Source organism: Phaseolus vulgaris, chromosome 3 (genome assembly GCF_051622355.1).
Source record: "Phaseolus vulgaris cultivar YP4 chromosome 3, ASM5162235v1, whole genome shotgun sequence".
Lineage (NCBI taxonomy): Eukaryota > Viridiplantae > Streptophyta > Magnoliopsida > Fabales > Fabaceae > Phaseolus > Phaseolus vulgaris.
The window spans coordinates 39,348,354-39,420,442 of record NC_143500.1 but is presented as its reverse complement, the minus strand read 5'-3'; the positions used below and the strand labels follow the sequence as shown (position 1 = coordinate 39,420,442).

At 30.2% G+C, this 72,089-nt stretch overlaps 3 protein-coding genes across 3 annotated transcripts; 1 reads left to right on the top strand and 2 right to left on the bottom strand.

The window, feature by feature from the left end:
• The first annotated feature begins 38,570 nt into the window (after nt 1-38,570).
• LOC137807490 (potassium channel AKT1) lies at nt 38,571-45,370 on the top strand. Its single transcript, XM_068608155.1, has 11 exons — nt 38,571-38,940; nt 39,967-40,332; nt 40,439-40,496; nt 40,595-40,912; nt 40,994-41,239; nt 41,517-41,615; nt 41,751-41,783; nt 41,870-42,055; nt 42,281-42,475; nt 42,572-42,647; nt 44,281-45,370. The coding sequence occupies exons 1-11, from the start codon at nt 38,789-38,791 to the stop codon at nt 45,177-45,179; spliced, it is 2,628 nt and encodes an 875-aa protein (XP_068464256.1). The 5' UTR covers nt 38,571-38,788; the 3' UTR covers nt 45,180-45,370.
• Nucleotides 45,371-45,887: 517 nt separating this feature from the next.
• On the bottom strand, nt 45,888-54,866 carry LOC137807491 (RING/FYVE/PHD zinc finger superfamily protein). The gene is made up of 7 exons (XM_068608156.2): nt 54,618-54,866; nt 54,271-54,525; nt 53,193-53,278; nt 52,942-53,088; nt 47,216-47,339; nt 46,305-46,591; nt 45,888-46,181 (listed from the first exon to the last, which is right to left on the bottom strand). Exons 2-7 carry the CDS (start codon nt 54,461-54,463, stop codon nt 46,089-46,091), a joined length of 930 nt encoding a protein of 309 aa, XP_068464257.1. The 5' UTR covers nt 54,464-54,525; nt 54,618-54,866; the 3' UTR covers nt 45,888-46,088.
• An 8,088-nt stretch (nt 54,867-62,954) lies between these two features.
• LOC137807489 (EG45-like domain containing protein) lies at nt 62,955-64,023 on the bottom strand. Its single transcript, XM_068608154.2, has 3 exons — nt 63,832-64,023; nt 63,410-63,710; nt 62,955-63,308 (listed from the first exon to the last, which is right to left on the bottom strand). Exons 1-3 carry the CDS (start codon nt 63,944-63,946, stop codon nt 63,302-63,304), a joined length of 423 nt encoding a protein of 140 aa, XP_068464255.1. The 5' UTR covers nt 63,947-64,023; the 3' UTR covers nt 62,955-63,301.
• Nucleotides 64,024-72,089: the final 8,066 nt, after the last annotated feature.

Sequence of the window (72,089 nt, the reverse complement as noted above, 5' to 3'; positions counted from 1 at the left end):
TCGCTAGCTTGAGCTAAAATCCTCTAGAGAGCACCCATAATTTTTTTTAGCTTGAGCTAGAACTTGCTAGCTTGGGCGAAATATGCAGAAAAATTCTGCATAACTTAATATACCTATCAGATTATAAATCAACATCTCATTCGATTCATAAATTATAAATCTACACATTACATTGGTAGTTCATGTTCAACATGATACAATCACTCTCATTGAATCATTGAGCTATTATGTCCATCTATACATATATATGATTTCTAATTCTAAAACCATTTAAATCAAACAACCAATTATCAATCACAACACTTTCAATTTCAATCAAACTACAATCTACTCAAAACAATAAATCTTGCAACAAAATTTTGAATTGGTGACCACGTCACACTCACATTCAAATCTTCTAACCTAGGGTTCTATTGAAGATTTTAAACTAGTTTCCCTTACCTGGACTTTAGCAGATGTTCACTAAGAGCTCCAAACCCACCAAAAGCTTAAGAATACCCTAACCTGCACCACAGAGTCCTGATCACAAATCTAACTACATCACTAGGACCCTGAGCTAACAGAGACTAATTCTGAAGATAAAAACCTCACATGCAAACTTAAATTAAAAGGCAACCCAACCAGATCAAAACTAACTCAAAGGAAAAAGAGCCAAGAATGAACTTACTCTATCTAAGATTTTGATCGGTCAAACTTGTAGAGTTTACTGCCAGGAGTCCAATGGCAGACTCTTATCATCAAATTGATGAAAGAGGAGGCCAGAATCTAAGAGAGAAGAGAGAGGAAAGGAAAAAGGGAACAAAAATGAACATACTCTATGAAAGATTCTGATCGGTCAATCTTGTAGATCTCGCTGCCAGGAGTCCAATGGTGGACTCCGATCGTCAAACAGATGAGCGAGGAGGTCGGGATTTTAGAGAGAAGGCAGAGGAAAGGAAAAATAAGTTTTTAGAGAGATGATGGTTCTTTTTAAAATGAAACCTGAATAACTAAATTTCTATTTATATAGCCTTTTCACTTTAATAATAAAATATTCAGGTGCCATTTTAATTGTACCATTTCTACTTTAAGACTATTTTTCTCGGTCCTTACATAATGTATATATTTAACATTTATTATTTATTATGCACACACTTTATCGAAGAATCTCATTTCAATATAAAAAAAAAATTATCTGCATTACCAATTTTTTACAATATTTTTACCTTTAGACAATTAAAAATTTATTTAATTTAATCAAATAATTTTTCTTAAATAAATTTTATGAAAATCATATGTTCTAAAAAAGTCACATAATTCATATATATTTTTCAAAGTTTTCAAAAAGTTAGTTCTTACAAAGTATCAAGTAATATTTTAACTAAAAATAATTATATTCCACAAATAAATCAACCAAATTAAATTTTCAACAATTTTTAAATTCAATGACAAATTTGTAAACTTACATTTTTATTCATTAAAACAAAATACAATTTCAACCACACTCATCACATCACTCATAAACTTTTTTCTTACATTTTTCAATGTATTTATTTTAATCCAAACAACATTTCTTTCTTCATATTTTTTTTTTCAAATCATATCAAATTCACTTTTTAATCTAAACAAAACATTAATATCTCTTTTCTCCCTTATGATATAAAGAAAATTAAAATAATGTCTCATGCATCATTTTAACTATTTTTTTAGTTTTTATACTTACTACAAAGTTTATTTAACTTTATCGAAAATATTAAAAAAAAATATGTTTTTAACTTATAGTTTTGCTTAATATGCTATTTGAAGTACTAACTCTTCTTATAAGGTTTATTTTGATATAATATCAATCAATAATCATTTCAACCTTTTGTAATTATCTTTAGAATCTTCTCGTTTATTTAGGCTTTTAGTATACAAATTTACATACTCACACCAATGGGATGAGGGGTTACAAAGCTGATGATTAAGTTAGTTTAAATATTTAATTTGACATAAATGCCTCAACCTATTTGTCTAATAATATTATTATTTATATTAATAAATAATGGGTCTATTGCACCTGCTGTTTCAATCTGTTTTTCAGTATAATACTCACTTGTTAATATTAATTGGTTAATTAATATTCATCATCAAGATTTGACATTTGACTTTCACTTTATTTTGTTGTCGGTTTTAACCATCAATATTTTATTGTTATTACGCGTCAATTTAACATGTCGAGACTTCAAGAAGTTGAGTCTTACTAGATGTGTTGACCGAAAGATTTCAAGAAGTTGAGTCTTAATAGATGTATTGATCGAAAGATCGATAGGTCAAGAGGTCAAATCACAATAAGTGTATTGACCGAAAGATCAATAGGCTGACGAAAGATGGACATGTTCATTAACTTATAACATTTTATTATTATTTATCATCAAAATATATATTCAACTTATTTTATTATTTTTTATATTACATAAATATTTTATTTTATTTATTTATTTATTTATTTTCTTTTATAAAATTGAATTAGATTTAAAATTATTTGTTAATATATTATTAAAGTTTTTTATTGAAATTTCTCGATTTATTGTATCATCAATCACTGTTAAGTCTTTGTTTAATTATTCACAAATATCCAATTTTATGTTCCAAACGTTACCTCGTTAATGTGATGTTTTGGAATTGTGATCTCTAAGATAAAGAGGTTAAAATTTGTTTGAGAAATACTGATTTTCTCGTTGTCTTGAAGACAACCAATAGAATTTTGTTTTCCTTCCCTTGAGAAGTGCACCGTTGATCAGTCAGTGACAAACTTTGGAATGAGAAATATTGAGATTGAGAGAAGTTACTATGCGGACACATGGTCGTGGAAAAACTTTTCCAGGCACTACGCAGTGGATGCATGCTAAGTTAGAAAGAGAAGAAGGATTGACTTGGAGGTTTTAATTTGACCTTTTAAACATCATGGACCACTCTCATTTCCTCAAACTAAGGACCAATTATGATGTTGCACTCCACCTCACTCATAACCAATGCATTTACTTTTAGATATTCTTTCCTTCTCCTCCACTTCACAAATATCATTGCCAAAATATCTCACCCATTTCCCCATATATATTTTTCAGTTTTACAATAATATGCCAAAAATGTATTTCGTTCAAATAAGTTCATTCAATATTCACTTATGCATTCGAGATTTTTACAGCTAACAATATAAAATCATACTATTCAATTAACATTTTTTTTAATCATTCAAATCTAACAAAATAATATATTTTTGTTTTAATTTAACCACATTTCTTGATCACAAATTAGTCAAATTAAAGAAAATGACACTCTACTATAAATACTAAATCCTAAAATTTAACAAACTTTCTATCTTAATTTTGGGATGATAATAATTTTCTACCCTAAAATTGAGTAACTATCAAATATGTCATTGCTTACATCTTAAAAAATGACAATTTCCACTGTATAAATTACTTTTATGAACAAGTAGATTGATTTGAGTTTCTCAGTCTTATTTATTGGAGAGTACGTGAGAATATAAAGTTTTATATTGAATAAAAAATTATAAGTTGAGGATTAGAAATTTTTTATTACTATTTATCTATAATTTATTTAGTGGAAATTTTTTAGTATTTTTCCTCTTTTAGTAATAAAACAAGTTGACAATGAATAAGCTTTAGAGATTTTTTTAGTGGACATAGGGTGAGTATACACAGTACACATATTTATAATATATTATCATCAGCTAGTGTCACATTTTCAGATGATACGTTTACTTCACAATTAAAAATATTATTACTTTATTTTAAAATTTTATTTATATTAATTTTTATTAAAAAAATATAATATTTTGTTATTAAAAAAATTGTAAAATGAAAGTGAGAGAAAAACTAGAGTTAATCAAACTTTTTAATATTATCACTTATGGTTAAACTCTAAATACTACAAATGAATAGTTGTGGATAGTGATTATTTGGATCCTAAACTTTTTTTTATTTGCGTCCTGGTGGAGATCAAGTGCTGAAAAACATTTAAATATGTAAAACAACAAAGAGAGAGAAAAAAAAAGAGAAAGCAGAATGTCACAAACAGCAACATAGAAGAATAAAACAAACAACCATAAAAAAGAACTAAAAAAAAAACAAGAGTCAGAAGAGTTGTTGCTTTCATTGGATTGAACTTTGTTGGGTTTCAGAGATAATAAAGTTTAATCATATATATTTTTTATCGCATGTAAAAGTAGTAATTATTATTATTTTGGGGACGCATGAAAGAATGACATGTATACAAGACATATGAATTGTTCAAGATATTGATCATGCTAAAGTTGATATATTGTTGTGGTAACAAAAGTGGAAACTGATTCTGCGGAGATTTTTCAAAATTCCAGTGGTTTTTTTCTTCTTCTTCTTCTCAAATACATTTGCTCTTAATTATATTTTCTGTGTTTCATTTTCTCTAAATTTTAATGATTTATACGCTTTATTTAAATTCTCAACTAACAAGTTGTTTGGGTTGAATGAAGGGTGGTGAAGTTTTGTTTTTGAGCTCAAATTTTATTACCAGAACAAATATGAAATATTAATAATAATTAATAATGTTAATAATAATAATAATAATAATTAATATTGTTAATAATAATAATATAAATATTAATAATAAAAATATTATTATTATATATTAATATCAATAATAATAATATTAATGTTATTATTATTAATGACACTATTAATAACATTATTATTAATACAAATAATAATATTAATGTTATGTAATAATAATAATATATATTATTATTTTTAACATTATTAATAAATTTAACAATCAACTACTTCTTCGTTAAACTTCAAACCATTTTTTATCAATCAACGTCTATTTCACTAAATTAATAAATCTTGTAACAGAAATTTAGAATATGTTATCACGTCTTCATATTTGAATACTCTAATTTAAAGTTTTATTAAAAGATAAAATTAGTTTCTTTCACTTTATTACAAGTATGAGTACTTATAAATAACTCAACTCCTACAAAAACCAAACTAACCTAGCATGCATCATAAAATCTTGATCAATGATCTGAACATAATTAGTACTTAGACTATTTTCGAAGTCACCAATATCACATGCAAAAACATGTTTACCTAAGTAAACATAAAAACTCAAAACTAATTCAAAGAAAAAAAAAAGGAACAAAAAGAAACTTGAACTTACTCTAAACAAAAATTCTGATCAGGCAACTTTACTCTACTCACTTTTAAAAGTCTAAAATTGACATTTGATCATCAATGTAATGAAGAATGAAGTCAATTTTTTATAAAGAAGTCAGAGAAAAAAAAACTTTCTAAATATATGATGATTATTTTAAAATGAAACCTAGATAACTGAAATCTCTATTTATATAATTTTTTTTAATAAAAATATTAATGTGTTATTTATTTATATCACTTTTCTTCTAAAATTATTTTATGAATTCTTAATTAATAATTAAAAGTTTAGAACTGTACACGCAAAGGTACTTTTAAGGAGTTAATGACGGTGAACTTTATAGTTTAAAAACTTTGAAATTTCTGAATCAATACAAGTCATCACTAATACGATGTTTAATGTAATTATCATAGAACATTAACAAAATTAAAAGGACGTGTTATGAAATAACAAAACAAAATTGTTTTACATTTTATTTATTATTAATATAAGAAAATCATGTAATAGAAATTAATTTAAAAACAAAAAATAATTAGTTACTATAGTAATTAATTTAAATATTATTTTACAAACTAAAAATATTGGGATATCTAAATTAGTTTCTATTATTAATAAAAATCTGTGAAATAATTTTTAAATTGATATCAAATGTAACACTCCAAAAATAATGTCTAACTATTATGATACATGTTCTACATATTTCTATACAATCATGTACTATTTATACCCTTTCTTATATAGGTACATAAGAATTTTGAAGAGATAATAGTTCAAAGGTTATGATACATTAGAAAGGCGAGACCCAACTCCAAAATGATTCAATTTTGTACTGGTTTTTTCGATAGTCCTACACTATGTTCACTTATCCGAACCTAAGTTGGTGGAAATTGGTAGGACCTATAACTAAGTTTTCTACACCTACTTTTATTCTCCTTTGTTTTCTTTTCTTCATCAGTACTTGTGACTCGACATACAATTGTTAACGTGTGTTATCGGTGTCAACAAATGTACGTCCAGTCACAAGTACTATATAGGCCCCATACATAAGCGGTTTGATACTATATATAATAATTTCATATACTTTTAAAAATGTCTTCTATATGATTTAAAAGTTATATTTAAGATAATAAATAAAAAAAACTTACATTAAAACTTTTCAACAAAATACCATTCAGAGTTACATTAGGAGCATAAATAAGATATAAAAATCACTTATCACAAATAATTTTAAATTAATTAAAAAATAAAAACATTTTTTAATAAATATAAAAATTATTTTATAAACTAATTTTTGTAATATTAAATTATGTTGCTGCAGGTGACGATTTTCTTTTTCATATAAAAACGTAACAACACTATCCTGCTATTCCATTTCAGAGGTTGCAGCTTTTATAGGTGTGTCTGCAATGCGAGAAAAATACCTTTTCTACGTGTTACTTGTTCCTTTCAACTGTATACATATATTCAAGTTTCAAAAATCCTAGTCTTCGAAAACCTAAGTGAAGTAGAAATCACATTTCAACTCTTCTCGAAACCTCTTTTCTCTTTTGGAAAAATTATTGTGGTTTGGCAAAGCTGGGTCTCCCTCGTAGAGAACGCGGAAAGTCCAAATGGAGAAGGTGATGACAAAACTGAGAAATCATAATGCAACTTCAGTTTCCTACTCTTATTTCTTGCGCAACTGCATTGATATGTGTAAGAATCCGAGAAGCTAACTTAGAAAATCTGTTGGAAGACTTCGAAAAGGTAATGCTTTTCTAAAATAGAGTTTTGCTCTATCCGGAAGAGGTTAATGTAAATGGAACTTAGTTAGCGTAGATTAAGAAAATGGTTAACTATTTATTTTTTGGTCAATTAGTGTATAATGTTGTCATTTTGATTTTGATTTATAGTTGAAAAGAACATTTTAAATAATATTAGAGAGTATATTCTATCATGGACCATTGAAGGAAGGAGGAGTTTGAAGAGATGATAGATCAAATTGTTATGATATATGAGAAAGGCGAGACTCAACTCCAAAATGAGTTCAATTTTGTACTGGTTCTTTTGATAGTCCAACGTATGGGTATATGGGGTTCACTTATCCAAACCTAAGTAGGTGAAAATTGGTAGGACATATAACCAAGTTTTTTACAACTTCTTTGATTCTCCTTTGTTTTGTTTTATTCATCAGTACTTGTTATGTTGTATGCCCAGTCACATAAGCGATTTGGTACTATATACAATAATTTCATTTTCATGTATTTTTAGAAATGTCTTCTATATGATTTAAAAGTTATATTTAAGATAGTAGATAAAAAAAACATACATTAAAACTTTTCAACAAAATACCATCCATTACACTACGAGCATAAATAAGATATAAAAATCACTTATCACAAATAATTTTAAATTAATTAAAAAATAAAAATCATTTTTAATATATAATTAAATATAAAAATTATTTTATAAACTAATTTTTGTAATATTAAATTATGCTGCTGCAGGTGGAGATTTTCTTTTTCCGTAAAAGGTAACAACGTTGTCCTCCTATTCCTTTTCGGAGGTTAGTTTTTTTAAGTATGTCTGCAACGGGGTGCGAGAAAAATGCATTTTGTACGTGTTGTTTGTTCCTTCTAATTCTATACATATATCCAAGTTTAAAAAATCCCTAGTCTTCAAAAACCTAAGTGAAGTAGAAATCACTTTTAAAAGAAAGATGCATTTTCCCATCACTTCTAAAGTTGTAACTATGCCGCATTCCAACCTTTCTCAAAAGTTCTGTTTTCTTTTGAAAAAAATATTTTGGTCCGGGCAAAGCTACCTCTTGTCGGAGAGTACGATGAAAGTCCAAATGGAGAGTGATAGCAAAACTGAGAAATTATAACGCAACTTCAGTTTCCTACTCTTATTTTTTTGCGTAAGTGCATTGAGATGTGTAAGCATTCCGATGAAGGAGCAAAGTTAGAAAATTTGTTGAAAGACTCCGAAAAGGTAATGCTTTTTTAAAATAGAGTTTTACTCTATCCAGAAGAGGTTAATGTAAATGAAACTTAATAGTTAGCATAGATTAAGAAAATGGTTAACTATTTATTTTCTGGTCATATAATGTTATCATTTTTATTTATAGTTGAAAAGAAAATTGCAAAGAATATTAAAGTGTATATTCTATCTCCTACAATGGATCCTAAAAGGAAGGAGGAGCTTGAAGAGATGATAGATCAACGAGTTATGATGTATGAGAAAGTTGACATCCAACTCCGAATTGAGTTGAATTTTGTACGAGTTTTTTCTCGATAGTCCTACACTTTGTGTTGGGTATAAGAGGTTCACTTATTCGAATCTAAGTTGGTGGAAATTGATAGGACCTATAACCTATTTTGTTATAACGTCTGTGATTTTTCTATGTTTTCTTTTCTTCAACATTACTTGTGACTCGACGTACAATTGTTAAGGTGTTAGGTCATCAACAATTGTACGACTAATCACATTTGCCTATGCAGGTACATAAGCGGGTTTGGTACACAGTTTCAGTATCAGATTATAGTAGAGAAATCAAGGGGTTCAATGGTTTTATTGAAAGTACAGAATTGTTGGATATCCCGATGGTTGGAAGAAAGTTTACTTGGTACAAGCCGAATGGTACGATTAAGAGCAAAATTGACAGGATTCTTGTTTCAACGGAATGGTTGGAAGTATGGCCGAACAGTAAACATTTAGTCCTTAGTAGATCAGTTTCTGATCATTGTACCATAGTGCTCCAAACAACATCGGTAGATTGGGGGCCGAAACCTTTCAGAAGTCTAGATGTGTGGCAAAGAGATGGAAGATTTTTAGATTTTGTTCGGAGCAAATGGCAGAGTTATGAAGTGTTGGGAGGAGGGATGTTTGTACTAAAGGAGAAATTGAAGAAGTTAAAGCTTGATTTGAAGAAGTGGAATAGAGAGGTTTTTGGGAATGTCAATCAAGAAGGTATCTTACTACAAAAGAAAATTCAAGAGTTGGACTCAAGAGATGACGAAGGTTTTTTAGATGAGTTTGGGCGGGAGAAGAGGAGACTTTTGTTGGCTGAACAAAGTCAGAACTTATTTAAACAAGAAGCGATTGTGCAACAGAAAGCAAGGAAAAATTGGTTGAAACAAGGTGACTTAAATACAAAGTTTTTCCATTCATCGGTGAAGTGGAGGAGAATGAGAAACGGGATTAACGGGGTAGAAATGAACGGTCAATGGTGCGAGGAGAAGGAGGTGGTAATGAATAAGGTCAGGGAGTTTTTCGAAGCTAGATTCGTTGGGGAGCCCGAGCCAGTGGTTAGGTTGGACAATGTTCAGTTCTCCTCGTTATCAAAAGCAGATAATGAGTCTCTAGTCGAAGTTGTCTCTGAAGAAGAAGTTAAGAATGTTGTTTGGAGTTGTGATGGTTCGAAGAGCCCTGGTCCTGACGGTTTTAATTTCAGTTTCATTAAGTTTTGTTGGGATTGTCTTAAGGAAGATTTTATCTCAACAGTAAATGATTTTATGGTCAATGGTAAGTGGCCTAGGGGTTCAAATGCTTCTTTCATCTGTTTGATTCCTAAGAATGATAATCCGCAACAGCTTAATGATTATAGACCGATTTCATTGGTAGGGTGTGCGTATAAATCGAAGATTTTGGCTATCAGGTTGAAAAAAGTGATCAGTAAAGTTATCGATGTTAGGCAATCTGCCTTTCTTCAAGGAAGGGGGTTATTGGATAGTATTCTGGTAGCCAATGAAACCTTAGAAGAGTTGAAAAGGAAGAAGAAAAGTTGTGTGTTTTTCAAGGTGGATTATGAGAAAGCATATGACTCTGTGAGATGGGATTTTATATACTATATGCTAGGAAAGCTTGGTTTTTGTGAAAAGTGGATTTCTTGGATTAAAGCTTGCTTGAAATCAGCGTCGATGTCAATTCTCGTAAACGGGAGTCCTACTAAGGAGTTTATTCCGAAGAAAGGCTGAGACAAGGTGATCCATTAGCTCCATTCTTGTTTCTTATTGCGGCAGAAGGGTTAGTTGGGGTATCTAGAACTGCAGTAGAGAAGGACTTGATTGAGAGCTTAGAGATTGGAAATAAGTCGGTAAAAGTAAATATGCTCCAGTATGCTGATAACACTTTGTTCTTTTGTAAGGCAAAGAGCAAAAGTGTTTTTAATTTAAAGGTTATGTTGAACTGTTTTGAATTGGCATATGGTCTTAAGGTGAATTTTTCCAAGAGTAGACTTGGTGGGATTGGGGTGGAGCAGACGGAGATTCTTCACTTTGCGAAAATTCTAAATTGTGAGGTAATGAGCATTCCTTTTAAATATTTGGTGATGCCTGTAGGGGGATGTCATAAGAGGGGTGAGTTCTGGGATGAGGTGGTTAACAGGGTAAAGAAAAGGTTAGGCAGGTGGAAAGGAAGATTTATCTCGATGGCGGGGAGGATTTGTTTAATTAAGTCAGTCTTGTCGTCAATACCACTGTTTTATCTTTCTCTTTTTAAGATTCCGTCTATTGTTTTAAAGAAGATTGTGATTCTGCAGAGGATTTTTCTGTGGGGATGGAGATCAGATGGAAGGAAGATTGCCTGGGCAGCATGGGATAAGGTTTGTAAACCTAAGGAAGCAGGAGGGCTTGGTATTATAAATGTCAGACAGTTTAATTTGGCTCTGATGGGAAAATGGATATGGCGCCTGAAAACATAAGCAGGGGGGTTGTGGAAGGAGGTATTGGAATCTAAGTATGGAGGATGGAGAGGTTTGAAGGAGCAACGAGATAATAAAAGTAAGGTCTCTTTGTGGTGGAGAGATTTAAGGAAGGTCTGGAGGTCTGAGGATTGGGGAGGGAAGTTTGAAGATCGTTTGAATTTGGAGGTCGGAAACGGGAGAGAGATTATGTTTTGGTCAGACAATTGGATAGTCTCAGAAGAATTGAAGAGCACTTTTCCAAGGTTATATTCTTTATCTGTTAATAAGGAGGCAGTTTTATGTGATTGTGGATTATGGGAAAACGGGACGTGGAAGTGGAACTTAAGGTGGAGAAGGGGTCTGTTCGATTGGGAAGAGGAGCAAGAAAGTCAACTTTTAGAGTTGATATCTAATAAGACACTAGAGACGGAAACAACGGATAGATGGGTTTGGAAGGATAGCGTTTCAACTGAGTTTTCAGTTAAGTCCGCTTATGGGTTTTTAAGGGGAGAAGGTAGTGAGGAATACTTAAGAAGATATAAATTTTTCTGGAAAATTAAGGCGCTCCCCTCAGCTCAAGTCACAGATTGGAGAGTGATTGAAAACAAGGTTGCTTGTAGGGTTAATCTAGAGAGAAGAGGAATCGAGATCGAGAGTAATTTGTGTTGCTTGTGTAGGAGGTCAGAGGAGACAACAAATCATTTGTTTTGCGAATGCAGAGTTGTTTGGCTAATTTGGAATCTCTGTTATAACTGGTTAGGAATAAGATCAGTGGGTTGTATGGATCCTGGGTCTCATTTTGAACATTTTAAGATTCTGGATGCACCTATTTAAGTTAATCTTATTATGGGAAACCTGTGGATTGCGTTGGTTAGTGAGATATGGAGCACAGGAATAATTGTTTATTTAAAGGTGGAGTGGTTGATCACAATGAAATTTTCTCTCTTACACAGATTAAGGTTTGGTCATGGATCTCATCAAAGATATGTATGCATTTTGTTTAGTTTTTATGTAAAAGGTTGTTTCTTGGGTTTCTTTTATTATTGATTGAGATGGGATAGAGAGTAGGAGGTCTTTTAGTTGATATGTAGATGGAAAGGCTCTTTAAGAAAATCTGATTTGTTGTATAAGGGTTGGACCACCCCTGAAGTGATCTCATTTAATTTCATTGCTATTTGCTGATAAAAAAAAATAATAATTTCATTTATTTTTAGAAATGCCTTGTATATAATTTAAAAGTTATATTTAAGATAATAGATAAAAAACTTACATTAAAACTTTTCAACAAAATACCATCAAGTTACACAGTGAGCATAAATAAGATATAAAAATATCTTATCACAAATAATTTTGAACTAATTAAAAAATAAAAACATTTTTTTAATATATAAATAAATATAAAATTTATTTTATAAACTAATTTTTGTAATATTAAATTATGTTACCGCAACTGACAATTTTCTTTTTCATTGAAAACGTAGCAACGCTGGCTGCTAACCCATTTCAGAGGTTGCAACTTTTTTAGGTGTGTCTGCAACGGGGGCGAGAAGGCGAGAAAAATAAGTGAAGTAGAAATCCAATTTCAACTATTCTTGAAACCTTTTCTTGATACTTTCAAGAGAAAGATGCATTTTCCTATCATTTCCAAAGTTGTGTTTCGTCCGAGAGGACGCGAGGAAAGTTCAAATGGAAAATGTGATAGCAAAACTGAGAAATCATAATGCAACTTCAGTTTCCTACCCTTATTTCTTGTGCAACTGCATTGATATGTGTAAGAATCTCGATGAAGGATCAAAGTTAAAAAAATCTATTGGAAGACTTTGAATAGGTGATTTTTTTTTAAAATAGAGTTTTATTCTATCCGGAAGAGTTTAATGTAAATGGAATTTAATAGTTAGCATAGATTAAGAAAATGGTTAACTATTTATTTTCTGGTCATATAATGTTTTCATTTTGATTTATAGTTGAAAAGAACATTGCAAAGAATATTAGAGTGTATATTCTATCCCCTACAATGGATCCTAAAATGGAAGGAGGAGCTTGAAGAGATGACAGATCAAAGGCTTATGATATATGAGAAAGCCAAGACCCAACTTCGAAATGAGTTGAATTTTGTACGGGTTTTTTCCATAGTCCTACACTTTGTGTATGGGTATAAGAGGTTCACTTATCCGAATCTAAGTTGGTGGAAATTGATAGGACCTATAACCTATTTTGTTACAACGTCTGTGATTTTCCTATGTTTTCTTTTCTTTAACATTACTTGTGACTCGACATACAATTGTTAATGTGTTACCGGTCATCAACCATTGTACGCCCAATCAAATTTGCCTATGCAGATACATAAGCGGTTTGGTACGATATACAAGAATTTAATGTATTTTTAGAAATGCCTTGTATATAATTTAAAAGTTAAATTTAAGATAATACATTAAAAAAAATTTACATTAAAACTTTTCAACAAAATACCATCAAGTTACACTGTGAGCATAAATAAGATATAAAAATATCTTATCACAAATAATTTTGAACTAATTAAAAAAATAAAAACATTTTTTAATATATAAATAAATATAAAATTTATTTTATAAACTAATTTTTGTAATATTAAATTATGTTATCACAAGTGGCGATTTTTTTTTCACAGAAGACGTAACAACGATGTCTGCTATTCCATTTCAAAGGTTGCAGCTTTTTTAGGTGTGTCTGCAACGGGGCGAGAAAAATAAGTGAGATAGAAATCGAATTTCAACTATTCTCGAAACCTCTTCTTGACACTTTCAAAAGAAATATGCATTTTTCTATCATTTCCAAAGTTGTGCTTGTGCCGCATTTCAACAGAGGCTTTTTCAGGAGTTCTTTTCTTTTTTGGAAAAATTATTCTGGTTTAACAAAGCTGCGTCTCGTCGGAGAGGACGAGGAAAGTTCAAATGGAAAAGGTGATAGCAAAACTGAGAAATCATAATGCAACTTCAGTTTCCTACTCTTATTTCTTGTGCAGCTGCATTGATATGTGTAAGAATCTCGATGAAGGATCAAAGTTAAAAAATCTGTTAGAAGACTCCCAATAGGTGATGCTTTTTTAAAATAGAGTTTTACTCTATCCGAAAGAGCTTAATGTAAATGGAACTTAATAGTTAACATAGATTAAGAAAATGGTTAACTATTTATTTTCTGGTCATATAATGATGTCATTTTGATTTATAGTTGAAAAGAACATTGCAGAGAATATTAGAGTGTATATTCTATCCCCTAAAATGGATCCTAAAAGGAAGGAGGAGCTTGAATAGATGATAGATCAAAGGGTTATGTTATATGAGAAAGCTGAGACCCAACTCCAAAATGAGTTGAATTTTGTACGGGTTTTTTCGATAGCCCTACACTTTGTGTATGGTATAAGAGGTTCGTTTATCCGAATCTAAGTTGGTGGAAATTGATAGGACCTATAACTTATTTTGTTAACACGTCTGTCATAGGTACTATATAGGCCCTTTCTTATACAGGGACACAAGAAGCTTCAAGAGGTTTTTTTTTCATCAAAGAATTAATAAAATTAAAGGAACACTTTAGGGGTGTCCCAGCCTTTATACAAACTCTCCATAAAGTAGGCTAAAAGCACATAAAAACCTATTACATCATCCGGTGGAATCCCTGTTTATAACATCTACTCAAACCTAAGCTTCTAAACAAAAAGTAAGCATGACAGCAACACAACAAGACACTAAAAAAACTGGACCTCAAACTCACTTACACATCCAGCAACATAAAGCTCGTCTCCACTTACCAAAAAGAAGATTTCAAACTTATTATGTGTGCTAGTTCTTACTTTGATCAACAAGACAAGCTCACGAAAAACAGAAAACACTCACCCTAATATCTCCTTATAAACCCAAGAAATTGACTTAATACCGATTTCTTGTATTTCTTCCAAGACAGCAGCAGGACCAAATAGAACAACACCAAAAATTGCCATAGCTTTTCCTACTCCTTAAGGACTTCATTAATTTCCATCCAGCTCTTCAAACCCAAAGTGACTTTGCAAGTTCAAACCTTCACACTCCTTATGGTTGACACCGTTGGTCCACCACATACTACCAACATCCTTTTAAGTTCTTTTCTCTCATCCTGCTCCTTTATTAGATGTTATTCACTGCTCCCCTCCAGCTTTACTTGCAAAACGAAAAACAACCTTTCCCACCTCTTAACTAGTACAAAGGTACAATACAAACCCATAACATTGACCATGAGTTACTTATGCTACACATATTACTACAACCCAACCATACATGCAGTGTATATTGAAAAATATTGATTACACATTTCCACTCTTATCTTGTTGCCATATTAATACAGGTTAAAGGAGATAAAATTCAGTCAGAAAAAGAGAATTTAACTTTCCTTTCTTATGTTTCATCCAGACCCATGATTGTACTTGTGTCAATTTAAAAATTTCCTCTGCATCTATCTTTGTTTGGTTAAAGATAACCCTGTTTCTATGCTTCCATATACTCCATACTACTGAGACCCAAAGATTTTTCCATAACCTATTTCCTTCTTCATTAAAGCATAGGTAAGAGAATTGTTCAAAATGATAAATCAGCTCATTGTGGTTCATCGAACAAATTCTCATCCATCTGAAGCACATATTCCATATTTTAATTTATTCCATACATGAAATTGAGAATGTGTGAAGTTGTCTCCTCCTCTCTACCACATAAAACGCATAGAGTATCCCCAATGACACACCCATTTTGTACAAATTCTGTTTTGTTGCTAACCCATTCGAAAATACCCTCCACACATAAAACAGAGCTGAGGGCATAACTTTTAAATTCCAAAGAAAACCGAACACCTCTGATACCCTCCCCGAACTGTGGTTTACTAACTTATTAAAAGCAAATTTAACCGAGAATTGAAGAGATAATAGATCAAAGGGTTATGATATATGAGAAAGGCGAGACCCAACTTCAAAATGAATTCAATTTTGTACTGGATTTTTTTATAGTCCTACACTATGTGTATGGGTATATGGGGTTCACTTATCCAAACCTAAGGTGGTGGAAATTGGTAGGACCTATAACCAAGTTTTTTACAATTTTTTTGATCCTCCTTTGTTTTCTTTTCTTCATCAGTACTTGTGACTTCGACGTACAATTGTTAACGTGTTACCGGTCATCAACAATTGTACGCCCAGTCACAGGTACTATATAGGACCCTTTGCCTGTGCAGGTACATAAGCGGTTTGGTACGATATAAAATTTGCCTAAAGTGTCTCGTTTTATTTTATTTATTCTCTGTTGATAAAAAAAAGTATTTTTAGAAATGTCTTATATATGATTTAAAAGTTATATTTAAGATAATAGATAAAAAAAAAACTTACATTAAAACTTTTCAACAAAATACCATTTAGTTACACTGGAAGCATAAATAAGATATAAAAATCACTTATCACAAATAATTTTAAATTAATTAAAAAATAAAAAACATTTTTTAATATATAATTAAATATAAATTTTATTTTATAAACTAATATTTTTAATATTAAATTATGTTGTTGCATGTGGCGATTTTCTTTTTCATGCTAAAACGTAACAACGTTGTCCTGCTATTCCATTTCAGAGGTTGCAACATTTTTAGGTGTGTCTGCAATAGGGTGAGGCGAGAAAAATGCCTTCTGTACATGTTGTTTGTTCCTTCTAACTCTATACATATATCCAAGTTTAAAAAATCCTAGTCTTCAAAAACTATCTGTGACGAAACCCTAGTCTTCAAAAACCTAAATGAAGTAGAAATCAGGTTTCAACTCTTCTCCAAACCTCTTTTTGACACTTTCAAGAGAAAGATGCATTTTCCCATCATTTTCAAAGTTGTGCATGTGCCGCATTCCAACAAACATAGTAACATCTGACGCCTTCCGGAAGATTTGTATTAAGTAAGTCCTACCAGAGACTAACAGCTGATCCAAAGATTACCAACGAATTCAACATAAAGGATCAGGGTAAGTTCAATACAACTCAAGCCGTGGATCTCATATGCCACGGTGTGCATGAACTCTCCCATAAGCTTCTCATCACCTGATATCTTAGTCTATGTGACTTAGATCATCAGTGAAGCTCGGAGATCTCTGTTACCACATATGCATCAATACTTAATACACATACAAACATTAGTTCAGATATTATCCCAAATGTATGAATTCAATTCTATTCCATTTTCATCATACAATATCATTCAAAACACGATACACAATATTCAAAAGTCTATTTAACATAAAAAAAAACAACACTTAAATACTAAACCATCAAAATCTAATATTTTTAAAAGTTTAAAGAATGTATAAACAAATAACAAAATATATAAACACACAACATCCCTGCAAGAAAAATTGAATATTGGGACACGTCCCTTTCACATTCAGATCTTCTATCATATGGTGCTATTAAAAATTAAATTTAGCTTCCCTTACCTTAATTATTTTATTTCCAAGAAACTTCTAGAATTTTATTCTCCATAGTGTGGATAAGATTCAATATTTACAGGCTCAATACAAGTTATCTAAACAGAATAAGTTGAGAGGATTAATTTTCTCAACTGACCCCACCAAAATTGATGACTAAGTCCTAAGAAAAAATAGAAAACAAAAGATCTTTAGAGCAAAAATTAACTTACTCTGGTTGAAAATCTGATCAGGTAGAAATGTTCCTTTAACTCGCCAACTACGACGTAGATTCTAAAATAAATGAAGATTGAAAGGGGAAATTAAGAGAGACGGGAGATAACTATTAATTATTTTAGATTCTAATTTAGTTTATAATTTTAAACAAAAAGACTAATTTAGAATCTAAAATGTTTAGTAATTAAAATCTTGGTAACTAATGTTAAATACCAATATAAAAAGTATTTTATAAATTTGTATTAATAATAAAAACTAATTTAAATAATAATATTTTTTTAATTTATAAAATAGTATCTAATTTAATTATTATAATAATTAATTATTAGTTTTTAAAATTAGTTGTTATTAAATAATTTTTATTATGATATTAAATTTAGAGGTAAGTAACTAGGTATTTTTGATCTTTTTTTTATAGTAAGAAACAATAAAAATGATTGATTTTTTTTATGGGCAATAAAAAATTATTTCATAATATGAGTTTTAGATAACGATGGTTTGTAGAATAATTATTACAAAGTTTAACATTCATATCATATATTAGGCTGTGATTAAATGAAAATGCAAAATTATTTTATAAAGATTAGAATTGCACATTCGTAGACTATAAGATAACAAATTGAAGGTATAAGACCAAAAGAAAATTCAAACTTAAATAATTCTTTTGAAAAGTTGTGAGCTTAATTATTTAGTAAATATATTTAACATAACATAGGTCTAATGTGATCCAAGCCACAGGTTCTTAACAAGTGGCTATATATATATATATATATATATATATATATTACAATAGTTATTGATGAAATAAATAAAGCATAATGATTAGTACCAAATATTCATAAGGCACTAATTAAAAATATAAAATATATTTATTATTAATCACTATAATTTGTGAAAAATTAAGATGTGTGTTTAGGGATTCTTTAAGTTTATATTGAGTGAAGTTTCTATTCATTAAATAAAAAAAAGGGCTGGTCAATTCTCAAGGGGTTTAATACAGGGATAAGGAGACGTTTGTTTTGTGTGTACCGAGGGCATTAATTGTTCATGACCATGCAGATGACGTTCTTAAAAAATATCATATTATTGTAATTTTTTTATAATTAATATTTATTTAAAAATTTACTTGACTTTTAATTGTTAACAACCCATTAATTTTTTTTACTGATTTAATCGTAGTATAATAAAATAAAATGAGTTAATTGTTTTACTCACTTAATGACTTTATAAAAGGGACTAAGGCATGCTTAGTCATTACATATGTCAGACCTTATTGTAAAAATGAATTTGAGAATATCAACTTTTGAGTCAATTATAATGTGCACGGTTCCCACCTACCCACCAATATACTCAGACAGTTAGGTGTTTGTGTTGACATTCATATATTGTTTTGTTTAGGGAAAGAAGCAAAGTGAAAGTAAATAAAAATGAAGTCATAACATATTCGTGTCATAACAAAGGACACCCTCGGATGGTAAAAAAATATATATACAAAATTGGAAGATTTGTCATTAGGTTTATTAAAGAAACACAAATAAATAACTTGGAATTAAATTTTAATTTGGGAATCAGTTATGCTTAAAAAATATGCTAGCTCATTTTCATGTCAACTTTAAAATAGTTACGTCTAATATATACAAATTAGTATAACTTTAAAATATTCATGCCACTCATTTACTTGTTTTTATTTGATGAAAGTAAATATTTTTATTATTGAACAGATTTTACTACTTTTAGAAAATTATTATTATTATTATTATTAAGTTTTTTTCTATCTTCATAATCTTCTCCAAGGTGAGTTTGCGCTTACATATATCTAATAAAAAAAATAAGTTATATATCTTTTTATAAAAAAAATTGTGCGTTGATGTTTTTTAATTGGTTTTGAATTTTTAACATTTTGTTTTGATAGGAAAAGTTATATTTATAAAAAAAATATTTCTTTTAGTTAAATATTCATATTAATAAATATTTCATTAAGAATTTTAATTTTTAATTTTTTTAATCTTTTTAATTTAGAAAATAATTAAAACTTGATTATTTTATTATATTACATGACTTAGAAGGTAACAAGATAAGAATAGAAGTGAACAGATGATAGTTATAATTTGAATAAGTAGTTCAATCTCTCCTAATGGTTACGTTTATTTTCCTCTTCACTTTAAATGCTTTACAAAATGAGAGGTCTTATCAATGTTTAATATTAAGAGATTTATCTAATATTTTGGTGGATTTTTACAAATATCATATCAAGATTTTGCTTGTAAAGACATTATTTCTATAATTATCTCGTCCAAGATGTGAGACTATTCAAAAAATCAACTTTTTCTCCATTATGAGAAGCAGCACTCAATTAAGGAATGTTTGCTCAAATTTAGTTGTGATGACAATTGGATGATATGCAATATGTGGTTATTTATATATGTTTATAATATGATTAATGTGTTATATGAATGATGTTGATAATAACAATGAAATTTGTAATTGGCAAGACACACATATGGTGTTATACATGCGACGATGACATTTGTGTGGTAGATTGTCCTTTGTATGTGTAATGAAGCATACCTAGTATGGCATCGGGTCACAAGGGGCAATGAATTGGACATGGAACTTATTAAGGAATGACTAGAGGTGACTATGGATTGGAATTTTCAAAAAGTCTAGTTTATATTGAATCTAAATCCAATAAAATATATTGATCTAAAATCTATATTCATTTCAATTGGATAAAATTGATTTGGATTTTTCAATTCAGTTTAAATTCAATTAGATATAAATTAAATTCACTTTATCATTTAGATTAAATATAATGTGGGATCAACCTGATATGGGATCAACCCAACTCAACTTGACATGCTCTCAACCTAATGTAGGATCGAGAAACATGGAACACACTTGACTTGGTTTGACTTGCCGACAATCTCAAACCCACCTGAGCTAACTCGACTTGGACCAAACTGTACTTGGCTAGATTTGAGCCCGACCTAAACTAATAGTGATCGAGTTAGACCTAATCGAGGCCCAACACCACTCAATTGAATGTGGAGCCAATCTAACTTGGCATGACCTAAGAACATGTCGACTTAACTCAACTTGATGTAGGAACAACTCAACTCAACTTAACATGGTCGCAACCTGATGTGGGCCCAATATCTTGGCCATATACAGGCCCAACTCGACTTGGCTTGACTTGGCCCAATCCATCTTGAACTCACTTAGGTCTGACTCGATCAAACATGGTCAGACTCCCAACTTGACTTGGTCAAACCTAACCCTATATGTTTAGACCTGAACTTAGGTCAACTAAGCTCAACGAGGGTCCGAGTTGGACTTGAGCGCCAACCAACTTTGAGTAGACTTAACTCGACCATGGCTCCAGTTAACTCAATCGACCCAGGCCTCAACTAAACTTAAGCTCAAATCGAGTTTAACTCAACCTGACTTGGACTAAGGTCGAAGAGGCTCAACCTAGGACCAATATGGACTTAAGTCCAAGTTGACTCTGACTCGACTTTACCTAGTTCCAATCCAACTCGACTCGACCTAGATCCGAGTTGGATTTGAGTCCAGGCTAACTCTAACCCAATTCAACCTGGATCTAGACCGAATCAACTTGACCTAGGTTGGGGTCGACTCTACTTTACTTCGGCATAAGCCGAATCAACTTGACCTACTCCCAGACTGACTTGACTTGGGTTCGAGCTGAATCAACTCCACTAGATCTCGGGCCGAATCGGCTCAACCTGGATTGACTCACCTTGACCTGTGGCCAAGTTGACTCGGCTCAACTTGGACATGGGTAGACTTGGCTCGACTTGGGTCTGAGCTCACTCAACTTGTGCCTAGGTATACTTAGCTCGATTTGGGGTTGTACCCACTCGACTTGACTTAGGCCAACTTGACTTGATTCAACCTGGGTAAGCTGACTCTGCTCAACCTAGGTTTGGCCTCGTCTAGGGTTGACCCATCTCGATTTTGGTTCGAGCTCATTTGGCTTGATTTGGAAATGGCTGACTCAACTTGACTAAATCTAGGCTCGGGTCAGCTTAACTTGACCGGGGCCCAAGCCAAATTGGCTTAACTTGGATCTGAGTTGGAGTTCTGTTCAGACTAACTATGACTAGACTCGACTTCGACAAACTTTACTAGACGTGGATTTGGGTGAATCGACTTGACTAGGATTTAGGCCTAATTGACTTATTTTTCTATCGAGTTAACTCGACTTGATTTCTGCCCGAGACGAATCGACTTAAGTCAAATCCGGTGTTACTTTACTTAGGTCCAAACTAACCTACCATTTCATATAACTTGAATTGATAAGACACACCTTGATTTTGAATTTTTAAAATCCAAAAAATTATTCAATCAATGTCCAATACAAATCCAAGTAAATGAATTGAATTTAAAATCTAAAAATATAGATTTATATATGAGATAAATTCATTTAAATAGACTTAAACTAATATTATTTTGTATAATCATAAATTGGATTGGACAATTTGAATTTTTTTCTTTAAAATAAAATATGAAATATTGCATATTTCACTCATGATTTGATCACATTAATTAACACATAAAATGAAAAAAAAAATATGTATTATGTTGTTATAAAATAAGTGTATGAAGTATCTAACATGAAAATATGAGAATGAATTTCTAAAATATTTTTTATGGATTAGGTGTTATTATCTGAAAATATGATTAATAAGAGTGTTTTAAAAAATATGTATTAAGAAATTAGGAAAAGAATCTATTAACAAATTATACTATTCATTTGAAATGTAGCTAAGAATTTCTACATGCCGGTGATTATTTTCCAATTGAAATTTGTGATAAAGTTTGATGAAATTGATATTATATATATTATATGATGTTTAAATTTGAATTTATTTATCTTGAATGAACGTTTGATAACTACTATGGTCATAATCATACAATATCAAATGATTACATGTGATAATAACTCTATCTGTGACTTATGCTGCTATGATTGTGATGACAGGAAAGTGATTGGAGATTTTTATTTAAACATTGTATAATATTTTGTCAAATTTTATGTTGCAATATTGTGTAATATATTATATATACAAATATTTGATGTATATATGTGTATATTATTATATGTGACTAGAATATAAATAGTTAAATGAGACGAAATAAAATTTATTATAAAATGATATAAAATAGTTTTAATAACTCGAGTTATTATTATTATTATTTTATTAAAGCAACTGGCACAAACATCAAAACACCCAAAATGCAGATGCAACGGATAGGAGCATCCATTCGTATTAAATGCAATCGACACAGGCATTCAGTGCAAAATACAATGGGCACCGGCACTTAAAATGTAAAGAAAGTAGTTTATTTCAGTGTGGTTTTTTCTCTCACTTCTTATTTATAATTCCTTTTAATAATAAAATATTATGTTTTTTAATAAAATTTAATATAAAAAAATTTAAAACAAAATAATAATACAATTGATTATCAAGTAAATATGGATACCAATAAAAATGTCAAATTATCATTGGTCAAATGTAAATTTAATGGGTACAAGTTTGGGTGGAAAGAATAACTTGAGCATGTGGATCTGTTCATTAAATTTGTAGACTTCCAATAATGGATCTATTTTTGTAAAAAAAAAGTTTTTGTTTAGTTTAATCTGACAGCTCATAGACTTAGCTGTGTGAATTTAATTAAGTATTTTGATACAAAATCTTGAATTTTAGTCTAGAATATAAATTTATATATAAATATAAATAACATGATATGTTTAGTTTGATAAAATTTAACTTAGAATAGAAAACATATTTTTTTTCATTTGATTGACTTTACATTTTTAAAATAATTTTGTATATTTTTATTTGACTTGTCGATCGATTTATTTATATGTATATTTTTACAAAAAATAAATAAATATAAGGTATAATCATTTCTTTAGTCCTTACATTAAGGTTAATATCCAATTTGTTATAGTAATTTTAAAAAAAAATCAATTTAGTCTCTTCTGTTAGATGAACATAAACAACGTTAACGGGTGATGTGAGTACGTGGTAAAGTGTGTGACATACATTACAGGTGTCTCTAGACGTAATCTAGTATTCTAACATTATTCTCCATTATGATTTCATTTAAATTAAATTATTTAACTGAATTAAATTCATTCATAACCCAAACCAAATGAAAAGAAGAAAAAGAGAGTTTTATATATGAACAAATTAAAAAGTAGTTCTTTTATGGATAATTCTGCAAAATTTGTCACCAAAATTCAAAGTATTCTTTCTTGTACTCATGATTGTTTGTCTTTCAATTATTTAGGAGTGCCTACATTTGTTGGTGTTTCAAAGTGTTGATTTCTCCAGCTTTTGGCTGATAAATTCAAATTGAAGCTAGCATCTTAAAAAGGTAAATCTCTTAGCATGATGGGTCGAATTCAGTTGGTTAATACGGTGATTACTAGATTTTTAGCTTATAGCTTTAATATGTATAAATGACCTATTTCACTTCTTAACCAAGTTGAGCAATGTCGAAATTTTATTTGGACTGGTGATATTATGAAAAAAGGCATAGTCATAGTGAATTGTGATACGATTTGTTCTCCTCTTGAGAATGGAGGTTTGAAGACTATTAATCTTCGTCATGAAAATAATGCATATCTTCTTAAGCTTGCTAGGAATTTTTACTTATAACAACATGCCTTGGTCTTTGCTCTTGAAAGCTAGGGTTCTTAAATCAAAATATGAGTTTAGAATGGTTTATAGATCCTCATCTCTTTGGCCTGGAATTAAGCAGTTTAATTATAATATACTTGATTATATTTCTTGGACTATTGGTACAGGTTCTTTTATTAATTTTTTGAATTATAAATGGTGTTCTACTGCTTCTTTAGCAAATATTGCAAGGTTATCTGATGGTGTTAGCATTCCGGATACCGTCTCTCAGTTTTGGACAGGTTGTGATTGGAATATTCCTTTATCTTTATAGCAGATGCCTATTTTTTTTTAATCATATCATGGTTAGGGAGGAACAGGATATTCCTAATTGGATTCTAGATGAGTTTGGTCGTTTATCTCTTAAATAGGCTAAGACTTTTTTCTTGGAATCAGGAATTCCTTGTGGTTGGGGTAAATTCATTTGGTCTTCATATATTTCGCCTTCCAAAACTCTAGTACTCTGGAAAGTTTTTTATGGGCGGCTTCCTACAGATCAACATATTCAAAATAAAGGTTTGTCTATATGTTCTATGTGTACGCTTTGTGAAAAGCATGAGAAATCTATTAAGCATTTATTTTTTGAATGTTCTAATGCTTTGCATATTTTGAGTTGGGTTCGACAAATCTTTCTTACTTCTCTAATAAGGATGATCTTCTTTCTTTTATTAAGAATGATGACAATCCTTTGGTTAAATTGATTAAGCTTGTTATGGTAACTTTTTATATTTGGATGATATGGCGTATGAGGAATTATGCTAGATTTCAGGATATGATTGAAGTTTTTATGGCTATTTTTGGTAATTAAAGATTTAACTTGTCTAGTGGGAAAATCGTCTAAAGTTTCAGGATAATGGTTCTTTTAAAATGAAACCTAAATTTCTATTTATATAGTCTTTTTACTTTAATAATAAAATATTCAGGTGCCATTTTAATTGTACCACTTCTACTCTAACACTTATTTTTTCGATCCTTACAGATATCGCTCCTTGTACATATATATGTTCATATTCATCGTATAATCATTGTATCCCTCTTAATTTAATTTCATTCTTTGTTGATAAAAAAAAATCGTATAATGATTGTGTTAGGAAAAATATAACTAATTTTTCTCCCTTGGTGTAGATAGAAAAAATGGGCACTTGTAGAAGTAACAAGCAGACAAAAAAAAAATCAAATTAGAATAATGACACCGAGAATTTTTAACGTGGGAAAACCTTTTCAACACGAGAAGTAAAATCCACAGGACCTAGTCTAGAAAAAGTTTCCACTATGAAAGTAGGATTACAATATTTGTTTCTCTTACTCTCTGAGGATAACATTTAATCTCACCCAATAAGGATGGAATACAATGTCTTTCTAGCCTCTCACTAGGATTTCTAATCTCACACTATGGTAGATATCTATTCTCTCATTTACTCTTTATGTCTTCTAACTTGCTTTTTTTTTTGTCTTCCTCACAAGTTCCCTTTATATAGAGAATGATGAGAGGAAGATTTTTTCATAATACAAGCAAACACATGTAAGGATAAGATATTGAAATGAATTTTTAACATATAAAATATATATAAAAAGAAACAATTAGATTAAGATTTCATAAATAATCAGTTTATTTTTCAATCAACCATAAACATACCAAATTCGTGTACCAACCAATATAATCCAATTTCATTCCAACGTCAATATATAACAGACATGTAGACCACACATAAATTTATACATCAATAACATTCAACAACTATATAGACCACATACGAATCTATACATAAGATATTTCAACAAGCGGAATGTTAATTGATGTCTTCTGGAAGACTCATATTAAGTAACCCTTACCAGAGACTAAGTACTCGTAATTACAAGTGAATCCAATAATCAAGGCAATACATTCAAAATAGCGTGTCTATAGTGGGTCACAATATGTATGAATTTTCTAGCTTCTCACCACTTGATGTCTTAGTTTATATGAGCTATATAAGTGAAGTTACATGATAGGAGTCAATACTTAATACACAAATCAAACAATGACTTATACATTATCAAAAATGCATGACCTCAATTTCATACAAATTCCATCACTTTCACACAATACATCTTTTTGAAAACATTTCACAAATTAATTAAATACGCAAACTAATATTCACTTTACATTGATAAAAACATCCATACAAAATCAAATTCATTGAAAAGACAAGAAAAAAGAAACAAATTCTCCTTTTTTTAGCTTGAGCATTTGAGAAAAAATTTGGTCAAGAGGGTTGATTTTTCAGTACTATATTCGCTTGAGTGAAAAATATAACCAAAAACAAGTTTGAGTGCATGACTATTTTTGCTTTAGCAAAACTTGTCTTACTTGAGTGAAAGTATAAGAAAAATCAACCTCAACAACAAAATCAAATGTGGTTTCAAATATTTTTAAAAAAATATTCCAATGATTTTGAACAATCTGACATGATTATTCCAAACTATAATTTTGTTCAAAACACATGATTCAATCATTCCAATCCAATGAAAATAATTCAAAGTCATATTATCAACAAACTATAATCAAAACTCAATTTAACTAACTTTATATTTTAACATACAAAATTCAGTTATTAGGTTAACTTCTTATCTATATAATATTCTATAAAAAAAACACAAATAGCTTCATTTAATTATAACACTAGTGTAGAAAGGCAAAACGAGTGCGGCTATTTTACATTTATAAGGGTGGCTATATAGTCGCACTTGATCAGCACATATTCTTAAATCAAATATTTACAAGTGCGATTATTTAGTCGCATTCGTAAATGCGATTTATAAATACGGCTATGGTAAATAGTCGCATTCTTATTTATTTATTTTAAATTAAAACCCCAAACCCTAAGACAGCAATAGCGGTGGCAACAGCAACAACGACATAGCAAAAACCCAAACAGCAGGTAATGAAGCAGTGATGACCTTCGTCAATACAAGAAAAAAAATAGATAAGAAAAACGAAAAAATATATATAAACCAATGGTGAAGAAGAAAGAGAACTCGAAATGAACTGACAATGGCACAAAGAAGACAGTGAAGGCTCGTAGAAAACGAGAGGAAGCACAAGAGCATAACAAAAGAGAAAATGAAGCGTCAGAGAACCCTTTGCCAATGCAAGAAAACAAACAAATAAGTGAAATGAATAAAATTTATAAACCATTGGTGAAGAAGAAAGAGAGCGAATCAAAACGAACTTACAATGGTACAAGAACACAATAAAACTCATAGAAGAAGAGAGAAACACCATAGCAGAAACAATGAAAAAACGCGAAGCCAAAAGGAAAGAAAGTAGTGCACTTCAAAATTAGGATAACAAATGATTTAAGAATGCGGCTATTAATAGCCGCATTCTTAAATCATGCACTTTGATTTACGAATGCGCTTTGATTACAAATAGTCGCATTCGTAAATGAAATTAATTTAAAAAATGTCACCGCGTTTTGACTGACAATGGCTAATCCTAAAACCGCATTAAATAAATAGTCGTTGTTTATACATTTTGTGCTAGTGTAATTTTCTATTTTAGAATATTTTAGAAAATTACATTTTCAAGCAAGGAAGTCACTATAAAATCTGAAAATCTAAAAAATTATTCAAACATCACCAAAATTTAATATGTGCAAAAATTGATGACAACATAATAATAAAAAAAATAGAAAATATTTTGAAAAAATAAGAAATTACTCTATTTAAAAATCTATAGGATAGAAATGATCTCTAACTCATTAATTAATTATCTGAAGAATGTGGTCAAATTCTAAAATAAATAAACTATAAAAGAAAAGTAAAAAAAAAAAGTTGAAAGTGGAGGAAGGTTAGTGTGTTAAAAAATAAACAAAATAATAAATATATAAACAATAAAAGAGTTTCTTCAACTTAAAAATTCACAATTAAATAGAAAGAGATATATTTAAAAGAATGGGAAGGGAGTATTAAATTTGCGTTGATTTCTACAATTCTGTTTACTATTTGGATTGTTTTGAAAGTTGGGAGCCAAAAACATGAGTGCCACGCAATAAATGAATAAAATAAAAGTCAACTATCTGAGTTCATTAAAATAACAATAAAGTAAGAAAACTATTATGACCATAGTAGATATGTTATTAATTGTGCATACATTTTTTATTAATTATTTTTAATAGAAAATGTATAAAGAGCATCTAGCGGGAAGACTGAATTCACATGTGGAACCGTTGGATTGAATTTGGGATGTTGGAACCAACCGTCCGATGAGAAAAACTGTTTTATTAAAATATATTTCCTAGACGGAGTTAATTACTAATCCACACAAATGATTATTCGTAACATAAAATATATTATATGATTTAAGAGAAATAAAAAATAAAAATAATGTTATTATTTATTTTTAAATTTATTTCATTTAACAAATGATAAATGAGGAATTCTTTTAAAAGCTATATAAATAAGTAAGCCGTGGTTTAAAAATTAAATGTCTTTTAATTCATGATTTAGTCTAACGTGATATATATATAAAAGTCAGTCAAAGAAATTTAATCTTATTCATTTCAAAAACACTGCTAAAATAATAATATTTTCTTTTAACAATGGATTGATGTAATTAAGACTTTTAAAATAGATGATAACTCAAGGTATTCAACATACAAAATTATTGTATATCGATAGCCTTGCACAATTTCATTTACCTATATGTTTCTAATAATTCCAAAATCATATAACTCAATCACGCATATACTTTGAAATAGATTAAATTTGATAAGCAAAATATAATTTATTTTACAAATTTAAACAAAAAAAAAATATCTTATTTCTCTCGAGTTAGAGTTTAGTTGATCATTATGATTAGTTAAACTAGTTTAACAAATTTGTTAATTAATCACAATTTCTTGGACAACTTATGTCTAAAATTAATCTTAAAAGTTAGTTTCACTAAGTGAATTCTTATCTACTAGCAAATTATGTAGAATCAACAATGTAAATTTCATCAACGAAAATTATAAATTTTAAATGTAAAAACATATTTTTCTTTCAATTAAACTTCTGTGTATACCTCTTTTTAAAAGTGTAGTTCTCTGAAAAGTTTTTTATGGACGACTACTTACAAATCAGCACATTCAGCATAGAAGTTTGCATATACGTTTTATGTGTACAGCATTTACTGCTTAGATTAATGTTCCTTTAATGCTTTGTAATAGGTGGAACAATTGTCTTAAAGATTGTATGAAAATCAAGTTTAGGGTTTTTCACATTTTTTGTAAAGGAAATACATGTGCTGATAAGCTTGCTAACTTAGGCTTTATTCATATAGAGTATTTTCATTGGTATAATAGGTTTTCATCTAGTCTTTTCTTAGAGTTCTTTATTAATATGTATAGATTACCTTAATATATGAGTTTTGGTCTAATCTCTCATATTTTCTTGTATTTCCTTTCTTTTTTTTTTAATAATTTTTTTCTTCATATGATGACAGATAATTATTATTACTTGAAGTATCAGCTTAGATAAAATGTCAAATTTCACATAACATGATAGCTTTTATATAAAAAAAAGAAAAAAAAAACACTTGTGTGTATCAAACACAACATTAATATTCAATATCATATGCAACATTTTGTCAACAAAAAATATAACTTTTTCACTTTCTAAAAAGTGATATATATTTTTGTTTATATTTTACACATATTTAATGCAATTTACTACTATTTAATCTACAAATTGTTTTCATTAGTAAAACACAAATGGATTATTTCTACCCATTAGCACACTTAAGACCAAATCAAAGTATAATAATACTTAACTAAAACCAGATATTATAAAGTATCTCTTAACAATTTTAATATTGATATTTATTGGAGACCTCGTATTGAATAATTTATGGAAAACTACTTTTAATAAAGGTATTAAAAAAAATTATATCAAATGAGTTTAATTTTTTAAAGATAATAAGAGACAATGTATTAATATGTATTAAACACGTACCAGTATATTTTCAATATATATTCAGAATTACCCAATCACTTATTTACATATTATTTTTAAGTATAATTTACATCAATTTCACATATTATTTCTTAGTAAATAATCTACGAATTGAAAAACCAATATCGTACTAAATTAATAATTATTACACTTCAATCTATTAAAATATATGCATACCAATTATAAATAAAGATGGATAGAAAATCATGTTAAAAAAATATAATAATATATATTTTTCCCTTGAAACACAAATTAAATTGTTATCATAAATAAAATTTCATAATAACATAAATTATATTTCAAAATATATTTTTATTGAAATTAATTATAAGATATTATTAATAATTTGGATCAAACTGTTAATTTATTTTGGTTAAAGAAATATAACATGTGTAAACATACGTGTTATATATATATATATATATATATATATTATTTTTTCTGAAATTTATAATTATTAATTAATTATTTAACCCATAAAATTATATTAAGGGTTATATATTTGGCCCTTGTACTCTTCGTCAAATTTGATTTTGATCCTGTACTTTAAACTTTTTGATAGTTAATTATCAAATTTTAAAAAAAACATGCGAATTTAGTTCTTTTATTACTTACTTTGGAGACAGAAAAAACCGTCACTGAATATTAAATTTAGATATAAAAATTACTAAATCGCATGCGATGTGAGGTCAACCATGTTGAACTGAAGGGATTAAAAAGTGACTAAAATCATTTTTTTAAAGGTTGATAGACTGAATTCATAATTTTCAAAGTATAAGAATAAAAAAATTGAAAAAATATAAATATATATTGTTTCTAAAATTAATTATAATTCGTGTATATATATATATATTATATTGATAATATAATTGTATACTTCCTGAATAAAGTATATTAAGTTTTTAATAATCATTATAAATATTTATATATATGTAGAAAGAATAACTTTGTAGTTCTCCTCTATCTTTTAGCATTTTATATTATCACACTTGCTTTGTGATTTAAAATGTCAATTTGAAGTAAATTTGAATATTAATTGTGATAATAATGTGCATTAAAATGAGTTAATCACTCTGAAAATATAAATATTAAATATTGATATTAAAATTATTTTAATATATTAATGGAAAACGTTTTGTTAACACTGCAAAGAGTAAATAACAACATTCAATAACCCTTTATAATAATATTTTAATATCTTAAATAAAAAATAAAAATAAAAATAGTTAAAATATTAATTTATTTACTGTATGCAGTGTCAAGTATCAGGGTCCTATATTAATTTGTTATGTTTTTAATATTTGAATTATGAGAAGATTCCATGATTATAAGTCAAATCTTGTTCTATTTTTAGTATTAAATATGATTAAATTTACTTTATATAGTAATGTTGTAGGGATAGATTTTAATATATTAATTTCTCATAACATGACTTCTAGTGTTGGAATATTTATTAAATATATGAAGATTCAACATTTAGAAATATTTGTAGTCTTTATTTGCAAGTAATTATTAAAAAGAGATATGTTGCAAAACTATCTATTACAAGGTACTATAAATAAATTCGTAAATGAATATGTTGCATATTATTTAATTAGTTAGTTTCATTATTGGTGTAGGCACTATCTTTACTCACGGTAAAACGTGCACAATTTAATTAGAATTTTAAAATTAAGAGAATTTGACCAATACTTTCCTATGGATGTGTCACTCTCACTTGCTTCTTTTAAAAGCTACAATGAAACATTGGTACATTTATCCAATAAAACAATATTTATATCAAAGTCTTTATGAATCATATGTTACTAAAAAAAAAAATATCACACATTAATTTTTATCCACAAATATGAATTCATATATATATATTCAACATCACCTATATATATTATCTACAAATCTGAATCCGTAGGTAAATTTAATATTACTTACAAATATGACCAACAGATATGAATTTGTAAATAAATTTAACATTTATTCACAAATTATTACCTACATATCTCTATTTATAGGTAACTTTTACTTTATCTACAAATTTTACTCAGAAATCTATATTCAAAACTAAATTCAATGTTATTAGTAAAATAAATATTTTCATTAATAATATTAAAAATATAAATAATCTTAATAGTTTTAAAAAATTTAATAATATAAATAATATTAGTCATAATAATTATATACATAATATTAAAAATATTATTATAATATGAATAATTATAAAGTCATAACTAATATTCGTAATAATAATAATAAATAATATTAATGATATAATGATATTAATAATAGGAATGATATTAATAATATTAGTAATAATAATTAATAATATTAATACGAATGTTAATACGATTTATAATATTAATACTATTTGTAACATTTCAAAAATATATCTATTACAATACAAGTTTTACATATTTAAATACAAGCTTAGATTTTTTTCTAAACATTCTTAATACATTATTAAAACTCGTAGAAATACAAATATTTACAATATAAGTTTCAAAGCAACACCCTAAAGCTTTTCAGACCCTCCTACACCTGTATGATTATTTGCTATTGTACGTAGTACAATCATCACAGTTCAAACACAACAAGCAAACAAGGGTAAGCTAATGAAAAGAAATTTCATAGCATATCTAATTCATGCAAAAAGAACCAATCAATCTAGTCATTTATAAGCATTTCTTTAAATGTTGTCATATAAATTTTTAATACAAATTTCATCATTCATAATAAATGAATCTATTTTCAATCACAATCATTGGATTTCATTTCAATCTCACTGACTACACATGAATCCATCATCATCTGGAAGACTCATTAAGTATGCCTCTACCAGAGACTAACACATGATCCAAAGATTAGAAGCGAATCCACAGGATAAGTTCAAACATCCAATACCGAGTGTCTACAGCGGGACCCAGTGTGCATGAACTCCCTCTCAACTTCTCATCACCTGATATTTTAGTCTATATGACTTAGATCATTAATGAAGTTAGAGTATCTTCGTTAAACATAGGTTTTCATATTTGATGTCATCAAACAACAATTCATACATATCCCAAATGTATGACATCAATTTCATACAATTTCCATCATTCACATATAATACATATCATTCAATCACATAATATTTAAAAATGCATACCATTCAAGAACTTTTCCAACATCAGAAACAATATTTAACTTTCAAACTATCAAAATATAATATTTATACATGTTCACAACATAAAATTAAATATTTTTAACAAATAACATCCGTGCAAGAGAAAATTGAAACTTTGGACTACATTACCTCCACATTCAGATATTCTAGTTTATGGTACTATTGAAAATTAAAGTTAGCTTCTTTTACCTTAAATGCTTGCTTTCCAAGAAACTTCTAGAATTTCATCCTCTTAGTCTGGATAAACTTCAAGATTTAATGGCATAATGCAAGTTATCCAAACATAACATAATTTTAGTAAATAGTAGAATAAGTTGAGAGAATTACTCTTCTCAATTAACCCCACCAAAATTGATGAGTAAATCTTAAGGAAAAACAGAGAACAAATCATCTTTATTAAAAAAATAAATTTACTCTGCTTGAAAATATGATAGGGTAGAAATATATTCAACTACAACGTGGTGTAATCAGATCGTGGGAGGGCGGGTCTCTGGCTTTTGTTTTAAACGCGCTGTTACATAATATTTAATAATATTAATAAAATTTAATAGTATTAATAAAATTTAATAGTATTAATAAAATTTAATAGTATTAATAAAATTTAATAGTATTAATAAAATTTAATAGTATTAATAATATTTAATAGTATTAATAATATTTAATAGTATTAATAATATTTAATAGTATTAATAATATTTAATAGTATTAATAATATTTAATAATATTAATAATATTTAATAATATTAATAATATTTAAATAGTATTAAATATATTTAATAATATTATTATAATAATTAATAATATTATTAATTTGAATAATAATATGAATGATATTAAGTATATGAATAATATTAATAATATTTATATTATTAATTATATTAATATTGATAATCATTCTAATAAATATAATAATAATTATATTATGACAACAAAATTTGACTGATGTAATGGTTAAAGCTTCTTTGGTCATTCAAGAAACTTCGAGTCGCAGCTTCTATAATTTATTTCTAACATTAATAATAATTATAATAATATATGTAATAATTTTAAAAATAGGTATAAACAATATTTGTAAATAATATAAAATTTAAAAATAAAATATGTTTAATTATCTATGGATTTATCCACGAACTGGATTTGGTGGATAACTTTTGTTTACGTTACCCACGGACACACAATTCGTAGATAAATTAATTACACCCACATTACATACGGATTTTGTTACTGTTACCTACAATATTTTTCTGTATATAAATTGTTTTTTTTCTTATATGTGTTATTGTATTAAAACACAAATAACAAACACTTACACTGATTAAATTTTTTTCCTAAAATAAACATGTGTTTAATATCAATTTCACATAATATAGAAATAACCATCGCAAAACATATACAAAAAAGTATACTATACTCTTAGAATTAAGATAGAAAAACATATCGATTTAGTCATGAGTGTGCACCCTCACCACTTTATCAGGATTCTTTTCATTCTTAATACTTACATCTCTATTTATAAAAATCAATTTGATTCAACCATAAAAAAAAATACTTAAAATAAACAACCTTGTTAAAATTCTATTAGAAACTTTTAACTAAGTCTTGAAGCTAGACTTAAATAAAATCAACACACAAGAGAAACACAATAAGCCCACTACCCTCAAGTCATCCTAAGATGAACTGATACCAATAAATGTAACACCTCAGAAAATAATACATCTAACTATTACAATAGAAGTTTTACCAGTTCCTATACAAACTTGAGGTTTTTCAAAACATTCCTATTATAAGATTATGACTCATAAAAATATAAATATTTATAATATAATATTTAAAACATCCTAAAGTCTTTCAGGACCTTCTACACCTGTATGATCATCTGCTTGTGTACATAGTATAGTCATCACAGTTCACAACACAACAAGAAAAGTAAGGGTAAGCTAATGAAAATAAAATTTTATAATATACACAATTAAATCAAAAGAGAAAACCAAATTACATGATCAATTTCTCAATTATTCAATAGTCTTCAAATCTCAACATAAAACAATTACATAGATCTCACATGGATCTACACATATTCAACAAACATAATAACAACTAACGTCTTCGAGAAGACCCGTATTAAGTAAGTTCTACCAGAGACTAACACCTAATCCAAAAATGACCAGTGAATCCAAGAGAAAGGATCAGGGTAAGTTCAATACAACTTAAGTCATGCATCTCATATGTCATGGTGTGGATGAACTCCCCCATCAAGTTCTCACCACTTGATATCTTAGTATATGTGACTTAGATCATCAGTGAAGCTTAGCGATCTTTGTTACCACATAGGCATCAACACTTAATACACAACAAACATAAGTCTATACATTATCCCAAATGTATGAATTCAATTTCATACCATTTTCATCATAAATATCATTCCAAACACGATCCACAACATTCAAAAGTATATTTAACATAAAAAAAAACACTTAAATACTAAACCATCAAAATCTAATATTTCTAAAGTTTAAAAAATATATAAACAAATAACACAATATATGAACACACAACATCCCTACAAGAGAAATTGAATATTGGGACAACATCCCCTTCACATCCAGATCTTCTAGCCTAGGGTGTTATTAAAAATTTAAGTTACCTTCCCTTGCCTTAATTGTTTGCTTTTCAAGCAACCTCTAGAATTGTAACCTCTCAGTGTGGATAAGCTTCAAAATATAAAGGTCTAATGCAAGTTATCCAAACAAAACAGAAATTCAGTATACAATAGAATAAGTTGAGATGATTACTTTTCTCAACTGACATTACTAAGATTGATGACTAAATCATAGAGAAAAAAAAAACAAATAACAAAGGATCTTGAGAGCAAAAATGAACTTACTTTGATTGAAAATCTGATCGGTTAGAGATGTACCATGTTTGACGTGATCAAATTTTGGAATAGATGAAATATGAAAGAGAAATTGAAAAGGAAAAAGAGAAGAAAAGAGAAAAGAAAAAGGAAAAAAAAAAGGTGGTGGAAGGTGGGGTTCGGGTCCTTGGTGTTTTTTTAAGAGGGGTTACACGTTTCATTTAAAACCGAATAAAATCTAAATTAAACTTTTTAATAACAATTCCAAAGTCTACTTATTTTAAACTATAATATCATCGTAAAACAACTATTTCAACATTTTCTTGCCTTCGCAAATTCAATTGTTGTCATCATTGAAAATCCTCAATATTTAACTCATTAACCATACAAGAGTCAAAACTCCAACAAGAAACAACTTTTAAGTCATAGTTGATCAAGTTAATAACAATTGCATATAAAAAAAAGCACTTAAAATAAAATATCTGTTTTATTCACAAATATACCACATTCAAATATATCAATTCATCACAGTATCAAATAGTAACTTATACCCTACCTTAGAAATTATAAAGGAAACTTTTCTTTTTACCTTGATTTTTCTTTTACCAGAAGCAAGCAATAACTTGTGCCCTTCCTGTTACTAAATTCTCCCCTTATTTGTGTTTGTATTTGTTTCAACCCAAAAATCAAAGCACTCATGATTGCAATTCTTCACATACATCACATACATATTTTGAATACCTAATTAATTAAATTAAAAATTAAGCATAAAATAATTTTAATTATCACTTCCAATTTATTTTTCACACTCATTAAAATATAAAAAACAAATCCTTAAAGAACCCATTTTATAATATAACATAAAACTTTTGGTCAAAGTTCTTTTAGGATATATACATTTTGTTTCCTCTAAAACTCAAACGTAATATCTTTATTAAATAGTCCAAAATTTTTAATTTTTTTGAATTGATTTTATTAATTTTTCATTATATTTTACTATATATAGCTTATTTATTACTCATCATATTATTTTTCTTAATTGTTTCCCTCTCAGTTAATGTTTAGATAAAATAATATTTAAATTCGTATGGGAAAGATAAATGTGTTGATTAATAAGTCCTTGACTAGAATTATACAAAACACTAGTCATTGAAAAATTCATCTGTTTACATATCTTGTATCAAACATACAAAACATTGCATACGAAATATTAAATACTCATAAAAGACTTATGTACAGACAAATAATTGTCCAGTGACTTATTTAGAAAACATACTTAATCAGAGTCAAATAATCCATCACATTCACCTTTCACAGATTAATTTAAATATTTACACAAAAAAATTATTTTAGTAAAGATAAATAATCACTTTAGTCATTACATATGAGAGATTCTACCAATTTAATCTATAAAAAATAAATTATTTATTTTTTAATGTGAAAAAAATAGATTTAATTTTGAATGTGTAAAAATTTCGAATGGATCACTACTAGTATATCTTAATGAAAAAATAGTCACTAGTTTATTGTTAAATTATTTTTAAAATTATATTTTTAATAATAAATAGTTCCACAAAATTTAGCATAAAGACATAATTATAGAATCTTTACGCATCTGGAAATTAAATATACCATGCTTTATTTATTTAAGAATCAAATTAATTATTTATCCATTATATTAATAAAAAAAAAATAAGAGAATAATAATTACATAAATAGTATTCAGTTCTAATAAAATAAAAAATCATCATTTCCTAATATTTGTTAATGAATTAAAAATAATTTCTAAAATAATAACTAATAAAATAGAATTTTATAAAAATAATCCCTAAAAAACAGAATTTCCTAAACAAAGTCTTATAATATACAAGTGGAAGGAATAACATGAGTATTCAATAAACATAAAAAAAATGTTTTACCACTCTTCTCAATTGCCATTTTTCATTGTACGGAAAGGATATATACAAACTCTTTAATTAAATGTCTTAATTAAAATTTATATCAACCATTTAAATTAATATTTTTATATAAAAATAAATCATTTATTACAATAAAGTATAAAAACGTAATAAATATATATTTGGAGATAAAAACCTGCCCGAAAGGTGAAAGACAATCAAGTTCAATATATTATTATTTTAATATTATTTTCATATCATTTAATTTCAAATTTATTCTTTATTATATATTTTATTTCTAAATTTATCAATTAAAAATATATATAATTTTAAAAGTTCTCAAACTATATATTTTATTGTTAAAAATAATAATTACTACAACTGTATTTAATTTCAATAAATATTGTTAAAAAACAGAAAAAAGAAAACCACGAAGGTAGTAGAGCCTCCGGATTTGTGTTGAACTGTTGTGTATATAAAGGACACGGGCCGGTTTGGTTCATTGCCAGTTGCCACCATTCTCCAAGCGAGAATCGCGTCTGAACAAAAGCACGTTCATAACCGCCTCCGCAATACCATGAGGACCAAAACTCCCTTGCACTAAGGTTTCTGTAAAAGTCACACACGTCTCAACACACCCACCACCAAACTCAACTAAACACAAATAAACAAAAATGTTGGTCTGCGGCCAAGAAGAGATTGAACTGTCACGGGATGGCAGCCACTACAGTCTCTCCACCGGAATACTTCCGTCTCTCGGAGCCAAAAGCAACCGCAGAATCAAGCTCCGCCGCTTCATTCTATCGCCCTACGACCGCCGTTACAGGTTTCTTTTTTGTCCTTTTCATATTTAAGGTTCTTTATGCTTTCTTTTGTTTAAATGCCGTCTTAATTGATTTTGACAGACACGTTTGTTTCTCCATCGTTTCAGAGCTTCAATATATTTTACATTTTTTTTTTCTTGTCGAGAAAGAAAGGGAAACAAAACAAGGACTTACGGTGTTCATACTTGCTGCAGTTTCTTTGTTTTCCTCGGAACGAGGCTTGTTGACTTGTTTTGTTGCACCTTTGTTTTCGTTAGATGCTATTATTTTGTTCTATTCCATTCTTAACTCCTTCTTTTTGAAAGTATTCTGGCCGTTCCTTCCTTGCTCAATTTTGTGGCCTCTTTTCGATTCTAGAATTTTGCTAAATGCTTAATGCAAATATCTGGCTGTTTTGTTTTGACGCGTTTCTGTGATTTTAGTACTGTGTCGTATTCAGTGCTGTTCATAACCTGAATGGACCGCACTGGATCTCTTCCTTGTGATCCCTGCTGATTACCGAAAGAGCAATTTCGCTCCTTTCATTCTCTTTTAATAATAGTTTAATTGCTTGCCTCTTGGAAACTGTTCTTCCATTGATATCTATTCAAATCATTAAAACTAACACAGAAATTGCAACCGGCCTTATATCATTTGATATCGGCTACATAAATCACATTCTGACTAACTGAGTCAATCTATAAAAAAACGTTTTCGGTTTGGTTTACCATATTGAAATTCAGTTTTCAAAGGCAGAGCCACGAGCTTCCACCTGTCAGTAGTCAAACTATGAAGTTTGACTTTGTTTCCTTGGATTTGAAACAACTAGAGTCTGGTGGTTGTTGTGCATGCAATGGAAGATTTCGTATTGGATTCCACCGAACATAAGTGTCAAGGGATAATTCATATTTCCCAATAAATATGTTTTGTTACTGACTCTGTAACTGAAACTGAAATTTCGAGTAAAAAAATATTTTCTTTTTTGTGTTTTATAACGCAGATGACATGAGTATTAGTATTAGGTAATTAAAATTTGTTGGATTTTGCAGGATATGGGAAACTTTCCTTGTTGTTCTGGTAGTTTATACTGCTTGGGTTTCTCCCTTCGAATTCGGATTCTTGAAGAAGCCACAAGCACCCCTTTCCATTTCTGATAATATTGTCAATGGATTTTTTTTCGTGGATATAGTTCTCACCTTCTTCGTGGCTTACATTGACAAAACCACCTATTTGTTCGTGGACGACCGGAAAGATATTGCTTGGAAATATGCAAGGACTTGGTTGGCGTTCGATGTTATCTCCATCATTCCTTCAGAGCTTGTACAAAAGATATCACCTTCTCCTCTTCAATCCTATGGTTTATTCAACATGCTTCGCCTTTGGCGTCTTCGAAGAGTCAGTGCTTTGTTTTCTCGGTAATATTGACAGCTTTCCAATGAATCAATGTTTTCCAACTCTTTTTTTTCTCATTTATGTGGCTCATATCATAACTGTGAATATGAATAATACATTTTTGAGTAGGCTTGAGAAGGACAGAAACTATAACTATTTTTGGGTTCGGTGTGCTAAGCTTATTTCTGTAAGTTTCCAAACTTATTATATTTATAATTTTTATAAAATAGGAAAAGGAATTTGACAGGTTTAATAATAGACTGATTGTGTGAGTGCTTTGTATAGGTTACCCTCTTCGCCGTTCATTGTGCTGCATGTTTCTATTATCTTATTGCTGCACGTTATCATGATCCAGCAAAGACATGGATTGGTGTAGCGATGGGTAATTTCCTTGAACACAGCTTGTGGTCAAGATATGTGACATCTATATACTGGTCTATTACTACCTTAACAACTGTTGGCTATGGAGATTTGCATCCAGTGAATTCAAGGGAGATGACCTTTGACATCTTTTATATGCTCTTTAATCTGGGGTTAACAGCATATTTGATTGGTAATATGACCAATTTGGTTGTCCATGGCACAAGTCGAACCAGAAAATTTGTAAGTATACGGATATAGTCCCAGTTAGTCATTTTAAGTTCAGGAAAATGTAAAACTTATATGACTTTTCTCAATTATCAGAGAGATACCATCCAAGCTGCCTCAAATTTTGCCCATAGGAATCAATTGCCTCCTAGGTTGCAAGACCAAATGCTTGCCCACTTGTGTTTGAAGCATAGAACAGACTCAGAAGGGTTGCAGCAGCAAGAGACACTTGATTCTCTTCCCAAAGCCATCAGATCCAGCATTTCACATCATCTTTTCTATTCTCTTATTGATAAGGTCTACTTGTTTCACGGGGTTTCGGATGACTTGCTCTTTCAATTGGTAAATGCAAATTTTCTGTCCCTGCTCATAAATGATATAAATATGTATTGGAAAACTTTTCTTTGGCACTACAAATAGTAAAACACAAACACTTCACAACTCATTATAATAATATAATAATATTTTTAATTAAAAAATAAAATAAAAATAATTAAAAGATTAATATTTTAGGAAGTTAAGTATATGTATTTGCTATTCATTGTGAATATATTACCTCCCATGTGTATTTTAATCTTCAATTTGTACTGAGGGCCCTTTTTTTGACTTACTATAAAAGGTGTCAGAGATGAAAGCTGAATATTTTCCACCCAAAGAAGATGTTATCTTGCAAAACGAAGCCCCCACTGACTTTTATATACTGGTCACTGGTGCCGTGGTAATTGTCCAACTTATTTATGTGAATAATATACCCCCATTTCAAAATTTAGCAAAATTTTACAGTAACAGAATGAGATTTTTCTTCCTCTTAAGGAAACAAAAAGTTGTTTCTAATGCCTTAATTGTTTGACAGGACCTGGTAATTTTTCAAAATGGGGTTGAACAGGCAAGTCCATTTATTAATACATGATAAGAAAGAGTGCTGGAATATATAGTATGATACTAAATCTTAATGTTGGTAACTGATTTCAGGTTGTTGGAGAGGCCAAAACTGGTGATCTTTTTGGTGAGATTGGTGTGCTCTGTTACAAGCCACAGCTTTTCACAGTTCGAACGAAGCGACTAAGCCAGTTGCTGAGGTTAAACCGTACTACTTTCTTGAATATTCTTCAGGCCAACGTGGGAGACGGAACCATAATCATGACTAATCTGCTTCAGGTCTGCATAACATCATATCCATTCATTGCATGTTGACAATGAAAAACTAGCACATTTTTCTGATTTAGTTAATATGCCTTCCAACATTAGAGTAGCATATCGTACATAGGCTTGTTCAAACATAATAATTGAATGAAAGAAAAATGATTTTTAAAAAAGATATTAAAATCTTATTCAACAGAGCAATCAGTAAATTTATATTTGTGGACTTATTATGGTGAGCAGCATTTAAAGGAGCTCAACGATCCAATCATGGAGGGAGTTTTGGCAGAGATTGAGACCATGTTAGCTCGTGGTAGAATGGACCTACCAGTTAGTGTGTGCTTTGCGGCAGCAAGAGGAGATGACTTCTTGTTACATCAGTTGCTGAAACGAGGCATGGATCCAAACGAATCCGACAACAATCGAAGGACAGCTTTGGTGGGTGAATAGTTATAATGTTGTTTTTGACCTTTACAAGATTTTTATTTTCTATTTCTTCTAATCTAAAGTGCGGGTTTATTTTTTCAAAATCAGCATATAGCAGCATCTCACGGCAAAGAGAACTGTGTTCTGCTTCTGTTAGATTATGGGGCGGATCCCAACATTAAAGGTAGATATTTCTTATCACTTTCTTAAATTTATTGATTAAACACTCATACTATTAGACAAGTTCTTAGGTCAAACGATAAAAATTTCTTAGATACAAATACGTACAAACAATTTGAAGAATGTGGAAGATGAAGACTTCTATGCATGACAGTTCCTACAAAGTTAGGATTTCAAAGTTTTAATTAATAAGCATTTATATTCTTGTCTATTATAAGTCTGCCACATTAGATTGTTTATCACACTACCCAGGACTAGGAATGAATGATTATTTAAATAAATATTTTTTAAATACTAGATGACTATTATATGAATACAAATATAAAGTTTTCATTTATTAAATTAAAAACATTAAATTCGTTTGTTATTTCTTTTATTTTCCAAAACTTTCGTTAGTGTGTGATTACTCATTTTCTTAAACATAACTTAAATTTCCAGATTTAGATTTCTACAACTTATTTAACAATTACCATAAAACCAATCAAGTTGTGCCTGATGAGGACACCAAACTCATAAATTTTAATATCCTTGAATTTTGTACATCCATGTGCCTTTGGACTTGCTTCCAAGAAAATAATTAATTAATTTGCTTCACATATTTCGTGTAGGATTAATATACTTAAAACTATCCATTCTTACATAGTCCGTGTCCTCATTTTGTGATATTTTAATCTTTGTCAACATTCTACTGGTCCTTAGCAAGACACATAATGAGGTTGAAGAGGAAAAAAGGTCATTGCAATGTAATAACTAATAATAGAAAAGGATGTTATTAATTTGTTAATAATTGAAAGAGTCTCCATTATGCATGTCTCCTATTTGAAAACTGAAGTCTCTAATGGTTGGTAACCGACTAATTAAAAATCAACTTGCTATTGTGAGAAGTCGAAGAGACACATGCCACCAATGTGGAATGATCCACGCCTCTTTTGGCTTCGAAAGAGTAATTAAAACTTCAGTTATTTGGTTGTCTTCGTCTTGTATTTGATTTTTTTATTTATTTCGTTGTCTTCGTCTAAGTTGGATCAGTTCCTGGATATGATTTATTGATAACTTATTTCAACATTTTCTTATTAATATTACTTGTGATTCTCTTCCTAATACTTTATTCATCGTCATTAAGTGAAATGCTAATTATTCTAGTATTATTAACAATAATTGTTTTCCCTTACTAAGAAAATAAGTTTCTTAATTTATTTCAACTTTTTTTTGGGGGTGGGGGTCCGTAAGTTAAAAATAGAGGGATGGCATTTTCATTGTTATCTTCTTCCCAAGTTGCACAAAATTCAGAGACCATTCATCGATTGTATCTCCGTTTATTTTGGATTTTAGTAGTTGAAATTCTATCACGGATTTCATATTAGAATATGTCATTATATAAGAAGTTTTATCAATGTAAATGAAACAAGCTGTAGGTTGACATTGTAACACTCACTCCCCCCATGACACAATAATATCTAAACCTTATCCAGAAGTCATTATCATATGCATGTGCATGGAGTGGTAGGGGAATAAAGAATTAGGCCAACAAGTTGCTTTAATCCAACTATAACATTTTTCCTCAATTACTTTGTATTAGTGATACTAGTCATCTGAAAAGTAAAAGAAAAAACTCAAGATGGATATTGTACGTGCAGATTTGGATGGCAATGTAGCACTGTGGGAGGCTATAGTGGGAGGACATGAGTCAGTTAGCAAGGTGTTGGAAGAAAATGGAGCTAACTTGCAATGCGGGGATGTGGGCCAGTTTGCATGTACGGCTGTTGAGCAGAACAAATTGAAGTTGCTGAAGGAAATAAGGCGCTACGGAGGAGATATCACACTTCCAAGCATCAACGGTGGGACCACAGCGTTGCACGTTGCAGTCTCGGACGGCAACGTTGAAATTGTCAAATACCTTTTGGATCACGGGGCAAGCATTGACAAACCTGACAAGCATGGCTGGACCGCTACAGATCTGGCAGATCAGCAATCACATACAGAAATAAAAGCCATTTTTGACTCCACTGTGGAGCCTAAGGTTCAGTCTTCCGTTACCATTCCCGAGAAGCCGAGTAAGATCAGGTACCTTGGAAGGTTTACTAGTGAGCCAACCATGCCTTTACCCCTTGACGGCTCATTTCATGGAACGGATGCCTCTTGGAGCCAGAGCCAGAGACAGAGCCAGACCCAAACCCGTCCAAGGCGTAAGAGCAACAATTATCATAACTCACTCTTAGGGATAATGGTAGCAGCACACAATGGGGAAAAGGACCTGCTTTTGTCTCTTAACATGAATAACAAGGCAAGCAATGGCATGCAGAGTAGTAGTGCAGTTGGTTCAACTAGGGTAGTTATTAGTTGCCCTGAGAGGGGTGAGGTTGCGGGGAAGCTTGTTTTACTACCTGAAACCTTTCAAGAGCTACTTGAGATTGGAGCCAAAAAATTTGGTTTCTATCCTGCTAAGATTATATGCAAAGATGGAGGTCAAATCGAAGATTTAGAGGTTATTAGAGATGGTGACCATCTTGTCTTTCTAGGTGCTGATGGGCTATAGAATCCAAGTGTCCAGTTTCCAGCATCTCTTTAAAATGACATGCATATGTAGTATATGCATATAAGGAACGTCTTTAATAACATTGTAATTTTTTTCCGGTCTCATATCCGTGATTTCAACTGTAAATCTTTTAGCCCTCTTGTCATTGTTACTAATGTGAAATAAAATATTTTGGCCATCGGTTTCTTTCAGCTGGAAACTGTCTTCGAATTACTATACACAAAGCTTTACTGATTTGGAAGTTACGATTACTGTGAAGAGGGAAGGGGGAGGGGGTACGGAAAGGAGTGTTCCCCACCTAATAATATGGCGTGTTTCTAAATTGTGTACGCAAACACATTAGGCCACAAAACATTCAGTACTATTATCAATTGGGTTAAAAACCAAGTACATATTCACTGCACTATTATGAATTGGGTTAGATATGTACATCAGTTATCAGTGCACTCTTGTAGCCACTAGTCATGTCCTCCACCACCTCAACATGATAACGGATAAAGCGATTCATCACAACAAAACACTCAATTTATATTGGGTAAGCATGTAAAATTGCCTTGGCCATCCATCCTTATATAACAAGAAAAATTATCTGTGGACCCCCGAAAAGCCTTTTGATTGAAAAAGGGGGCATATACGAGGTGATACAGAGAAATATAGACAGAATTATATGAATTAATAAGGCATTTGGAGTGGTTCACTAATCATTACTTAGCTTCAACCTGGGCACGGACAAATATCTGCATATATTTTTATCATTTTTCCAGTCAAATTTGAAGTATACAGAACCTGGCAAGGATCCAGATTCTTTGTTTAGAAGAGAAGAGAGCGATGAGACTGTAACAGTTAAACAATGCAACAACTTGATACTGTAATCATTTAAAAACATTTTTACAGGTAAGTGCTTTGTAATCACAAAAGCTTGAGCATTTTCAAGCGGCCTTCATGTTCTGGGTCCAACTTTGGTGGGAAATAACAGCCACGAAGATCCTCTACTATGTATTCCTGTAAATATTTACAACAAATGTAAGACAGAATATAGAAAATATGAAAATCATTTAGGGCAGCTGATGATTTTATTTAGAAGATATAACATGGGCATTCAATATAGCAGTAGGGTATTACTACCTTTGTAAGCTCCCTCTTGGTGAGGATATGGTAGTGCCTCTGCCAAATTCTTTGAATGGCCATGGTGGCAGCAAGAAAACCATACGCTATACCAAGAATTGCAAAGATGACAACGAAAACAACCACAAGGGCAAAGCATGCCTCCATGGAAGCGGGAAAGCAATCCAGAATGCCCCATCCATAACAACAGTTCTGACAACCAGCCATTCTGGGGTCATTGGTATTGAGGGAGGAGCAGTGCAGTATGAGACCGAAAAACCCAATCAGTACAAAGAAGGCCAGCACTCCTGACATACAAATATAAACCATCAGAGAGAGATGAACAGGAAGGAAAATCTGGAGCTTCCAAACAAGCATTACTACCAAGGGTTAATTAACTAAATGTAAAAATAGATCCATTGAATGAAGTTTGTTTGGACATTACAGTTTGAACTGTTTGAGGAACATGCAAAGAAAATAGCCCAGAGAAAATGTTCTACACGTTAAAACTAACTTTCTATCATGGTGTTCTTCCCTTTCCCCCTCCTAAAAGCCATTAAACAGGGATGGAGTCTACTATTTCTATTAATGACTTAAGAGACTTTGATTCTCCCGTGCTATTTGATACGTAGTTTAATTCAAATCAAACTTAACTAGTCTGGTTATGTGTCTTTGTCTCCCAACATCACTACAGTGTAACATGAATGGATCCAAATTCCACTCAAATACAGGATGAACAGTAATCTCTTAGCAATACTAATTGAGAATAACATTAAACATTAAGGATGAGGCAAATATCAAAGCGGATTACATGACGATATGGAGAAATATGATTACTTAATTTCACCAAAATCTGACTGCAGAAAAAAGCCATACAGAGGAATTTTGGACATTTGTTAATAACAAATAACTTCGATGACAGAAAAGCTTACCAATACAATAATAAAACGGAATTGGATGCCTTGACAGTATCTTATCCCAGCCATCATCAAATGAGTTCCTGAAGGAACCATCTTTGTCCATGATGTACGCAAAGCCACCAATAGCTGCAATCACCTAGCAAATAAATAGAACATGGCTTAAGACAAAACTTGCAAGTAAGCATTACACAGTATGACAATATGTTCCAAACAAATAAAGCTACATCCCAAAATCAATTTTCAAAAAAAAAAAAACTAAAAGTATAAAAAAAAAAAGGTAATTTACAAGGCCTAAATTATCAATATTGACACAAGCATGGGAAAAAAATTGCAAAAATATGAACATTGACAGTTAGAGCCAGTCCCTATATTAGCTATGACCAGATTGTTAAACTAGAGAGTTTAGATAATAAACTCGTTAAGCTTCCGTAGACTTTACTTGCAAACTTGTAAAGAGTTTACCTAATATAAAAAAATAATACTGAAAAACCTAGTAATGACATATATGCATAAATGATACTTTAACACAACAATAACTCAACATTTCAACTCCATTTAAAAGCAAAGTAGTAACCACAATAATAAAGTAAGATAGTACATTAGTACTAAACAAGATCAAACTAAATAAGGACCAAATCATACACAGATTCATAAAAAAACAAGTTCCTTAAGTGAAAAGATTTCAGAAAAGTTAATTTATTGGAATGACTTGGCCCATTGTAACAATGCTACATTTACATTGGCCTAAAAAACAATGTATGAAAAGCATAAAACACTATCACGGTGGGGTCAATTTATCCCATGGCGGTGAGCCAAATATCCACCAATAAATATAGTGAATGGCACCCACCCCGGCCTAAATTATCAATATTGACCCAAGCATGGGAAAAAAATTGTAAAAATATGAATATTGACAGTTAGAGACAGTCCCTATATTAGCTATGACCAGATTGTTAAACTAGAGAGTTTAGATAATAAACTCGTTAAGCTTCTGTAGACTTTACTTGCAAACTTGTAAAGAGTTTACCTAATATAAAAAAATAATACTGAAAAACCTAGTAATGACATATATGCATAAATGATACTTTAACACAACAATAACTCAACATTTCAACTCCATTATAAAGCAAAGTAGTAACCACAATAATAAAATAAGATAGTACATTAGTACTAAACAAGATCAAACTAAATAAGGACCAAATCATACACAGATTCATAAAAAAAACAAGTTCCTTAAGTGAAAAGATTTCAGAAAAGTTAATTTATTGGAATGACTTGGCCATTGTAACAATGCTACATTTACATTGGCCTAAAAAACAATGCATGAAAAACATAAAACACTATCACGGTGGGGTCAATTTATCCCATGGCGGTGAGCCAAATATCCACCAATAAATATAGTGAACGCACCCACCGCGGCCTATGGCGGAAAGTCATGGTGGACAAATTTACATACACAAACATAAAAAACAATATAAATTACGAATATATTAAAAAAAATCATAATGACAAACTAATTTCATAACATTTACAAAATTCTCATGATTGTCATCACATAAAGTCCTATACATAACTCATAAAAACACTAACATTTCATTTAGTAACCTTAGGATGCATTGCTTTGGTTTTGGGTGCTTTACATTATCCCATAAATGAAAAATAATTGGGAACGATGAGCAACAAGCAAATAGCTGGTTCTAAAATTTTGAAAAAAAAATAAAACTATAAAACAAAGCAACAACTAGATGAAGACAAACATGTGAAAAGAGAAGAGGAGAAAAGGAGAGAAAAACAAATGAGAAGAAAGGAAAAATAAAACAAAATGGACGGAACAAGAAAAATAGAAAAAAAAACTTAGTTTCAAGGTTTAGGTCATCAGAGCTTAGTCATCACTGCTGTTCACATCACCGAAGCAAGTTATTGTCGTAGACAACTAAAAGGACACAAAACAAAGGAGAAGGCTTTTTTAAAAGAGGGCTCATTCACTCTCGTGTTAAAGCTTGGGGATTATTCTAAAATGTGCCAAACTAAAAGGATACAAAACAAAGGAGAAGGCTTTTTTAAAAGAGGGCTCAGACACTCTCGTGTTAAAGCTTGGGGATTATTTTAAAATGTGCCAAACCCAAAATTATGGTTTTGAGAAACGAAAATTACACAAAAAAGTTGATAATCCGCCATAGGTGCCATTTCAATGGCAAGTACCACAACAGAAATGGTGGAAGACATCATATCCTTCAGAATAGCAGGACCAGCACTGTTCTTAACTTGGGAGTGTTGCCGGTTTACAATATTTTACTTAAAAAAAGGTTTGATAGTGAATTAATCTTTGTTGAGACGCTAGATGGTCTAATCCATAAAGCCCTTCTAGACGGTCTAATATCAATAGGCTATCTATGAGTTTTGATGATAACAAACATTGGACGTGATTTAATTGTTCAATATGAATTTATTAACCAAACATTCTAATGCGTTTTGTGCTAGTTGAAGGATCACTAGATCATTCAATGATACCACCACAATTTTCCTGCAAGAACCAGAGTTTTCGTTTTGGAAGATGCTCATGAAGGTTCCAAGAGGAGTTGTTGGTCACTATGACCTTAACAAATCTTCCTTTGCTGAGATCAAGCCTATCTTAGACTCAGACACTGAAGCAGCTATTGATCATCAGTCTCTGAAGTACAATCTGCTCAAGGAAAACGTGGTTTTTATTCTAGAGTGGCACTCTAAGACAAAGGGCTTGCTAGGAAGAAGACTCAAGAGGAAGAAGCTCTCAGGAAGGAGGCTGAGCAGTGGTAGATTAACATATTGAAGGGAACAGAGGCTCATTCCTCTTCAGGCAGTTCGACATCCTAAGACTTCAATCTCAGAGGCTTTACATGTAGTCCCTATAAGTCAAGGACCAGATGTTATGTTTGATACCGTCTAGACTCTAGATGATGAGACAAGACGTATCAGAGAAGAACAACAAGCTGCACTTGAACAACTTAGAGCCATGGAAAAGCGTCAAGCTCAGAGGATAGAGCAAATTGCCTGACCCTTTGCTGCCCATATCCAAAATTCCTTTGCCTAGTTGCTATGTCAGTTTAACGTTCCCTTAGTCCAGCTGTCCAATTATAGCCAGCCCTCTTAGCCACCACCTCCACCATCCCCATCCAACAATGATGTCTTCTTCAATGATCCCTTTCTTATGTTGTCAAAAATGGGAGAGAAAATAGTTGTTAAAAAAACAATTTGTGTTCTTAGTTTTTGCTCTTGTTTTTGTTATGCTTGATTCTCATGTGTACTGCTCTATTTTACTCCTATTTTGCTACTATGTGCTTCTAATTACTTTGATTAAATGTACACAAAACACAATTGCATCCAATAAATGTTTTTTGTTGTGCATAATCTCCGATTACTTGTTTATCGGTTAAGGTTTTTGTTATCATCAAAAGAGGGAGATTGTTGAGACCCTAGATTGTCTAATCCATAAATCCCTTCTAAACGCTTTAATACTAGCAAATCATCTATGAGTTTTGATGATAACAAACACTCAATGTGATTTAATTGTTCAATATGAATTTATTATCTGAACATTCTAATATGTGTTTAGTGCTAGTTGAAGGATCACTAGATCATCCAATGGTACCACTAGATTGATGACAGACAATCTAACGTTTCTTGTGTGTTTATAGTCTAAATTAAAACAGTAATCAAGTTGTAACAAGCAAATGTTTTCAACATATAAAACAAGTGGTTTTAAACATAATTGATACAATATCTTCAACGTTAATATATATAAGTTTGGAAAGATTTTATTTTACAAACGGTAAAAATATTATACAATTGATGAAACAAAATACTTAAGCGATTCTGATTAAATGCGATTAATTGTTATATATGCAAATGTTGTTTAAAATGTTTCCATGATAGTAAAAAGCAAAAGCACAAATGAAGAAGCATACAATATCCTTCTACATCAAGATTCAAGCTTCTAGTCTAAATGCGTTGATGAAAATATTACATAGAAGATCATGTACACTTGAAGAAAATCAGTTAAAAATCATATCTTGCCAAAAAAGTGCTACAACAATCATCTTACAAGTCTAAATAAAGGACTCAAGATGAAGAAAAATACAAGAATCTACAATTCTTTCAATCTTCTAGTGATCATATAATGTTGAGTATTCTTTGTGGGTGAGCGAAAACTATTGTAAATTTTAACTATGTGAAGCAATCCCAGTGAGTTTAAATTGTTCTCTCTTTGAGAGTTCTTGTTTCTCTATCTGAGGTCTTAAATTCAGGGGAGGTGAGTTAAAACCGTCTAACCAGGAGTGGTCTATGTATTCATTGTAACCAGGAGTGGTTTGTGTACTCTTAGTAATCAAGTGTTTTTATTACTAGAACCTTTTGAGCAGTTTGTTTAAAGGAGAAGTGGACATTGAGCTTTGGTGAACCAGTATAAAATTTGTTGTGTTGTTTGTGCAATAAACGGTCTAGTCTAGTTCTTTGCGAGAAGAGTCCAGGCTCTATTCAACCGCCCCCTTCTAGAGCCAGTTGTTCCAACATTCTTTACCTAGAATTGATAACTCGTTAAAGTCTATAAGTTAACTTGAGAATTTGACAACAATGGTTATGAATTACAAAAAATTCCTAGTAATTCATAGACTCGTGATATTAAAATACTCTTATCTCATATCATATAAAAAAAAAGTCTAAAGACCAAGGTTGTCAAAATCTCGAATTAACATTTAAACTCTTAGGAGATTAAGATCTTAGATAGAGAAAATGAATTAATCCATTATCAAACTCTTTTCTAAGTAAACTCTTTGAACTAAGCGAGTCAAGGAGTTTAAAATCAGATGTCATTTTTGTCTGGCTTTCAACCATAATGACAATGTTTCATTAGCAATCAAACTTTTTGAAGAAATTAACTCGTTTTTTTAATTATTTTCACATTAAGAACTTATCCTTTTACGAAATTATATATGGTTTAATCATCTATGTAGTTTAATCTTATTTAGTAGCACTAATGTACTATCATACTTTATTGTTGGGATTTACTACTTTTCTTTCTTATGAAATGGAAATATCGAACTATTGTTGTATTATGAGAATTATATTATGCATACATGTCATTAATAACTTTTTTATATTACTTCTTATATTAGGTAAACTATAAATCTACAAGTCAAATATATGAAAGTTTCACAAGTTTGTGTACACTCTCGAGTTTGACAACCTTGCTCAATACCGTAATATACAAAACAATTATAATATGTGGTATCCTCATTTGGAATGCACATTTTTTTGGACTTCTTTGCACTTTCAAGTGATACCAGAAACCACCTCACTGTTATATATCCCTTAACAATTACTTTTCTCTCCCTTAACTATCCCAATTCATATATTAAAAAATGTAGACCAAAAGACAAAAAGTGCCTTTCCTTCCACTAGTGTCCATTATATATCTATTGTTCCTACCCCAATGCAAAATAAACATTTATGCATACTATGTTGACCAAATACCAATATGAAAGTCCAGTTTAACAATCCTACAGTATAAGCACCATCTTCTTTCTGAAAAAAAGAGTGTTTATAAGCTATAACTAATAACATTTCATCATGGTAACAGATGTAGGAGTGACTTGAAACTGAGAGATTCTAAACAAAGAACATCCACCTAGAGAGAGCTTAATAAAAACAAGGAAAACATAATCATTAAATATGAAAGATAAGGAAAAGCTAAGAATGCTCACAGTCTGTACAGCCAGAAAAACAAGGAAAACATCCCTTGCCACAAAAAGCCTGAACTTTATTTTACGCCAAGAGTTGTCCTCAAATAATTCAACTCTAAGATGAAATTGGGCTTTGCAGGTGGTGCAGTGTGAGAAGGCAAATCCTTCCTACAAGGCACCAAAAATAAAACTTCACCAAATTAGTATATGATCTCAACAAGTTAATACTAGCAGTTAAAATTACACACGAACACCAACATCAAATTATACACCTTTACAGAGCGCCAATGATCAAGACATGAGCGATGAACAAACTGTTGAGTACCTTTGCACATGCATGGAGATATCAATTCATCCTCTACAAAATCAAAACAACAATTAGCTTTGAAAAGAATACCACCACCCAAACAATAATATCATGTACATTTATCTGATTAGTTGCGCACGTTTGGAGTCAAGTACAGGAAATGCCCAAATCTCAATAAAAAGCCCAATGATCATTTTATCTATCCAAATTTATCATTGGTTTTCTTCTAAATTCTAATCACATTATTCAGTGCTGAAATTATTATCAATGGCAGATGGCAAAATTCACCACATCATTCTGCCAATGTGGCAATGGCACCGCCATTTAACAACATTAACTGAAAATGAGAAAGTGCATCAGAGAAATTTTTTTATTTTTTTTGCTGTTGTTTATTAAATTTAAGCACTGGATATAGCATTTGGGAATGGAACAAAAGTGCATGCATGAATTCAACAGCAAACATTTTAAATAAATGAAAATAGTTTCCAGATTTCCTTAGCCTAGTTTATTTTATTGAATCCCCTTTCATCAACCAAATTAAATTAAAAAGAAAATTATTTCAAGCATTAAAGTAAACATAATTTCAGCCTCCACTGTTAGCCAAGGTGTACAACAAGCAATATGAAAATACAAACTTCTAGTTTGACAGTTAGCAAAATAAAATGGAAGGTGAAGTTATATGACATTGGTTTTCGATTGTACAGAAAAGTCAAAACCATAGCATGTGTAGAACGAATAAAAGTTACAACAACGACTAATTGCAGACTCTACAATTCTACAAATACAATTTACAATGGAAAGACAAAAATGAAGACCACAACTATCATATTTGGTCACAATGTCACCAATTTTGATTATGACGACGATACACTGGTTCATATATTCTGAGGACTCTGACTGCACTCTCCGAAGCCACTCACTTATGAAGACTCTGTTTTATTTACAGGGAAATGCCCAAATGCCCATATTTCGCAATTTAACAATTCTAACCGAAAATGAGAAAATTGGGCATAAAATTTGAAAGCTTTTGCAGGAATTATCACCTGGGTCAGAATCGCTTTCGAGGCAAATTCGACAACAGGGGAGTAAGCCTGCCTCAACGTCTTCTTCGTCATCCTTGATCTCACCAGAGCTTCCCGGCGACTCATCGTCCTCCTCCTGGTTAAGGAGCAAAGGGTCCGAATCACTAGGGTTTTGCATAACCGGTGGAGGCTGAAGCTGTACTTCCCCCTTCATTGATGGTTACTGTTCGATCAAGAAAGCTTTGAAAACCCTAACCCAACACGATATCGCCGAACCTATCACGGGGATCATAAGATTCAGCTCCTTGACGGTGGGGTGAAAGATTGAAAACAAAAAGGGTCAATTGGATCAATTTCGAACAAGGTACCTGAAATTCAGAGGGTCCTTGGTGAATCAGTTCTTAAGAATGTGGATGATGACAATTTAGGCCTAATGAAATGTTATCCTCAGTGATAATAAACGGACAGGTTCAAAGTACTGTTTTGGATTTCTTTTTCCGTTTGATTCTTCAGTTTCACAAGGAAAATACAAGGCTCATTGTAATCGCAAACCTAATTCTTGTCTTCAAGTTTGACTTTGATTTTTTTTTAAGGAAAACAATTTTGTATTGTAACCCAATAAAATTAATTGGTGTAAATTTATTATTATAAATTTAAGTACTGTTTTGGATTTCTTTTTCCGTTTGATTCTTCAGTTTCACAAGGAAAATACAAGGCTCATTGTAATCGCAAACCTAATTCTTGTCTTCAAGTTTGACTTTGATTTTTTTTTAAGGAAAACAATTTTGTATTGTAACCCAATAAAATTAATTGGTGTAAATTTATTATTATAAATTTGAAAAGTGTATTCAATAAACACGCATTTAAGAACCATTGATTAATTGTTTTTAGAATTTTTTCTTTGATAAAAAACTATTTTGAACATTTTTTAACTTCTTATTTTATTCATTTTTTTTCTAAATTACATTTCAATATGTAAAAATATTTTCCAGAAGCTTCCTCAATTTAACCACCACTTTGAAAAACAATCATTACAAAAACATTTTGAAATGGGTTCCTAGTGATCTCTCTTCAAGATCTAGTAATTCAACCTTCAGAGAACTAAGGGTTCCTCCTACGATGATACTCCGACGCTCAATAGCACTAAATATTGTGTATATAGTGAATATAGTGCAAAGATGTCAGTTGAGAGTACTTCTTGTGAATGGTCATGTATTTATAAGTTTTCATGGGCTTAGATCTTTGACCCTAGTTTCTCCAAGTATTAATGCGTCATATTATGGTAACTCTTCACAAAGTTTGAATATCATGCATATAAATCGAAATATTCTATCATATAATTGGGGATATTATGCAGGCAATTATAGTATTTACATAATATAATCAGGGATATTGTGCAGGCAATTATAACATTTATGTAATATAATTAAGGATATTGTGCAAGAAAATATAGTTAGGTATATTGTAAAAGTAATTATAGCATTTATGTAATATAATCAGGGATAGTGTGTCTTGAAAACGCCTTGGTCATGCTGTGGCGAGATTGCTTGTTTCTTACACTATTCGACAAAATGGGCTTGGGTGGGTCTGACCGTTCGGTAGGCTGATAAGTTTCAATGTGTAGTTTTTATGATTGGAAAAATTGAACATTTTGGAACTTAATTGTTGCTTAATGTAAGAAAATTACCCTAATATGAGAATTATTTAATCCGATTATATATTTTGAACCATGAAACAAATGAAGAAATTTAATCCCAATTTTTGTGTAAATTTCAAATGAATATGAAGCATTAAAAGAAAGAAAACAAAGACTTAATTAGATCACAAGAAGGAGCAAAGAAGAAAAACATAAAGGAAACATTTAACTCAAGCTAGAAGATTTAACTCAAGCTAAAAGTATCCAGATTAAATTAAGTACTAATCTAGCTCAAGCTAGAATTGCTCATTCAAGCTAAAACAACACTGAATGACCTAGCTTAAGCTAGATTGACTCGCTTGACCTAAAGTTTATTAAATAAATTATGGAACAAAGATAAAAACAGGGGCGGTGGAAAAAGAAGTGATGTTTAGAGAGAAGTTAGTGAGAGAAAGAGAAGAAAACATTTGTTCTTAGGAGAAAAATCTACTAAGATCAACCCTTCTTATGCAAATCAGATTAAGATTGGAGGAGCTATCATGAGTGGCTAAGTGCTTTCTAACTTGTGATTGAATGTAATCTACTTTGTTCAAATGTATTCTTGATGATATATATATATATAATATTTTATTTTCTACTTGTTTTTGGTATTTTCGTTTCATGTTTATTGCTTGATTCTATCTGATCAATGGAGTCTTGATTTTGATCCTTAAATTTGAATGAAAAGTATTTTTAAGGATCTGAAATAGATGAAAATACTTGATAACTTCTAATGCTAGGAATAGATTTCAAGTTATTAATTGTATCATAATTTTGTTCTTAAAGCTGGATGATTTGTTAAATATCTGAGGAATCAGTGTTTGAGAAATCATCTTATGAATTTCATCTGTAAGGAATCAAGGTGAGTGACTTTAAATTAAGCATAAAAAATAAGTAGTATTGAGTATTATATATTGTATTATTCCAAAATACAACTGATTGAGATAGACGCAATTCAATCCCAAGTATTTTTATCTATATTTGATAAGTTAATTTTGTTACGTCTTGAATCAAATCTTAAACCTTTAAGTTACTTATTGTGAAATCTTTAATTTGGTTATGAACAAGTTCTCAAAGTTATTTTTATGCTTAATGAGTTTTATATCATAACTTCTTAATTAGAATTGTTCTCTGTGTGTTCGACATTGGTACTTTAAATAGTATTATATTACAGTTGAATTGGTACACTTTTCGAGAAAAATCAACATCGTCTCAATTCCTAGCATGCCCTAGACAGTGCCATTATATTGTATCAAATCAATGCAATGGGGCTTTTTCGAGCCCACTTTGTCGTGTTTTAGGCTAGCTTGGTCGGCCCTGGGGGGCAATCCACTAGGTTGGTCTATTCGGCCAAATTCCTGGCAGCTCCGAGATGGTACAATGCCAATAATAATATTTGTTCTCATCGACTCGAGGTCGGTCAAAATCTGGATGAGCTCCTGGCAGTCTCCCTTCACGCTTTAGTGATTCAATATTCAGGAAACGAGGGGGGCTCCTCCTGCAATGACACTTCGACGCTCAAGTTAGTAAGAGCACCAAAAACTGTGTATGTAGTGAATATAGTGCAAAGATGCGAGTTGAGTGTACTCCCTCTGAGTGGTCATGTATTTATAAGCCTTCATGGGCTTGGATCTTTAATCCTGGTTTCTCCAGGTTTTAATGTGGCGTATTAGAGTATCCTTTCATAAAATATGAATATCATGTATATAAATAGATGTATTCTCTAATATAATTAAAGCATTTATGTTATATAATAAGGGATATTGAGCAGGTAAATTATAGCATTTATGTAGTATAATCAGAGATATTGTGCAAGCAATTATAGCATTTATGATATAATCGAGGATATTATGTGAATAAATCGTGGCACTTAACGAGGTTGGAATTTCATGTGTCGAAAACGTCCTGATCATGCAGTGGCGGGATTGCTTGTTTCCCACACCATTTGGCAAAGCGGGTCAGGATGGGTCTAGGTCCATTCCACTACACTTTCTGACTATTCGGTCGGCTTAATTCCTGAAAATTTTGGGACGGTACATAGAGTGGGTTTGATCGGCCATAATTCTAGCAATTCCAAGACGGTACAATAAGAATTAAAATCGATAATTTAAAGAAAAGGAGAAAACAATGATTTTTGCATTGGTTCTCGAATTCTTAACAAGTATAGAAATCGAATTTTGTCTGAAAACGTAGAAGCAATCATTTTTACTTCTAGTTAGAAGCATCGATTTTTTTAGGGTAATTCAATTATTTTAATTGATCTTATTTTTATTGCATTATTTTTATGGAAAATTAATTAATTAATTAATTAATTGTGATTGTTTTAATGTATGCAAATGACGAGAAGATTATAATTATGAAAAATAGGATGAAAATTCTTTTAAGACTGCATCCAATGTTATTAAAATGCAAGAATGTCAATAATGTTTATGTTTAATGTTTTTGAATTAGGTATTTTAATGTTTTGGAAGTGGAAGAATATTGATATTTGATTTTTATCTTAATTAAATTATTGATGTTTGAAATGGAAGAAAAAAAAAATCATGTTTGATAGTAACAAATATATAGGTTCAATTTGACAGCTTTTGAAGAACAAAAAGTAAAAAAAAAAACAATTTTTTTAAAAAATAAAAATGAGGCAGTTTCTTCCTGCACCCCTATGTTTTTCTTCTTGCACCCCCATAATGTAATGCAAAGACAAAAATATCCCTATTATTTTTTAAAAATTCCAAAATACACATAAGACCCACACTACTCTTTCTTCTTCCGGACAATGCAATTCGGTAATTTTACGGAATAGGAAATCCACATTTATATTTTAGCATTCCGGATTGGGAAATCCATAAATCTTCCGGATTGGTGAAACCGGTAATCTTTCAGATCCATCAATCCGTAACAAAAATTAGACTTCTGGATTTAGCAATCCGAAAATCAACAAGTTGCTTTCGAAACACCCCTTTCTTTAAAAAAGAACACGAATCACTTCCGGATTGATGAATCCGTATCACACTCCTGGATTGATGAATCCGTAGCATACTCCCGGATCTCAATATCCGGTAACCTAAAAAACTCTAGTTTTTTTAAATAAAAGGTGAATGTCAGTTTTGGGATTTACCAAATTGTGGGGTTGCATGAAGAAGAAGCCTAAAAAATGAATGCAAGCTGGCCCGCGGCAAACCCGCGGGCCAGCCCTTATGCAGGGCGAGACGAAAAATCTAGCCCGCATTCACTTTGTGGGGCGAGCCAAGTGCGAGGTGGGCTGACCCGCTTTGCCATCCCTACTTTTAACCAACAATTGTTTCTTAATCTTTCCTCCTCAGCAGAATCTAATGGAGTAGATATCGAGGCAGACATAGATTGTGACTAAGATAATGCTCGAAAGAATCTACTTTCAAAATCTTCCTATTAAAATGAAAAATATTTGTTATCATAGTAATTAATGTACATGAAAAAAAAAGTTAAAAAAAAACTAACATGTGTCCGCCTCGATCTACGATCTACAAAATCCTTAGTGCTCTTCCGTATATGTGTTTGTTGAAACACTTCATCAGCATGGACTGGACGGTCAAACTTCTCTGTCTATAAAGAAAACATTTTATAAATTAAAGAGCTAATAATTAATCATAGATTAATACAAAATTTTATATGGAAGTCATACCAAACGAATAGTGTGTTCATGCACGCTAATGGATCCTCTGGTGTGCAGACATCTACCTTTTCCGGATAAACGATTCTTTTTAGCTGTATCACATTTGAATCGATACACAGGCATGTTCCACTGTTCCAGGAGGCTGTTCGAAACACTATTTACAATTCATTCTGGTCGTTTACCTGCTTGGCGAGCATCTTTAAACATTTGTGAAAGGGTGTGAGAAGCCTTCGTATGGAATTTTTTCTTGTCTTTTTCTTCATCCTTAACCCTTCATGTGACCTTCCTTTGCAAAACAACAAGAATCATCAATCCAATCATCAACATTTTTAAAGGGAATAAAAAAAAGTACCTTAAAACGTTGAAAAAATAGATTTCGGTCAGCCTTTGGGATTACCCCCCATGTTAGTCATGGCTCACCAAATTGTTGCTTAATGGTGGCAATTATGGCCTTTGATGCAAATTTTTTTTTAATTAAATTTTTATTAACTTGCATACGAATTATATCTGTATGTAACAATTTTTTTTTTAAATTAAATTTGTAAAAGCTTACATATGGATTATATTCGTATGTAATAATTTCTATTTTTTGAATTAAATTTTAAATACCTTACATACGGATTATAGTTGTATGTAATTACCTTTGGTTTACATACGGAAAAATTTGTATGTAATGTCTATTTACATACTGAATGAGATTCGTATGTAAATATCCGTATGTAACGTTCATTTTACTTACGAATACAAATTCGTATGTAATAATCGATATGTAAATGAATAATTTCTTGTAGTGATAATAATATTAATATATAATAGAATTTTTACGTGTTTTATCGATCCATTTCATTTTTATTTTATATCTTTTAATGAAACTTACTAATTTGTCTAGTTAATAATGAATATTTTCTCATCATTATGTGTTTTATAAAACCATTACTTCTCGAAGTATTTATCTTCCAAATGCACAAAAACTTGATGACTATTTTACGACAAATGTACCATGTCAAATAATTTGTCCCTAAGGACGGATATAGAACCCACAAAGAACAATTGAATTCTCAAGTATAATATTCACTAAATAGAAAACAGTATATAAAAATTTGTTGGAAAAGGTTTGTTGTGTATGATGAATTTGCACGAATGTAAATAAAGCAAGTAAAAGTTTGTGTGAGTAAATTGAAAAAATTGGGATTGAGGTTCATCCTTTTCACTCATTTGTACTTTTACAAAAGATTATAATATTCAGTCTTGATTGATATTGATGCACATATAAAAATCATTCATATTGATTCCTCACATACAAAATTATTAAGAGAGTCTCCTAAATATCAATTTCTTGCATATTTCTAAAAGCTCCTTATGATTACAAACATATGTTATAAAACAATTAACATTTCAAATCTATTCCTAACATTCAAATATACCCAACATTATCATTTAAGTTAGATTCTTAAAAGTACTTTCCAGTCGAATCTAATGATCAAAATTAGTAATAATTTAAGCTTTGAGAATAAAATGATAATATGAATCATCAATCAAGAACTGAAATATTATACATAAATATCATCTCAATACATAAGAGTTTAAACATATTACTCTCGATCCCAAAGAGAAGAATTAACCACTCATGTTGGTCATTACAATCATGGAAAACAAGAAAAGAAGATTCAAGATGTTTCTTTTTTTACAGTTGCCTCCTCTAGGGTTTTGTATCTCTCTCTATTCTCCCAATGATGTCTAGGTTATGTCTCACGCCTCATTTTTAACCTAGTTGGGTTTGGGCTAAGTGACATCTCGCCTAGACTGGTTATTAATTGCTTGGGCGAGTTTTACGAGAAAAAACCCAACTTCACTGGAGTGAACTCGCTTGAGCGAGTCTTGGGCGAGTTCCTTTGGAGTGATCTGGCTTGGATGAGTTTCGGCGAGTTTTCAATGTTTCAACTTTCCTTTTTCATCTAATTTATTCTCCTTTATCCCTTTCATCTCCACTTCCCTCTAAAATCCTGAAATTAACACAAATTTGGAAATAAATTGTTCTTATTCATGTTATGATCACAAAATATGTAAAAATGTTTAAATTTCTAAATTAGGGGTTGAATTATAACTATTTTACATGTTTTTTTTACGTGTTTTGTTGATCCATTTTATTTTTATTTCATATCTTTTAATGAATCTAACTAATTTATCTAGTTAATAATGAATATTTTCTCATCATTACATGTTCTATAAAACTATTACTTCTTGAAATATTTAATTTTTAAATGCACAACAATAATTATGTATTTATTTTTCAAATGCAATAACAATTTGAATTCTCTATTTATGTCTAAATGTAATAACATATTCTTTTTTATAATTATAGTTTTTTACAATACAATATTTATGATACAATTTACAAAACGCTTTCATATTTTTTATTAATCAAATAACTAAATTAATATATTACATTATCGTCAAACATGATTTATAAATTTTTCACTGATAAAACCTAACACCATCTCTTCAATTAATTACATAACACAATTTACTCAATCAAATCACAACCTAAATCCATGTATGATGATGTCAACCGAAATATTAACCGTATTATTTCCAAATTATATATTAATATTTTTTAAATCAAATATGCAAACATATAAATTTTATTTATCAAATTAATTTCAAATATTACATACCTTACTATTAAATTGTAATTAATTTCAACAAAAATTAAATAATTAATAATATTTATTTATTTAAAAATATGAATATTGAAAATATAAAAAATTAACTAAAATCTTGTCAACTTAATATGACTTCAAGTTAATTGGACAAAAGTAGTAACAACTTGATACAATTTCAAGTTGATGTAACCAAAATCGTATCAAGTTGACATAAAAAGTTTGAAATTCTTTTAAAATAAATTGATAAAACAAGTGGTACCAATTTTGGTATAAAAAATAAAAAATGGCACCATGGTAAAAAATCAAGAAAAATATTTTAAAATACAATAAAATATATAAAATAAAACTAAATAGTTAAAATTATAGTTTATATATAATATAATTTAAACTTTTAATTTTTATTATTTGCAATATTATCTCTATTAAATATCAAAACTGCGTTTTAAATTTATAACTTCAACTGTATTTTTACTCATTTTTTAATTATATTTTTTCTTATTAAAAAACATTTTTTATTGCCATCTTTATTTTCAATACGGCATAAAAGATAGGAATATCTTTGTATGAGGTCACCAATATTTAGCATTTGTTTTTTTTATTTTTTTGAAAGACTTGTGATTAGTTGTGTAAGAAAGTTGTTGAGGAACAGTAGTTTTCAACGACATTTCAACGGCTCCAAAGTAACGCTGAAATATAGTAATTCAAAAGGGCAAAAAAGTAAAGAGGAAAAAAATGCTGGTTCTTTGACTAATCAATAATTACAATTGCGCTGCAACTGCACAAGATCAACTGCTCCCAGTTATGGAATCATTCAAAGGTAGTGAACGTCCACGAAATTTCCCACCAATTCTCCCTTCCGTTCAATTGAAAAAAACCCAAAATACTGCACCTTATCACGAAATTACCCAAATACTGTAACCAAAAACCAACACAACGAATTTGCACGAGCGCACACACACGATCTCTCAAAATGATAATTGGATTCCAACTCCAAACACAAAATCAAATCACTCACCGATCAAATTGAAGGTAACTTCATGATGCAACTATGTGCCACCAATTATATCAGACCCTGCACGCAAAGATGTAATGATACTCGAATAAGCTTCTTTTTTATCAGTTAATTGATTAATCCTTCAAACAAAGAAAAAAGAGGGAGCAACTGAAATTTACTGTTGGAACTCTATATTGATCACGGTGGCAGATGCATTGGCTATAGTCCCGAAAGCCTTATCGGAAAGAACCATGGTTGTGCCGGCGGTGGAGGGCGGCGACACCAAAGATGCGGCGTAATCAACAATCTTAATCTGAATACTCAGGTCGGGAATGCAAGTTCTAGGTTCCTCTGCACTTATACACCTCACTAGGTACTGCCTCCCACACGCCGCTCCATTGTCCCATATTCCATCTCCGGCCGCCGCAAAAAGATTACTCGACGGAAACTGCGTGGCTTCGGTGCCGTAACACCCCGAGGCTATATAACATAATAAGATACATACATAATTAAGAATTAATTATTTTTAATTAATTAATTAATTATTGTTTGACATATAAATATAATTTTGAGTGATGAAGATGTATGATATTGAACTTACGTAAATATGGAGGGGAGTAACGGGAAGAGGTGCCGACGTCAGCGTTGGAGTGGTGCGGGAGAGTTATGAAAAGAAGGAAGAAAGAAGAAAAAAAGTGAAGTGTTGTTGGTGGCATGATCGTAGAGATGAAGGTATGCGAGGATAAGATATTAAGATGTGGGAATTATATAGTACATTATGATATTGGTTCATGTTATTTATAAAATGGGGTACTTCATTAAACCTTTCTTTTCTTGCGTTCACACTTTAGGTAGAAGTCAATGTTAGCTTAGCAATTTAATTTTGGTGGGCCAGGCTGCACATAATTGATATAGATGATGATGATGATGGAATTCCGCAATCACATATAACTCCAACCTAACTTAATTAAAATCCTTTTACTATTTCTATAGATCAACACTTTCGAAATTTTAAAGTTATATATTCATAATTATCTATGGACTTTGGATTTATAAATAAGTTAACTGATTTCACAATTTTTATTTGAACTGGAAATCAAGTTAGATATAAACTATTTCATAACACTCAAGTAATTTAGGGGCAAAAAAAATATTTTGAGGTAAGAATTCATAAGTAATTTTGGAATATTTAAATATATTTTTTTAAAATAATATTCTTATGTAATTTCATGTGTTACTTATTTATTTTATTATACGTATTTTTTTACTTTTATTATTATTATAGGTATATTATTATATGTGCATTTGTATCTTTTAAATATCAAATATCATTAAAAAAAAATAAGATAGAAACATTTTCTCTAATCAGCTATGAGTTTCAACATACAATTTTAATAATTAAGTTAATATATTAAACAAATTTAAATTTAATAACACAATGAACATAATTATATTAAAGCAATTATGTCATGGGTTTCATTCTCGTGACTTCAGGACTTGTAAAACACTAATTTTGATTTGTTAATAATATAAAACTAAAAAAGAGGAATATAATAATGAAAAGAAGAAAAATAAAATGAGAAACTCCAGTAACAAACTCAAAGAAAATATTTATTTTCTAACTCATTCAAAGTTTTATTTAACTTATTCTTTTCAAATAAATGTAGTGTAAGTCTCTCTTAATAAAATTAAATATTGATATAAAAATAAATTTGTGTACAACCAAAAATAGTTATAATGGAGAATCCCCTTTATATATAAGTATAGATAAACTAAATTATTGAAAAATTAAAATTGATATTATTAATAAATTAACATTAATAATAATATATTAATAATCAAATTAATCATAATAATAATTAATAATGTTAAATATAATTAATAATATCAATAATAATAATAATCACATTAATATTAATAATAATATATTATTAGTAGTAGTAATAAAATAATAATAATTACAATAAGAATAATCATAATTTTATCACAAAAAACAATAATAATAACAACTTAAAAAGTATAATCGAACATAATTCCTGAAATAAGAGAAGAGATTACTAAAAATAGAGAAACTTGACACTATAATACACATGTTAGAGAGCTATATGATCTTTATCTTTTGTTTTTAATTTATAGGATGAGTTTTTCCTAACAATGTTTTCATTGTAATGAAGCACATATTCTTAAAATGAATTAATTTAATATGGTCAAATAAAAAAGTTTGGTCATAATTAAATCAATTATAAAAAAATGTTACATTAACTCATTCATTTTCGAGAATGGAAAACTAATAGTCCATTTATCATTAGAAAGTTACTCAAATATTAATTAATTAGTTATCAGTTAAACTTTTTAATAATTTATCATACATAAAAATACATCACAATCTCTTATAAGATAATAAAAAACATTTGAATTTTTTTTATTTTATTTTATATTTTATTTATTTATTAAAGATCAAAAGCTTATAATAGAGCATTAATTTTATAGAAAAATATTTACTCATTACTTAATACTCTAATATATTTTTTTTCTCTCTTGTAGGAAGCTCTTACTTGTTTAATCATTCAAGAATTTTGTTAAAATATATTTTCTTTTTACCCTCATCAAACAAATCAAATTCCAAATTTAGAGATACTAAACTTAAATACCTCAAAATAGTATGGATGACAAAACAACCAGTCCAATCAGGTTTGACTCGATCCGCTACTGACCTTTTAAAGTTATGCGGGCTGAAAATAACAACACATTCTATCATAGGGAGGGTTGACGGGTTGGTGAGATGATTCGTCACTTTTTTTTTAGATCTATTTAATTGGTTAGAATAATTGATATCACTTTTTGGACAATAAAAATACAAAAAAGAATAATAAAATTAAATCAAATTTTAATATTCTAATGAAAGAAGATTTAATACCTAATAAACTAAAATAAATATCAACAATATTTCAATGAATCAAATGATATATAAAAAAATTAATATAAATAAAGTTTTATACAAAACATTGACCACCAACAATTTTTATTTCAAAAACATAATATCTCTTTAAAAGTGTCAAAAATAAAAAAGAGATAGTTTGTCTCACTATACCTATATCCCATCGAATTAATAGATTAGACGAGTGGAACCAATACAGATTAACAAGTTTAAAATGTAAACTCTTTTATGTAAATGATGCGGTCCCATCCATTTTTTCATCTCTACAAATAAAAAGGAAATGGAAATGAGTATACCTATATTCTTCTTGCTTCATGTTTATAATTTACTTTTTTTATAAATTTTGTATGTTACAATGTTGGGACAAAAATCTGGATCTGAGTTCTGTAGAGATTGATTAGGTGAGTTTAACTCTTAGCGTTTTGATACCTGGATCTAACGTGACTTAAGGAAGTCCATACGTGCAAACTATAAAAGTTAAAAAGTTTATTGATGAATTAATAATGCTATTATCATTATCAGAAGACCCACATTTACCAGAACATTGACTAAATACAACCCACGTGTCTCCCTTCTTCTTTTCAGTGGGTCATTACACTAATTAATTATAAATACAATTTAAAATACATGTCTTATCATAATTTTAAATGACAAGACTAATCATTAATCACGGTTAATAGCACTCTCTATGGTTCTAAAATATCATTGTGGCAAATTCATGATTAAAAAAAATTATGTAAATAAGTAAACACAACCTTCTTTTCTTATTTGATAACTGATGATTTTTTCAAAAACTCACTTCCATAAAAATGTTATAAAAACCTATCGAATAAGAAAACAAATTTGAAAAATTACGCCAATAATATTATATTATAAATAAGTTAATGTTATTATTTAATGTTAGAAAAAGAGTGCTCACGAGAAAATGACCCGACGTCATACACACAGAATTTTTTATTAGAAACTAAAATTAAAATTCTAAAAAAATTGAAGAAACAAACATTAAGTTCCGTGTTAAATAAGTTGCTCAGCTTTCTGTAAGTTTAATAAATTCTCTAATTATATGAATTTAATAAATATCAAAACTAATATATAAATTACCAATGTATTTATATTTTTTATATGTTTATATTAAATGCTACATTAATTAAATTTTAACTATTTTATAAATTAAAAAACTATTAATATTTAAAATATTTTTTATTATTAATAACAAATTATATATTAATTTCTAAACTAATATCTAATATTAACTACCAATATATTAGTTAAATTTTATTTTAAATTTTAAATTAATCACTATAAAGATTAATTTAGAATCTAAAATAGTTATTATTTAAAATATATACAAGTAAATATATTAATTATGTTTTAAAAAATTAATAAAAATAGTAAAATATAGATTACTATATTATATGTATATATAAGGGGAAAATATAATATATATTGCATTTGTTAGGGAAAAGAATGTTCAATTTAACGTGAGGGAGCAACACAACTTTTTATTCATGCCACAAACTAAGTTAGTAACTCTTAATCATTTGAACCATCACTCATCACTCAAGTGATAAAAGCTCTAAAAAATTGTTAATTTCTCTTTTATTCTGGCTCAAACTTTAAACTATAATTTAAATGAGAATCATTATTAGTTAGATGATTAGTTAGACATTTAAACATTTCTCAATTGACAAAGACAATACTTAAATAATATAAAATAAACCATAAAACAACAAATTTACACAATTTGATTAAGAACTAAAAACATATCAACTCACTTCATATACCAACTAAAGCTTAATTATATCAAAATTTTCATATTAACATATTCATTCAAAATATACACCTTGAACATTCAAAGTAATACATAATTGTTTCAGTAATTAAATTCAAACAATATAAGACCAAACAAAATCCCCAATAGGCAAAATGCTCAAATTCAATAAATCATAGGGTTATGATACTTTAATTTCATAAATACAAAAAGTATGATTTAGTTTCACATACCTATTAATTGTTTACTTTCAAAGTAACAACAATCTAAGTCTAAGATAAGATAATATATAAAATGACATAAAAACTTCATAGAGACACCGTAAACTTCATCTAATAATTTAAAAAAAAAACTTGATAAATTTTTTTACCAGTTGATATAACAATTTTTGTAATTAATTGAAAATATTTTTTTTTATCAGCAATGAATAAAAAAAAATTAAGAGGATACTTCAGGGGTATCCCAACCCATATACAGAACCAGAACTATTATTACAACACTCTTGATGGATACTAATAGGACCATAAATAAAAGCTTCTTAGAGGTAGACCTAGAACTAACTACCACCAAACCTTCATCGAGAACCTTCATCGAGAACCTAAGGAGAGGCAAGCAAAAAAGAAGCTACAAGAACAACCTTATAAGAAAATGATAAAAAAAATGAAAAATGGTAAGAAGAAGAGATGTTTTTTATTCGTGTATGGTTACATCACCTTCATGTATAGGAAATATATAGGGAGTTTCTCTCTCCAAATTACAATCTAATTAGGTGGGGATACTAATCATGAGATTCTATCATTATTAAATTAATTGCATATAATTGAGTACAATATTGCATATAATTTGATAATTATTATTTCCTTAATACTCCTCAAGTTGGTAGGTGAAGATCATGAATCCCCAACTTGTGTCGTAGCGTCAAAAACCGTTTCTTGCCTAGTGCCTTTATAAAAATATTTGTGAGCTGATACTGTGTCAGTACATATGAAGGACTGATTATCCCAGCTTGTAATTTTTCACGCACAATGTGACAGTCTATCTCAATGTGTTTTGTGCGTTCATGAAATACTGGGTTTGCTGCTATATGTAATGCCGCTTGATTGTCACAGAAAAGTTGAACTGGCAAGTTACATGACACCTTTAAATCCTGCAACAGATATCGCAACCAAACTATCTCCAAACAAGTATTGGCCATCGCGCGGTATTCTGCTTTCGCTGATGATCTTGATATGTTTGTCTGTTTTTTTGACTTCCATGAGATAATAGAAGAACCAAGAAAAATGCAATACCCAGATACTGATATCCGAGTTGTTTGGCAACCTCCCCAGTCTGAGTCGCAATAAGCTGTCAATGTCAGATTGTTTTCGGATGGCAATAGCAATCCTTGTCCTGGTGATCTTTGATGTACTTTAGGACTCAAATTGTGGCATCCCAATGAGGTTTTCGTGGATCCTGTATATATTGACTTAAGGTCCGAACCGAAAATGTTATGTCAGGCCGAGTAACCGTGAGGTATATCAGTCGTCCCACGAGTCGCCTGTATTTGACTGGATCCTTTAATAACTCTTCATCGTCTGGTGTGAGTTTTAGGTATTGTTCCATTGGAAATTTGTCTGGACGAGCACCTGTGAGTCCCGTATCCTGCAAAATATCAACCTCATATTTTCTTTGGGACATGTAAATACCAGCTTTGGAACGGGAAAATTCAATCCCTAGAAAATATTTTAGGTCTCCAAGATCTTTAATGCGAAATTGTTGTAATAGACAATCTTTAACACACTGAATTTCTGTCAAATCATTTCCTGTCAAAAGAATATCATCCACATAAATCAAAAGGGCAGTAAATGATGAGAGTAATCTGTATTGGACTGTTGAAATCCTACAGATTTAATCACATGAGAAAATGTTGAAAACCATGTTCGAGATGCTTGTTTGAAACCATAAAGGGATTTGTTGAGTTGACATACAATGTTCTCCCTCTGTCGATGATGCCCGGGTGGCAAGTCCATGTAAATAATTTCATGCAATGTGCCATGTAAGAAGGCATTTTGCACATCTAGCTGGTGAGTAAACCAATTTTTGGTTGCTGCAATGGTGAGGAAACACCTCAAAGTTGTTAATTTTGTTGTTGGTGAAAAAGTTTCAGAATAGTCGACACCTTCAATCTGAGTGTACCCCTTTGTGACAAGGCGCGCCTTATATCTGTTGACGCTACCATCTGAGTTGTACTTTATTTTATAGACCCATTTGCATCCGATGGGTTTCTGCCCAGCAGGTAACGGTGTCAAGGTCCACGTTTGATTTAGCTGCAAGGCGGAAAACTCTTCGTCCATTACTTTTTGCCAATTTGGATCAAGGATATCTTGAGCATAAGTGTGAGGTTCTTTGGTGGTTGTGATGTTAGCAAGATATGCACTATGTGTAGAAGAAAATTGTGAATTAGAAAGAAAATGATGCATAGGATACCTGGTTCCATTCGGTCGGTCTTGGGCAGTGGTCGAATGATTGGCTTGGGATCCCGTTACGTAGTCTTGAAGCCAGGAAGGTGGGGTTGATGTGCGACTGGATCGTCGAATAGGAAGGTCGGTTGGAGAATGTTTGGTAATGGGTGCTAGACTTCTTGTCATGGGAGAAGAAGGTTGGTCTACTGGAGGTTCAGGCGTATTATGACGAGTAGGAGAAGAAGGTTGGTTTGATGGAGGCTCAGGTGCATTGTGACGAGTAGGAGAAGAGAGTTGGTTTGATGGAGGTTCAGGTGTATTGTGACGAGTAGGAGAAGAATGTTAGTTTGATGGAGGTTCAGGTGCATTGTGATGAGTAAAAGAAGAAGGTTGATCGAGTGAATGTTGTGGGTAAGTCAATGTCAATAGTGGGCAAAATACCTTGTAATGGAGGTGAGGATTGTGTCTGTGACTGTTGGCAGAATGGGAAAACACTTTCATGGAAGATGACATCCCGACTTGTAAAAAAAAGTGTCTGCATCTATATCAAATAATTTGTATGCTTTTTGACTGTGAGGATAACCAATGAAGATGCATTGTCGGGCGCGCGAATCAAATTTTTGCTTAGGTGAAACAACAGTTGCGTAACAGAGGCAACCAAAAGTTTTTACGTGAGAAAGTGAAGGTGGTTGATTATATAGTAGCTCAAAAGGTGATGGCAAACGATTAATGATATATGTGGCGGTTAAAACGCATTCTCCCCAAAATTCTAATGGTAAATTGGACTGAAATAGGAGGGTTCGTGTTGTGTTTAAAACGTGTCTATGTTTGCGTTCTACTACTCCATTTTGTTGAGGAGTGTAGACGCAAGTGCGTTGACATTCAATACCTTTTTTGAGAAAAAAATCATATATTTAAATAAATTCTAGTCCGTTGTCAACGCTGATGGTTCTAATAGATGCCTGAAATTGATTTTGTGCAAATGTAATGAATGACTCTAAGAGATGTTGAGTTTCAAATTTGTGATTCATAAGAAATAGCCAAGTACATCTAGTATAGTCACCGACTATTGTGAGAAAAAAATGTTTTCCAAAATGAGTTGGGGTTTTATGAGGACCCCAAATGTCACAATACAATAGATTAAATGGAGAATGAGATTTTATTGTGCTTAAAGGAAAGGGTAGCCTTGTCTGTTTAGCTTTGGAACAAATACTACAATTATTATGAATGGGAATGAGATTTTTAAGGAAGATACAAGTTGTAGACACGCCGAAGAAGGATGTCCAAGGCGCTTGTGCCATAAATCAGGGTCGGCCTATATTTGAGATGTGTGGGCTTGGTTTGGAAGAGGGGACATGTAGTATAAGCCTGCGTGTTGTTTACCCGAGGCAATCATCCTCCCGTAGCCAATTCCTGTAAAACGCAACCATGTGGAGTAAAAACGACACAACAATTTAGTGAACTGGTTATCTTACTAATGGACATGAGATTTAAATTAAAAGAAAGAACACAAAGAACATCTTTGAGAGTGATTTTGTCATTGAATTTAATTGTGCTTGTAGATGAGATGGGCGCAGTTGAGCCTGTGGGCATATTAACATTTGAAATAAATGATTATGAACTGTGTGTGAAAAATTGTGAATCAGATGCAATGTAATCTTGCTCCGCTATCCAAAATCCATGGTTTCGTAAAAACAGAATTAGAAGAG

What these genes read in the sequence shown, in the direction of transcription:
- LOC137807490 (XM_068608155.1), top strand. Translation starts at nt 38,789, where the DNA reads ATGTTGGTCTGCGGCCAAGAAGAGATTGAACTGTCACGGGATGGCAGC. An exon ending in CCCTACGACCGCCGTTACAG is followed by an intron (nt 38,941 to 39,966) that starts GTTTCTTTTTTG and finishes TGGATTTTGCAG; the next exon opens with GATATGGGAAACTTTCCTTG. An exon ending in CAAGTCGAACCAGAAAATTT is followed by an intron (nt 40,913 to 40,993) that starts GTAAGTATACGG and finishes CTCAATTATCAG; the next exon opens with AGAGATACCATCCAAGCTGC.
- LOC137807491 (XM_068608156.2), bottom strand. Translation starts at nt 54,463, where the DNA reads ATGAAGGGGGAAGTACAGCTTCAGCCTCCACCGGTTATGCAAAACCCT. An exon ending in ATCATTGGCGCTCTGTAAAG is followed by an intron (nt 53,089 to 53,192) that starts GTGTATAATTTG and finishes GGTGCCTTGTAG; the next exon opens with GAAGGATTTGCCTTCTCACA. An exon ending in TTTTTCTGGCTGTACAGACT is followed by an intron (nt 47,340 to 52,941) that starts GTGAGCATTCTT and finishes TTTATTTGCTAG; the next exon opens with GTGATTGCAGCTATTGGTGG.
- LOC137807489 (XM_068608154.2), bottom strand. Translation starts at nt 63,946, where the DNA reads ATGCCACCAACAACACTTCACTTTTTTTCTTCTTTCTTCCTTCTTTTC. An exon ending in TTACTCCCCTCCATATTTAC is followed by an intron (nt 63,711 to 63,831) that starts GTAAGTTCAATA and finishes TATGTTATATAG; the next exon opens with CCTCGGGGTGTTACGGCACC.